Source organism: Melitaea cinxia, chromosome 1, assembly GCF_905220565.1.
Source record: "Melitaea cinxia chromosome 1, ilMelCinx1.1, whole genome shotgun sequence".
NCBI classification, from domain to species: domain Eukaryota; kingdom Metazoa; phylum Arthropoda; class Insecta; order Lepidoptera; family Nymphalidae; genus Melitaea; species Melitaea cinxia.
The window spans coordinates 9,917,262-9,982,191 of NC_059394.1; the positions used below are offsets into that span (position 1 = coordinate 9,917,262).

Sequence of the window (64,930 nt, forward strand, 5' to 3'; positions counted from 1 at the left end):
TCGCTTCAAAGCACCGGAGTCGCTTATAGCAAATGTCATTGCGGACGTACACACTGACCTCAGCGTGTTCCTTGAACTTATGTTCTAATGAGTAGCATGGGTAGTTGAGGTACGTCGCATCTGCTGGACATTTGATTTGCGTCTCCGTTAAGAAAAACAGTTGCGGCTTCGCGGTCTTGAGGTGGTGGTAGACCGGGTCAATATTGGAATGCAAACCTCGGATGTTAGTGAGGTGCACCTTCAGTGGGAGGAAGTGCAGCCGTTTTTTAACCTTTTTCCTTCTTTGAGCTTTTTTCAAGTTCAGGAGTGATGATCGGGGACTTTAGGTTATTTTTTTATCCCTTGGGTTACATTATTGGAGTTTCAGTAAGGATCCCTAATATTTTTGAAAATATAGTATAACCTATGTCGCTCAGGGATAGTGTAGCTTCTCAATGGTGAAATAATTTTTTTTATCGGTCCAGTAGTTTCGGAGCCTATTCAATGCTAACAAACAAACACTCAAATCTTTACTCTTTATAATCGTTTATTTTACATGAGATGTTTGATTTGTAGTATATAATAAATTAAGTCTATTTTTATAATAACATCTTACCTTTGTATCACTTTAAAAAACCTTATTTCCCTAACCGAGTACTTTAATTTATCGATAATGCATATCGACAGTTGTTACAACCACGACTGTAAGCAACTTGTCAGTGTAGTTGCGGCGTGTCATTATACTGTAATGACACAGAATGTATCTATGTGTGTGTGACAATTGTAAGTGTGTTTTTAATTTAGTATGTGTGAGTTTCGTAGTGATAGACGATAATTTTTGTGTGGAGATTAGATAAAGTAAGCATGTGTGTAATTTCCCCCCGCAAAAAATGCCAGACAGTTTTGTATCGGTAAAAAACGCTAGGGCTACTCCCCTCCGTGTTGCTCTATGGTTGAGGGTTTTGTGAACAAATTTATACTATTTAGTGTATTTTAAAAATTTAATTAAATTTTAAAACTGTTATTCTCAAATTCATCTAACAATCTCCGTGTGTTCTCCATCCCACGTGACATTGGCGAAAAAAAAAATTAGTCCTGCCCGTCATTAGCAATGCACTATCGTGCAGTCCATAAAAAAAAAAGATATTGGCGAAATGACATGTGTCAAATTGACACAACTCTAAAAGCAATTAAGCGAAGAACTGAACTGAATTCTTGTTGTTAATATTGATATTTTATTTTTATTCAAATATCAACAAATATTAAGCTTTTTATGTAGTATTTGGTAATACTCAAAATACCAAACTTGCTTAGACGCTTAGTACAGGTTCTTATATGGTATATACGAGAAACTATAAAGTGAAACAAAAAATATAAGTGTAACAACAACAATATATACAACAAAATGCCTAGTCCATATGAAGAAGAACGTGTCTGGGAGGGAACAAACCAACAATATGAAGTAAGTTTACAGTGTGCGATACGCTTCTTTACTCCTATTTACTTTTATTTGCATGTACATGTTTCCAATTGAGACCAAGTATGTTAATAAAATTCTATTGATAGGATGAAGGAACTGAAGATGTTATTGATAATCCTGAAGAAGTACTACAAGAATGCCTTGAAAAATTTAAAACCCCTGACTATATTATGGAACCCGGAATATTCGGACAATTAAAGAGATACTTTCAAGCCGGTGGGAACCCAGAACAGGTTATTGAACAGCTCTCAATAAATTACAATGCTGTCGCTCAAATGGCTAATTTACTCGCCGAGTGGCTTATTTTAGGAGGTATGCAAAGATTTACAATTTTACATTATTTAGATATATTTACAATATCAAGGTATAAACTTCTGTTTACTTCTGTAAGTAATAAATTACACCTTGCATTCCCACCTTTGTTCTTGTTATAAACAGCCAATATATTCTTACAATATGTGATTATAATATAAGCTTACCTTTACTTGTTACTGACCTTTTAAGATAAAGGCAATAGTAGTCCTGTGACTATCAGAATATGTGATATTTCAGTCCTCTTTTTTGTTTATAGAGGGATCTTAAATCGTGTAGCATAAAACATAGTTGATAAGTAAACAATTCTAGAGTATAATTTCTTAATCAAACAAATCTTGAGTATAGTCAATAGTCTTTTGTGGATAGTCTTACATACTGAGCTAAATATATTTGTTGGAATGAGGTAAATCTCTCTCGCTCACCGTCTCAGAGTACTCGGTCTACTGTGGGCATCAGTGGTCAATGTTGGCACAAGTAAACACAATTAATGATATCGCCAATTTATTATGACACAGGAATCACTTAACAGAAAGGTAAGGCAGCACGGAACGTGGGATAGTTATTAGTTAACAGGGGGAAGACAAACTTCTTAGCATTCGATGATTTCACCATGCGGGTGCCGAGTCCTTCGTGTGGCAGAGGGAGTAACTCAGAGCAGTGCCTAAGACTTGCGACTTAGGTGTAGGTTTAAGGAAGCCCCTTTTTGAGATGTACATCAATTCTCACCTTCACTGCTCGAGTTGTCCGCCCTGCCTAGCCAAATTATAGATCGTAATATGATATGTAACAATTAGTTCATTTGCAAAAATTAATTATTGAAAGAGTCTAAGTTAAGCTACTAGCAGGATACAACAAGTGCATCATGACGCATTCGTGACAGTTCCTTATGTGAATGTGGCTTGGAAGAAGGATCTATCGATCATTTGTTTTTTAATTGTCTGACATTAACTGTATCACTATTGTCATTTGTCAAAAACGGACCGTCTCTGGACTTATACATTTTCAGTACTTGTCATTGGCAAAATCATCGGCGAAAAGCTGATGGAGCCATAGTCTTTAAAGAAGAAGAAGAAGAAGTGCATCATGTCAAGCCAGAGCCAAGACTGCCTTAGCCGCAGTTGCACCGTTCATTTTATACATTCAGAATAACTCGAGTAATATAATGAGTGAAGGTAGGTGACTATCTTCTTCTTCTTTTATTTTTGGCATACGATCGCCATTAGCGACATTCTGCCAGTGTCAAGTATAAGTTATTATAAAAGATAAAATAATATTGATAAAATCGAGAGTTCCATCATCTAATCCACATTCACAGAGAGAGGAATCTTTTATTCTAGGTTTATGAAGAAAAACAGGGGAACTGCAGTGACCTATACGAACTCTACATAACATTGATACAGTAATTTTAGATAATTTTTTGAATTTAGAGGACCATGGCTTCCTGGGTATTCCTGGTTAAATTGAAGCATAAAACCTACCTTTTGTTCTGCTAGATAATTCCCACTTTTTTTGTCAGACCCGATAGATATCTTTCGTGGGATAATTTAGTAGGTCATATATTTGATTTTTAAAGTATTTTTTGTCATAGCAATGATTAGCTGCCTGTTTAGCTAGTGAATCTGCACATTCATGGCCTTTAATACCCGAGTGCCCGGGAATCCATGCAAGTGTTATATTTAAATTTTTATTGACGCTTCTAAGAAGGGAGGATTTGATATCTAAAATGATGGAGCTATAGAATTCGTTATAAAGAGAAGTGTTTGAAAGAGATTCTAAGGCACTCCTTGAGTCCGAGAAAATGACCGAATCTTTAATATTGTGACTCTCAATAAAGAGACATGCCTCTAAAATGCCAATATATTCCCCTGTGAAGACGGAGGACTGTTGTGGACACTGATATATAGCAACCCTATCTTAAAGTTTTGATAATATACACCAACGCCAGTGGGCCCACAGTCAGTCCGTTTAGATGCGTCTTTAAAAAAATAATGATTTTTACTCCATCTTTTAGCAACTCCAGCTACAAAGATAAAATTAGCATTGGGAGATTCTTTTACAATTTCAATACTAAGCAAGACTTTCAATACTAAGTAAGGATATTCATAAATTGGAAGCTTATGAAATTGATTAATAGGAGCTTCTTGTTTAATGTTTATTAATTTCCTGTAGCTAATGATAAAATACGGGATGGGTTTCGTGCGCCAATAACTAGAAGTGTTAATCAGGTGGTCTAATATTCTAAGTTTATTGATAAGCGGATGATTAGTGAAGGAGTTGACTCTCATTAGAAATCTGTCTGCGAGGAATTGAAGTCTAATTTATAAGGGTGGTTCACCATATTCCACCCGAAGAGCGTTAATGGGAGAAGACCTCATGCATCCCATAATGTGGCGCAAAGCTTTTGCCTGTAGTGAATCAAGATATTGGTATTTGATTTGTTACTCGGTTCAATGAGAAAGATACCGTAGTCAAAAAGGCTTCTGATATTGGCATTGTATAATTTTTTTTGTGTAAAAGGATGCACGCCTGAGAGAGCTTTAACTGTCTTTAAGTTTTGTTCACTTTTTTTTAATTATATAATCTATGTGCTAACTACCAGATAATTTATCATGCAAAATGACACCTAAAAACCTCACACTGTTATTTTTTGGTATAGCGACGCCATCAATTACAACATTAATTTGGGGTGAGATTTTTTTTCTGGAAAATACCACCACACTGCTTTTTGGAGCAGATAAGTGGAGACCTCTTTGTTTCAGCCAATCAGATAAGGAGTCTAAAGAAATTAGGACTAGAAGGACTAGGTCATCGACATATTGTAATATTTGGCAATTCTTGGTGTGCGAAGTTCTACCTCCCTACACATTAAAAGGTTGCCTATGACCTGAACTATCTTGTCGGGAATGTTCAGCTGTTGTAACGTGTACCTGAGCACCGCAAGAAGGTCATTGTCATATGCTGAGGTGATATCCAGGAATGATAGGACTATACGGAGATCTGAGATAAAAAGGCTCAGACTAGCTGCAGTACTGAAGCCCTTACGAAATCCAAACTGGCAATGAGGTAGAAGAAAGAGTATTGCTCTCTACAAACTAAGCGATTTTTTATAAGGTGTTGGAAAACTTTACAGAAGGTAGATGAGAGGGCAATGGGGCAATAAATGTTGGCGTTGTCGGGGGACTTTCCAGGCTTTAGCACTGGAATAATAATCTAAGTTTTCCATTCATTGGGAACATAACCTATATCAAATAAATTATTAATCAGATTCAAGAAATATTGTAAAAAGGCAGGACCCGCCTTTACCAGGAAGGAGTATGGAAAACGATCGACTCCCGGAGCAGAATCTTTTACGTGGGTATGGACGGCTTTGAGTTCTGACATTGACAAGGAATTTGTAATATGGGAAGTGGAAGGGGATGAAGAAGTAAGGTGTGGGATTTCTAATTCAGAGGGAACGAAAGGGGGAGCGATTTTATCGAAGAAGTCTGAAGCCACATTGTGGCATATAGAGTGGCAGACTCGGGAGGGGTTAGTATCGGAACGAAACCGATTAATCTGTCTCCACACTACACTAGCATTGGTGTTGGGGGATAAGGATGAACAAAATTGTCGCCAACTATGAAATTTCTTTTTACGGAATAATCGTTTGGACTTGGCTACCGCTTTTCGGTACTTACGGTTACAGTTAGTACTTCGGTACAAGTTTTCAATTGTCATGGAGGTGACAAAAGCTTTTTCAGCTAATTTCCTAGCCTTTATCATTGTTTTACATTCGCTATCCCACCAGGGAGGAGAAGATAGTTTATGCTTAGCAGAATTTTTCAGTAATATACTACAATTAGCGGCGTCAGATATGGATTTTGTGAGTTGTTTATAATATAAATATTTCTTTTACAAGAAGATCTCAATAGTTTCGTTGATTATTGCCATAATAATAATCTCTTCCTTAACATAAACAAGTGCTTTGCAATAACATACACTCGTAAAAAAATCCCATCCATAAAAATTATAAGTTATGCGATAATGTTTTGTCAAAAGTTAATGAAATCCAGAATCTTGGCGTTATTTTAAATTCTAAATTAAGTTACATATCTCATATTGAAAATATTTTAAATAAGACATATACATTTTCAGGTTTCATTTTGCGTGTAGGTAAACCATTTAAAAGTGCTTTCACCTATAAAATTCTATATAATAGCTATGTTCGTAGTCGTTTAGAATTTGCCAGCTGCGTCTGGAATCCTTATCAAAAAGTACATATAGAGAAAATAGAGAGATTGGAAAAAAAATTTCTTAAGTCGTTAGAGTTTCGAGTTGGCAATAGTTATATAGATTATAGTAATTCATTAAAAGTACACAAGCTGTCAGGCCTTGCTGAAAGGCGAGACTGTAACGATGCAATTTATCTATTTAAGATTCTGAATAATATGGTTGATGCCCCTTTCTTGCTTTCTAATATCTACTTCCGCATTTCTCGCAGGCAAGCAAGAAGTGTCCGCAAAAAGAATTTGTTTACAATACCTAAAAGTAGGGCACGCTACACCGCCAATAGTTTCATACGAAGTACATATATTTGGTATGAGTAAAAAAATCTTTAAAAGAGATCTAATTAGAGCATTGAATGAATAAAATATTTTCTTCTTTTAAAAATGTAACAATCTAGCGGTACAAGTTTCATATTTTAATTTTTTTATTTTGTATGGTAATTCAGGGAACTATAGGTTTAAAATTATTATCATTTATGTATTTTTTTTACATTGTGTACAACTGTTTGTTCCTAAATAAAAGAAAGAAAAAAAAATAACAAGTGGCTAGATTAGCCACGTTAATTTCGGGTAAAGATTTGACACTTTCTTCTAAAATATTTTTATACAAGTCCCATTTGGCACTTGAGACTCGGTATTTTAGCAAAGGAGGTAAATCATAATGTGTGTATCTAGATGGATGTACAATTTCAATGGGGAAATGATCACTTCCATATGTGCTGGTTAATATGTTGTTCAGGCTTAAGCCAAGTTTCTGCGATTGATAAGGGAAGGGAGTAATTTATTAGAGAGATATATTAGTTCATGTTTCCCAGCGTTCTATTGTAGAAACTTGAGTGGTTCCATTTTTGTTGTTTAAAATTGATATTATAGTAAATGCAACGTGGTCAGGTAGAGAATAATTGTTTATTAGGAGTTCCGTAATTGTAGCAGAATCGTCATATGAGTTAGTCGAGTCTGTCGGTAAAGCGTATCCATTTTCGGATTGAGGAATACTAAATTCTTTTAGAAAGGCCAGATGAGCTTGTTTGTCATATCCTGGAGTTATAATGGGTCTTGACTTAGGGTTAGAGAATACGGTTTTTTTGTAGGATGTAGTAGATGGATGAGTGATCGACTTTGAGGGAATTAAATATGGTAAAGAAGGGGAAGGGAAAGCTTTGGATACATCTGCGTACGATTTGTAAGATGCGGGGAAACTCTTGGCGACTTCTACATAAGATATGTTCTTCTCCGCCATGACGCATTTAATCTCGGTTTGTCTTATAAATTCAGGACATTTTTTTATTGGTTGAGAAATGGCATCTGGAGCAAAAAATACAAAATGAATCACCTTTCGATACGGAGCAACTATCGCCTGAGTGGTTTTGACCACATTTAAAGCAGCGCTGTTGGGATCGACACTGCATTTTAGTGTGACCAAAACGACAGCAATTAAAATATTGCACGGTTGGATATTTATATAATTCTACATTTAATGCTGTTTAGCAACAGTAAATTCGAGTAGGAAAAACTTGACCGTCAAATGTTAGGATTATCGATTGAGTCGGTTGCCATTCAAGGCGTCGGTTGTCATCCACCCGTTGACCATATTTTTTTTGTTTATTCTGCGAGCCTTAATACCTTTACCTATTCCAGACGGGACTTTTAGGTTTTCAATGATTTCCTCGGGAAACCATTCCGTTGGAATGTCTCGCACGACACCCATACGAGTAATGTTTTATGTGGGTATAGAAGCAGCATATCCATGTCCAGTAACTGAGGGACTAGTAACAAAATTATTTGCATTTTCTGCGCTGCTAAATTCTATACACTATTGCGACCTACTCGTTTAACTCCATACCGAAGAATGCCTGAGAATGGCGTGCGTTCTAAAAATTGGCCGAATTTAATGGGGTGTAATGTGGTACCAGATGAGGGATATCTTTCCAAACGGGAAACATGAACTAAAAAAGGACGAATATTAGATTCAGTATATTTTCAGTATATTAGTGATTCAATAATCGTTTTGCCTTTTTTGTTTGTTCGGGATTTCTTTAGTAGACCCTTCATTTGAAGTTGGTCGCTTCCGTGACAAATTTTCAACTGCATTAAAGTCACTTAAAGAAGCTGTTAATATCGGCGTATAAGAAAAACCCGATGTAAGCGTTGACAGTAATTTAATGTTTGGGGGTAGTTGAATATCCGGCGAATCGGATGGTTTATTTCCATCTATGCTTTAAATAACTATAATATTAAATACAAACTTACCAATACATTAACAGAACACAACACAAAATAGATAAATCCTAATACTATAACAAACAACAAAATAAAAATACTTTAAAATTAGAAAAGAAGAAAGAAAAAAAAACAACTATCCCGCTTGAAACTTTGAAGTAGAATCCAAAACAAAACAAAATAAATAAAAAATCTAGGTGACTATCGATCGTTAGGTGGCGTGCTCGGTGCATCTGTTGTTTATAAATTCCTTGCTAATTACGTACGAAAGCGCAAGTGCTTACATATTCATATTGTTATTTATTTAAGGATCTTTGTTTATATTTAAAAGTTTTATGTATTCTGATTATTTAAATAAAATGGCTTATAATCAAATAATCTATATAGTGTACCAGTTGATTGGAGTGATTTCTCAGTTGTTTCGTAAACTGTAGTAATGAAAGATTTTGATTGTAATCAATATTAATGACATACTATGGTAAATTGGCAGTATCTTGTTTAGTATTTATGATTTTAATTACATATTCTACATCAAGCATTTGTACCACATGTAAGGGTTATTAGTCTAAGAATAATAATGTACAATATATTCTTGTTTTTATTCTCTTCCCTTTTATTTTGTATAGGTCCATATATTCCCAATTTCTATCTGATTTTATGATGGGGTTTTGAACAATGCAAATTTCATTATAAAATGATCAAATTATTTTATATTAAGTTCACATTTTTTGTTATATTTTGTTTATCAGGAGTCAAAGTAACAGAAGTACAGGCTATGGTGGAAAATCATTTAAAAGATATGATTCTGAAAACATTTGATCCTAAAAAAGCTGATACTATTTTCACAGAAGAGGGTGAAGTGAGTATCATAAAAATCATGCTTTGTATTAAACTAATCATTTACAATCATTTCTAATAAAGGTTTATTTTTGTAGACTCCAGCTTGGCTCACCGAGATGATAGAGCATCCGACTTGGAGATCTTTGATCTACAGATTAGCTGAAGAATACCCTGATTGTCTTATGTTAAACTTTACTATTAAAGTAAGTAAATTATTTTACCTAAAATTATTGTTTGCAAAATATTACACATTAAGTTGTACTATTCTTTTGCTTAATTCTAAATATATAAATATTAAATAAACCCTTCACACTCAACGGCCCCCTCTAGGATTTACTCCTGTGTTGGGCGTTCAGAAAAGCACAGAATACACAAGTACAAATGGCCCGAGAATGGCAAAGAGTGGGTTGTGACTTTTGCGCTAATATATTGTTGTATGTCAAAAAAGTTATATATAGCAAGATGTCAAGTGAGTTGTACATACAATACAAACAGTAATCATTTTTTCCAGTTAATCTCTGATGCTGGTTTTCAAGGAGAAATTACAAGTATATCAACAGCAGCTCAGCAGATTGAAGTATTTTCTCGTGTTCTAAAATCAGCCATAGTTGGATTTCTACAAAGCTCAGACGATTGGCAGAACAGTGTTACAGAATGTGCTGTATGTTCCCATTATTTATCTTATTATTTTTACTAATGTAGTTCGTTAAAGATTATTTTGAGTACTTTCTGATTCTTAATAAGTCTTGCTAGTACTTTGAATTATTGAACTATGTATGTGATCATCATTGCTGCATCAATATATCAGAGCAGTTTTATTCACACAAAAAATTAGTGAATTAACAAATGACTTGCTAAATATATTTTAATAATTATTCATTTCTTATAAAAATATTCAACAAAGGAAGATTGTCATTTGAATATTCAATTATTACTTTAAGCTTTTAATTGTATATTCTAAACAATGTTTATAATGTACAATCGAATCAATTAAAGACTATGTTTCACAGAAAATGGTTTGTCACGGAGCACATACGTATGTATACAGCCAGGTTATTGTTCATATACTCTCTCAAGAACCAAGAGGAGGAGCGATTATGAAAAGACTTAGTCAAGAAATAACCAGATGTGCACAGCAAAGGTAGTAGAGATAGTGTTTTGGGTTTGATTCATCATAAAAAATAAATATAATGTATTAAAAAAAATTCAAAATCCAAAACTACACACCTCCACCCACTCCTTTAAAACTATTGTTTGCAGCTTTAGCTAGCAGGTCCGTCTAGTACCGTGTTCAGGAACTAATAATCGATCATACAACGATAATAAGTTGGATTAGTTGATTTCGTTCTTGCAGATAATCACAGTTGCTGTGTGTTTACGGCAGAAAAAAATATAGCCACCCCCGCTCTTCCCGTGGGTGTCGTAAGAGGCGAGTAAGGGATAACACAGTTCCACTACCTTGGAACTTATAAAGCAGACTGATGGCGGGATAACCATCCAACGCTCACTTACTCACTTCAGCCTATCGCAGTCCACTGCTGGACATAGGCCTCCACAAATTCCATCCAACTGCTGGCTTTGAAATACACAGGCTGAAGACAGGCAGCAGCGTCTTCGGTGCGATAAAGCCAGCCCTGCAGTCGCCAACCCGCCTGCCTGCCTAGCGTGGTGACTGTGGGTACCACATAAATTCACGCCATTTTTGGCGCGAACTTGTGGAGACCCATGTTCAGCAGTAGACTGCGTGAAGTGATGATGATTATGAAGTGATGATAATCACAGACGGCTGATTCTTTATTATTATGATAAAAACGTAAAAAATTTATTGTAAAAAGTTCAAGAATTTTTCAGCCTTATTCAATAGCTTCTTAGTTAATAGTTTCCTGACATAATAATAAAAAACAGTTTATTTCGTCAAGTGGTTCTCGCGCTATTTTGCTACATCCAAAACTTTGACGTCCAACATAATATTTTTTTTAATTATTTCTTTTTAACCGACTTCCAAAAAAGGAGGAGGTTCTCAATTCGACTGTATATTTTTTTTTCTGTATGTTACATCAGAACTTTTGACCGGGTGGACCGATTTCGACAATTTTTTTTTTTTTTTAATCGAAAGGTGGTTTGTGTCAATTGGTCCCATTTAAATTTATTTGAGATCTAACAACTACTTTTCGAGTTATATCTAATAATGCGTTTTTACTTGACGCTTTTTTCGTCGACCTACGTTGTATTATACCGCATAACTTTCTACTGGATGTACCGATTTTGATAATTCTTTTTTTGTTGGAAAGGGGATATCCCTAGTTTGGTATCATGATAAGGAAACCAGGATCTGATGATGGGATCCCAAAGAAATCGAGGGAAACTCTCGAAAATCCGCAATAATTTTTTACTGGGTGTACCGATTTTGATAATTTTTAATTTTCTTGTGATCACATATAAATTTTATCGAGATCTGATAACTACTTTTTGAGTAATCTTTGATAACGCGTAGTTGCTTGACTATTTTTTCGTCGATCTACGTTGTATTACTCTTCGATGTCATTGAAGTCGGTTTTTTTTCGTTTGCGAGCAAACACAATTATTACTATATTGATACTATTCGAAAAAGACTTTATACGATATTGAATTTGTAGCTTGATGTGTATTCTGTATAAATGTGTTTATTTTACAGCTTCCGTTTCCCGTATTTTTCATTTTGTGCGAGTAATTGATATAACTTATTTTAACTTTATTTATTTTGTATTACTTTACAGTGGTCACGATGTAACTCCGATCACACTAGCTCTAACGCCCGGCGAATCTTGGCGTAGTGCTCGCACTGCACTAGCAGCAATGTTATCGAGAGGTGCTTTAAACCCAGCTGATATTACGGTGCTCTTTCGAGCATACACACAGTCTGAGCCACCTCCAGTTCACTTACTAAGGATACCACATTTTTTAGGTATAAGTATCTAAGCTTACTGTCTGCATTGTGTTACCTGCCTTTAAGCTACTTTTGCACAGAGCGTTTTTTATAAAAACCCTTTTTATATTGTAATCATAAACTACTTATATGTATTAATACATAAATATCTTTAAGATATACATAGTCTTGCCCTAAATATTATTACAAATAATAAAACATTTTTCTATTACATGTAACATTTATTACTATTAGTGTTTTAATCTAATACATTGATATAAAACCATTAAAAATATATAAAGCTTATTCTAAATGGTCTCTATTGACTACAATACAGTCCTTTAAACGTTGAGGTCAGTTATCAATAGAAGCAGGCACTCTTTCTATGGGAAAATTCTTCACTGCCAATCGTATGGACTATTTTAGGGACTGCAAATTATCATGGCATTTAGAGCAAGCCATACTCTCTTTTTTTTGATATCGCAGGGTAGCCCATTTACGCCTGATATCCAGGATGCCCGGGTTGGCATTCCTAGACCGTACTCCCGACTTCTTGTCGGCTTCAGCACATGGGGGTGCACTACCGACCAAAACCCCTGCGGGAGCCTTCAGCCGCTTTAATTGGAGGGTGCTGGATCTGCAGGCAACAGGATCCCTCCAGCGACAGGCTGGCCTCGGCGAAAAGACCAGACTTCTCCTCCATGGGGACTGTCCGGCTCACCTCTGAACAATCCCGACGACGCCATGTCTAGCAGGACCGGGTTCCCATCCCGGCCCGACACGAACACAGGGGCGTTACTGGAGGCGCATTAAGTAGCACCTCCTACGCACCTCCGTTCGTCGCCTGCGGACGGAGGCCTCGTCGGCGGCCCCCTCTCTCACCCGCTCGTCGTTCTCCTTCTGGGACATTACTGTCTCGCAGAAGGAGACCATCGCCTTCCAAGACTCGTCGTCGCCAAGCATCACAGTGACAAGTCCCCTCCGAGGACTGTCGTCAGATCGCGACGTAGCGCCGCCCATCTCGGGCACACCTCGAGGGTGTGCTTGGCAGAGGCCACCGCCGCGCCACAATCGTGACATCCAGTCGTCGGCTCCCTTTGGGCCGTCCGACACAAGTATTCACCAAAGCAGCCGTGCCCGGTGAGAACTTGCTTCAGACGGAAGGTGAGGGGTTTGCGCTTACGGCGCATCCACCGCTCAAGGACCGGGCGCAAGGCAGCCGTTACGCGTGTGCCATACGGCTGCTCCGCCAGGTCCTCCCCCCACCTCCGCATTAATGCTTATTGCCCCATCCGACGCACCCGTAGGATCCCGCCCAACGTGGGATTCTCGCCGAGAGCCCTCCAACCCGAGACGTATGAGTAGGTCTTGGCAAGGACCTCCGCCACGAGTTCCCACGGGGGGTCGCTGGCTAGAGCAGTAGCTGCAGCCCACGATACTGTTCGGTACCCCCGGATCACCCTCACCGCGATGATCCTCTGCGCAGACCGCAGCGCGGCCTTATGCCTCGCAGTGAGTACACCGTACGTCGCCATACTTCGGCAGACTCCGGAATATATCTGCCTGCAGGCGGCGCTGCGGTCCGAGGTTCGGGAAAGTCATACTCTCTAAAACTAACCATAAATCATAATCCAGCGGATTAACATCGGGACTAGATGACGGCCAGTCTTTAGCTCTGATGAAGTCCGAAACTTTGGGTTTTTAACCAAGCGTATGGAGTTTTAAAAATTGTACTTGGCTCCATACCTACTTTGTGTAATGCAATCGCAGCAATTCGGTGCTCGTTATCACCCCACTCCTTTGTCATATCACAAAATATTTTACGATGTATTGGCGCGAAAATGAAAAAACAATGAAAAATCATATAAAAATGACAGATACCAAATTCAAATTTAATATTTTGTTTGTTTTTATCGCTTCAGACTGTAATATCACACTACTGGGCATAGGCCTCTTTCCCCATGTAGGAGAATGATCAGAGCTTAATCCACCACGCTGCTCCAATGCGGGTTGGCGGATATATTCCCTACTATGAGTAACGATCGCTATCAGGTGTACATGATAACAACCGGGACCGACGGCTTAACGTGCTCTCCGAGGCACGGTGGGGAGACCAACAAGAACTGCACAAACACCCAGATCACGACAAACACCTATATGTAACCTATATATACATATTACACACAGAATCGGGTGGAAATCGAACTCACAAATCCGGAATAGAAAGCAGAGTCAGTACAAACTACGCCAACAGGCTAGTCAATTTAAATGGATAATTTTTAATTTTTAGAACTACTTGTTGACTCCTTGTTTAAATTGGGCAGTAAACTTAATCCAGAACATAAATCGAAGTATATGTATCTTTTGGCGTATGCTGCGAGTGTATGCGAAGGCGTTACTCCCGGTAAACCAGTTAAGGATGAACTAAAAGCTACTGTGCAAGCTATTGAAAAAATCCATGCTGTCTGCAGCAGCTCAGCTAGCTCTAGCGAATTGATTTCAGAATTGCCATCCCTCTATCATTGTATAAGGTATGCTTATATTATAAATTTATACATGAATTATTATTAGTGACTGAGAATATTATATAATTATGTTTTATATTTGATTGTCTTTTAATATTAATATTTATGGTCTCAACAAAAATACAATAGAGATTTTGCATGCTTTAAAAAAAATTCTCATATTATGTATTTTATCACAGGTTTCCTGTAGTTGGAATGGGTGTTCTGGTGTGGGTAGAATGTGTAGTAACAGAAAAATCATATTTTAAGCTGTGTACTGAACATTGTCCCGTTCATTTGGCATTGCTGGATGAAGTTGCCTCTTGTCATCCACTGCTACACCACAGACTGCTAAAGTTACTTGTTCAGTTGTTTGAATCTCCCCAAGATGAACTAGAAATTTTGGTACAGGTATGTAATTTTGAAATCTAAAATTGATGTTATTTTATTATTTCTAAAAATATAAAGTCTAATTTTGTTTTGAAATTTTCAGTTAGAATTGAGAAAAATGCTTTTAGACCGCATGGTTAATTTACTAAGTCGCGGTTGTGTGGTACCCGTACTGCAATATATAAAACATTGTTGGCAACGTGGTGACACTGACATTTCGCTTATTAGATATTTTATAACAGAGGTATGGAACATTATTATTATTATTGTATAAATTAATTTTTATTATATCATATAAGACGTTGTGACAGATGACTCACTTGTCTCAAATTAGTGTGTTCTTTGAACAAAATATCAAACGTTTAACAATAACCCCGAACCGAAGCTAATATCAAGTTCTAAAATAAATCTCAAAGATTTCCATAGCAGGACTCAAACGGACATTATTTAACTAATTACACTAGGACAGACACATGATTTATTTACAACTTAATTTTATTTATTTCAAAATATTTACACATAATTGTGTTTGCTCGCAAACGAAAAAAAACCGACTTCAATTACATCGACAAGTAATACAACGTAGATCGACAAAAAAATAGTCAAGCAACTACGCGTTATCAAAGATTACTCAAAAAGTAGTTATCAGATCTCGATAAAATTTATATGTGACCACATGATAAACATCAGCTTTCGATTAAATTAAAAATTATCAAAATCGGTACACCCAGTAAAAAGTTATTGCGGATTTTCGAGAGTTTCCCTCGATTTCTCTAGGATCCTATGATCAGATCCTGGTTTCCTTATCATGGTACTAAACTAGGGATATCCCCTTTCCAACAAAGAAAGAATTATTAAAATCGGTACATCCAGTAGAAAGTTATGCGGTATAATACAACGTAGGTCGACGAAAAAAGCGTCAAGTAAAAACGCATTATTAGATATAACTCGAAATGTAGTTGTTAGATCTCAAATAAATTTAAATAGGACCAATTGACACACCACCTTTCGATTAAAACAAAATTTGTCGAAATCGGTCTACCCGGTCAAAAGTTCTGATGTACCATACATAAAATAATAAATTTACTTAGTACAAAGTAATTCGTATTTTGATTTAGTTAATCAGAAATGATTAAATAAATATTTTATAATTTTGAAGTCGGTGCCAAGTAAAACAATAACTAATAACTCATAAGTTGTATTCAGTTTTCTTTCATAATTTGTTTCATTGACTATTAGGTTGAATACTCTTATTATTCTGTTATTGTTTTGACATATCTAATAATATTTTTTGTACTTGTTTGTTGTGTGTGTGTTGTTTGTATTTGTTATTGTAGCCAGGTTGTTGTAGTATTTACTTGGCACCAACTTCAAAATTATAAAATATTTATTTAATCATTTCTGATTAACTAAATCAAAATACGAATTACTTTGTACTAATTAAATTTATTTTTCACTTTTTAGTTTCCTTTTTGAAGTCGGTTTTTTTTTTTGTTAAAAATTATTTTATTTTACAATTTTTAGTGATGGGTAGACCTAATAAGGATGCTTTTTCTCTTATGTCGGGGGTTCGGAAACATACACAATACACAAGCACAAATACCCAGATCATGACAAACATCTATATGGCCAATACAAAAGTCTGTCGTGCGCGGGGATTGAACCCACTAACGCTAGCACAACAGCCGGTGCTGTGACCGCTGCGCTAACGCGTCGACATACTATGAGTAAAGTTCGCTATCAGGTGTACGTAATAACAACCGGGACTGACAGCCTAGCGTGTTCTCCGAGGCTAGGTTGGGACAACCACAAGGATTAACAACTAAACCGAAAATAACTATTTGAATAAACATAAATATCCACTCCGAGCTGGAATAGAACTCGCGACCGTCGGTGTTTAGGCGCCGCCGACACGGCACATGCACCATTATATCAAAGCGGTCGTCAAACAGCAAAAGGTAACTGCTGTAAATTGTTGAGAAATTCCCTCGAGTGTTTATAGGCTCCATCATCAAACCTGGTCCTGCGACACAGACGATTACACAGCAGGTAATTGCTATAAATCGTTGAAAAGTTCCCTCGACTATCTTTCGTCTCCATCATCAGACTTTAATGGCACTTGTAACTCATATAGGTGCAAAGTTCTCATCAATAGAAACAAATTAAGTTCAAACAGCAGGTAATTGCTATAAGTCGTTGAAGAGTACCCTCGACTATCTTTTGTCTCCATCATCAGACTGAAATGGCACTTATAACTCATATATATGCAAAGTTCTCATCGATAGAAACGAATTAAGTTCAAACAGCAGGTAATTGCTATAAATCGTTAAAGAGTTCCCTCGACTAACTTTTGTCTCCATCATCAGAATGTAATGGCACTTGTAACTCATATAGGTGCAAAGTTCTCATCAATAGAAACGAATTAAGTTCAAACAGCAGGTAATTGCTATAAGTCGTTGAAGAGTACCCTCGACTATCTTTCGTCTCCATCATCAGACTGAAATGACACTTATAACTCATATATATGCAAAGTTCTCATCAATAGAAACGAATTAAGTTCAAACAGCAGGTAATTGCTATAAATCGTTAAAGAGTTCCCTCGACTAACTTTTGTCTCCATCATCAGACTGTAATGGCACTTATAACTCATATAGGTGCAAAGTTCTCATCAATAGAAACGAATTAAGTTCAAACAGCAGGTAATTGCTATAAGTCGTTGAAGAGTACCCTCGACTATCTTTCGTCTCCATCATCAGACTGAAATGACACTTATAACTCATATATATGCAAAGTTCTCATCAATAGAAACGAATTAAGTTCAAACAGCAGGTAATTGCTATAAATCGTTAAAGAGTTCCCTCGACTAACTTTTGTCTCCATCATCAGACTGTAATGGCACTTATAACTCATATATATGCAAAGTTCTCATCAATAGAAACGAATTAAGTTCAAACAGCAGGTAATTGCTATAAATCGTTAAAGAGTTCCCTCGACTAACTTTTGTCTCCATCATCAGACTGTAATGGCACTTATAACTCATACAGGTGCAAAGTTCTCATCAATAAAAACGAATTAAGTTCAAACAGCGGGTAATTGCTATAAATTGTTGAAGAGTTCCCTCGACTATCTTTCTTCTCCATCATCATATTAACTCCAGACCTTTATTAAATAGTAGTGCTTTATAGTACTTAATGAAAACATGATGAAATTTACTAGTCACCCTTACGATTTTTGAAAGTTTCCCTCGATTTCTCTGGGATCCCATCATCAGATCCTGGTTTCCTTATCATGGTACCAAACTATGAATATCTCCTTTCCAACAAAAAAAGAATTATCAAAATCGGTTCATAAACGAAGAAGTTATCTCCGAACATACATAAAAACATATATATATATATATATATATATATATATATATATATATATATATATATATATATATACGGTCGAATTGAGTAACCTCCTCCTTTTTCGGAAGTCGGTTAAAAAATGTACAGTAGGGACTAAACACCAACATTGACAAACATTGAACATTTTTGGGACGGGGAATATCACAGGGAAGAATGTCATATATAGGACGGAGGAGTTTGGGACAGGAAAAAAGGATGTGAGAAACCGTGACAACAGATGAACAGGTGTACACGCATGACCAAGACGTAAGCGACATATGCTGGATGTGACCCAGCGACTAGCATGTCTATGAAGAGAAAACCAAGGGCGTCTTGGGATGTCCAAGTCCTGGAATTTGTCCAAGATAAATTCCAGGACTTGTCCATATGGATTTTGGCTAGGGAACGGAGGTCTTGGCGGGAGTTTTTGTCGTGATCACGAATACCAGTTTGGATTGCAGCTTTAGCACATGAATCCGCTGTCTCATTGTCTACAATGCCAGAATGCCTGGAATCCAGACGAGCAGAATATGCAGACCCTTTTGACTGCAAGAGATCAAAGCCTCTCTAATCTTAAAAACAATAGAAACTTTCAATTTTTTACGAAAGGGATTTTCCTTAATAGCTAAGAGACAACTTATTGAGTCAGTAAAGATAACCGTCGGTCCTAAGTTATGGTCTCCCATAACTTAGGACCGACCGAGTGCAAAGAGGGTGGCTTCCAGTTTAGCAACAGCTTCACCAGAAAACACAGATGTTTCAGGGGGACTTTTAAATTGGAGGATGATTTTAAATTTAGGAATCCAGCAGGCAGCACCGACACAGCTGGACGGGGAAAGTTTTGATGCATCAGTATATATGATGATGATTTAACCAATTTTGATTAAGAATTTCTTGAAATTTTAACTTTATACCAGAATCTCCTTTCTTCAGACCCAAATCTGTGACGACAGGAACATTGTAGGTAAGGGCTTTGAAGGAAGTAGAGAATAAGGGATTGATACGAAAGGTTGAGAGAGGAGTTGGGAGGTTTGAAAATTTGGTGTAGCTGATTAAAATGTTGGAACGTGACCAGTTTGGGTTGCAGAGCAGAGGATGGGACAACTATAATGATTTTGTGACAAAACGATCGCTTAAAAATTGTCTTCTGATTTGCAAAGGAGGGTCAACTCAATCTGTAGGGCATTAGTAGACGACGATTTCATGGCACCTAGAATAATCCGTAGGCTTTTATATTGGATTTTATCTAACTTTTGTGATAGCGACTTACTAATAGGGTCTAAAACAAACAGACAATAATCCATATGGCTACGTACAAGGGCATGATAAATTAATTTTAAGCAGTAGGGATGTGCACCCCACCATACACCTGATACTGCTCTTAATACATTAAATGATTTTTCACACTTTTTGGGAATATATTCTATGTGGGAAAATCCGTTCAAATTGTTGTCGAGTGTTATACCAAGAAATTTTGCCTTGTCCACTAGGTTGATGCGCTCACCCTCATAAAACAAATCAAAGACAGGGGCTACTCTTTTTCTGGTAAAGGTTAAATCCTGGCATTTTTTATCGATAATGATAAACCGTTGTCACACAGCCACTGACCTAGACAATGTAAAGCAGAGTTGAGTCAAAAAGATAAATTTTCTTCTGAATCTGAACTATAATACAAAACTTTGTCGTCTGCATACTGCAGAACGTTACAAAAGTTATCAACAGACATATCGAGATCATGTGTATAAATACTATAGAGCAAGGGACTGAGGACAGAGACCCTTCCAGATAAATCTGGGAGGAAGCACAAATAGTGGATATCTCACAGATATTGTTCTGCAAGATAGTATACTACATATAAAATGAACCATTCTTGGCGGAATACTCAGCTGTAGTATTGGAAGAAGGACACTATCGTATGCAGACGCTATGTCCAGAAAAATGCCTACAAGATAATCTCCCTTAGCAAAAGCTAATCGAATGTCTGTTGAGAGTAAACTTAAACTATCAGTTGTGCTGAAACCCTTGCCAAATTGGGAGGGAGACAGAATGTTTCTACTTTCCACTATCCATTCTGGGCGATTTTTCAAAAGGTGCTCAGTAACTATTGCCAGAGTAGACGATAAAGCAATAGGACGATAAGAATTAGGGGATTTATTGTCTAGGGGATTTTTACCTTGTTTCAATATAGGAATAATAATTTGAGACTTCTATGATTGCGGGACGACTCCTGTCATAAACAAGGTTTTAATTATGTTTAGGTAACAATGATTTGCTTTACCATTTAAATTTTGGATGAAAAAGATTGATGGAATGCCATCTTACCCAGATGTTGAATCTTTCAATCCATTCAGAGCACACTGAAGCTCAGAAAAAGAAAAGGGGGCATCCATTTCATCCGAGATAGATGCTGGCATTGAAGTAAAGATGCTGTCCTCACAAGGGACAAATGGAAGGGCGAGTTTGTCTGCAAAATCATTAAGCCATACAGAAGGGTCATTAGAGGATAGGCTGTGGCCGAGGTTAGGGAGCGGCGAAATTTTTTAAGTTGATTCCAAACTAGACGGGGAGGAGAGCGAGGAGTAAGGGATTCACAGAAACGCATCCAACCAAATTTTTTCTTTTTTGAAACCAAGCGTTTAAACTTGGCATCCAATTTTTGATACCTAATAAAGTTTTCAGGGCACATGCTCAGAGAGTATGCCTTTTCTGCTTCCGATCTTAGTTCAGCCAGACGCTTGCAATCCTCATCCCACCAGGGGGTGGAGCAAACGTGTTTTTGAGAGGTGCTTTTTAGGTAAATAGATATTAGCAGAATTTAAAAGAAAAAGATCATAACAAATCAAAATATTTCCATCATCTTGAGAAACAGGGATGGTGTCAATCATGTTATCAACAGATTCGGCATAAGGGGAGAAATCAGCAATATTCAATTTAAATTTAAGAATAGGGATAGGATAAGAAGACAGGGAAGGTCGTAGCGCATAGCAAGGATAATGGGAAAGTGATCACTGCCAAAAGTGGATGGGAGGACTTTCCAGGACAACATAGAAGCTAGGGGAGGGGAGGCTAAGGAAAGGTCTACAGCAGATTTGGGGTTCTGATTAGCATAAACTCTCGGAGTTGGTGAACCATCATTGAGAATGCAAAAGTTGTATTCGTCAAAGATGTCCAACAAGAGAGCGAAACCATCAGTAAGATGGGATCCCCAGGAGGTGTGATGAGAGTTAAAATCTCTCATAACAAGGGCTAGGAAGAGAAGAAAAGATAGAACGGAGTTCAGGGATAAGGGAAGGACTAAGGTGAGGAATATACAGAAATAAAAATGAAATGTCACAGGATCTAACAGCAACAGCATTGATGTGCTGGCTGGAAGAGGAGATGGGGATTTGGGAAAAGGGGGACATTACTTTGTAGCTGAGACTCAGTGATACTTTTTCGACTACCCTCATATTTCATCAAATTTAATCTGACAGAAACTTCAACAACACTGTTTACTGCTTACTGTTTACACTTAAATTTTTTCTTTAGCCAATGTTGCTAATCTAATAAAAATAAACTAGTATAGCAGGCTTTCCACAGAAGCCTTATTTAGCCTAAATCAAATAGAGAAAAATATTCCGATGTTCTCTACAACTCATATGTTGACCAATCAAATGAGTCTGGTAACTTGCTAGAAGCAATTGTACTGGAAGACACCCCTTAACACCCTTCTCCCCCATCAAAGGCAATGAATGCCAATATCTAATAGCAGCAAAAAAACTGTAGTTCTCCCCCCAAAGCTCGAAAACCATCACGAAAAACAGTTTCACCACTTTAACCTTGGACCTAATGGACGAATAATGGGCTACTAATCATCCCAAACCAAGTAAACCTCAGCCTATCATTTTCAATGCTATTGAGGATATCACTGAGCTGTCGAAGCTAATTCAAACTGTTACCAGTAAAGAAGATTTCAGTTGCTTCGGTCAGATTCGGTCAGAAGAATTAGTAAAAACCTACTCCACATTCTCGACAACATAATAAAAAGTAGCCTATGTCCTTTCTTAGACTCTAAACTATCTGTGTATCAAATTTCATTTAAATCGGTTCAGTAGTGGTGGCGGTGACAGAGTTACTTTCGCATTTATAATATTTGTAAGGATTGATACTTATAGTTGATCGTAGGCTCCGAGTACAATATTATTATTATATATAATATTTGATTTTTGTGTATTTTCCAGTGTACTTTATAATAAAAACCATACTCTGACAGGTACTTGATGCAATAGCACCGCCATACACTCCAGAGTTTGTTCAACTAGTATTACCCATGGTTGAAAATGAAGAAATAACAGGAACTATGAGGGCTGAAGGCGAAAACGATCCCGTTTCAGAATTTATAGGTAACATATATTTAATTTATGATAAAATGGAACAAAAACAATTATATTTTAATCAATTTATTCTAAACATGGTCTTTAAAATGTATCATTTATCTGTCTGTATATTCCGGCTCGTATCTGATATGGGTGGACCAATTTTAACAAGAAGTTCAAGTTCCGGATAATTTGATTGGCAGTTTGCGGGTTTGATTCCCGCTCGGGATGGATATTTGAATCTAGAAAAAATCCTTTCCGGTTTGCACTTCTGTGGTTGTCACCACCGTACCTCGGAGAGCACATTAAGCTGTCGGTCCTGATTGTTATCATAAATACCTGATAACAATCATTACTCATAATAGGGAATGTATCCGCTAACCCGCAATGGAGCAGCGAGGTAAACTCAAATCCTTCTCCTACGTGGAGAAAGAGGATAGGACTATTGGGCATAGGCCCGATAGTGAGATCAGACTAAATTGAAACTTATGTTTTTTCTTTTTTTTTCAGTTCACTGCAAGGCGCATTATGTAGTAGTGTGAAACATGATTAAACATTTTTTAGTAGAAATTTACTATGCAGATAATAATATGTTAAATAAATGTTTTGATAAAAAAATCTCCATTTTAATTTTTTGCGAATTTTAAATATTTTTGTTATTCATCATCACTACATAGTATAAAACAAAGTCGCTTTCTCTGTCCCTGCACATGTATGTACGCTTAAATCTTTAAAACTACGCAACGGATTTTGATACGGTTCTTTTTAATAGATAGATTGATTCAAGAGGAAGGTTTATATGTATAATAACATCCATTAAATAGTGGAGAAATACTGTTATTTTTGAGTTTTCTAATGTTATGTCGTAAATAATTATTATTTTTTCGCTTAAATTGCAAACGCAGGCTGAACCCTACGAGATTTATCAAAATATTGTACTAAGTATTGTACACATTAAAAAGGTCTACAGAAAACTCCGCTATGGTGTATGTCTATCTCTTATGGATATCCCACAATAACATTTTTTTGTCATTTACTTTTACACAAATAATGGCTAATTTTCAAAACGATTTTAACCAATACAGCATTAATCCTTATCTAATTAAATACCTTAAATACATTTTTGATTTAATATAGATCTATATGGCCCTTTACAGCATAGAGCAACACGGAGGGGAGTGGCCATTGCGTTTGTTACCGATACAAAACTTTCTGTCATTTTTTGCGGGGGGAAATTACACACATGCACACTTTATCTAATTCCCACACAAAAATAATCGTCTGTCACTACGAAACTCACACATACTAAATTAAAATCACACTTACATTTTTCACACACACATAGATACATTCTATGTCCTTACAGTATAATGACACGCCGCAACTACACTGAAAAGTTGCTCACAGCCATGGTTGTAATAACTGTCGATATGCATTATCGATAAATTCAACTACTCGGTTAGGGAAATAATGTTTTTAAAGTGATACAAAGGTAAGATATTATTATAAAAATAGACTTAAGTTATTATATACTACAAATCAAACATCTTCATGTAAAATAAACGATTATAAAGAGTAAAGATTTGATTGTTTGTTTGTTAGCATTGAATAGGCTCCGAAACTATTGGACCGATTCAAAAAATTATTTCATCGTTGAAAAGCTACACTATCCTTGTCGATGTTGTCCAAAAGTGTCGCGACAGCATATGTCTAACTATTATAATTATGTCACAATACGTTTGGTGCAACGTTGTTGTACCAAACAATGCCAGTCTACAATAAACGATTTAAAATTAACCCACATTTTGAGGAGTTGATGATGTACACTGTGATGTCAACGAATCAGGAATAGGGAGCGTAGCACTAATGGCATCATAAGATGATAGCCTGTCATCTGCTAGATTGAATGATTTGTTGATGACTCTGAAAGGATGGATTTAACATTGATTTTAATTTTCAAAGTTGACAAATCTAAGTTTCGTTTCACTACTATGACTAAGGTGAACCATATCTTGATTACCTTGTACATGAGACAAAAAAAAAACTTATGGGACAAAAACAGTGTGGCGTTAGTGTTGTTTTGGTGACCTCGACTAATCCTTCTATTGTTCGCCAACACTTGAAAATTAGTGGTATTGATATGATCTGAACAAATTACACTATTTTTTGTGAGCGTCCAGGTTAATCTGTTATTACAATTTTTTTCCATGTATCCCTTAAATTTGGATTTTCAGAAAACCTGCCAAATTTTTATATAAAACATTATGGTCGAAGTTCACATTAAGTAATTCTAGTAAAATGTATTAATACTCGTAATACGCGTATAATATTTAATTTAATGCAATTTTATTATATAACTATGTTTATTAAAAAAAGCTAGCCATATTATATTTTAAATAAATCGAAATCTCAAAAATGTCTGTCACCTCTTTTGCCTTTGCCGTTTTTATCGATAACTACCTACAAACAAACCGGTAACAACACTATCGCTCGACGACAGTGACTTCTCGGAAATAGACTCCGATCAGTTGCTCGACCGATCCGCATATTGTATGAGGGCGAGCGGCCTGTGTTGGTAAACAAATCGAGTCAACACGACCGATAATATTTGTAATTTTTAAGTTTAAAAAAGGTTTAAAAGTAGTATACAAGTAATAATGTGATTAAAAAATACTTACGTATGAAAGGTAACGCCATGTTTTAGTAAATTTGACGTTGCAGATCTTTTTTTGAAGCAAAAAACAGAACAATTTGGCATTTTTTGAAGGACGTTGATTCAATCGCGCAACTAGATTTAGTCTAGTGATCAGTGCGGCTACAACTAGTTTTATTGTATGCATATGGCCATTTGGCCTTATACCTTGACAGAGGGGAACGCCTGTACATGGCTACTCCCCTCCGTGTTGCTCTTTGCTTTACAGCATATGATTTAAATGAATATTTTCGAAGATATTACAGATTTAAAAATTGCGGTACGTAGCGTTTGCGGCGGTTCCGGCCGGCTTTTACTCTAAAGTTAACGCGAGCGGGCCACGGGCAGTAATGAATAAATCAAAATTACTGGATCGTTTTTAATCATTTTTTCAGTGAATGATATAGGCTATCATTATATTTTATACCCGTGCGAAGCCGGAGCGGGTCGCTAGTATATTTATATATTTTTATAATTAGATAGGCTTGCGTTTGACTACCATTTCACCTGATGTTAAGTGAGAATGTGGTCTAAGATAGAGCACGCTTACCTAGAAGTAGCCTATTCATTCGCGACATAAAGATCCCCAGATTGTAGCTATCTGGAAACACAGAAGCCGGTAGAGTTCCATTCTTTGGCCGTAGGCATCAAGAACGTACTAGCGAATCGCTTAGTGCGTATAGTGTAAATGTCAACCATATAAGGGTGGCGTAACGCAGTGCGTCTTGTTGTACGAAGATGGAAGGGGCAGGGAGGAATCAGGTCGTATATAATATATCGTCTCTAATATTATTTTAGCTTTAAACTGAAAAGCAATCAAAATCCCTACTAATATTATAAATGAGAATGTAAGTTTGTTTGTTACGCTTTCATGCGAAAACTACATAAACGATCATCATGAAACTTTGTACAAATATTCTTGGAGGTATTAGAAGTAACACAGAATACTTTTTATTTTAAAAAATCAATGCGAGCGAAACCGCAGGTAAAATCTAGTGTAATTATGTAAAAAAGTATGTGATCAAAATGTAAAGTATGAAAATTTATAAACTAATACAGCAAGTGTCTAATAAGCTAACAAAACTATTTAAACTTAAATTTTTTAAGTTAATCTACAACAGGTATGTAGTTCAAATATCATTTTTTAATATTAAGAATTAGATATATTATATTTTAAAATGTGTGTCACAAAATTTTGGACCCTTCACAAACTTCAGGCAGTTGCATATCTAATGTGTTTTGCCCGGACAGAACGGACGTTGTGTTGTTGAAAGAGCATACATCACGGATACACGGACTGGATGAGAACATGAAACGTACGGGGAGGGGAAAATCTCGTTTGCGACGATGTTTACCATGTCCCGCCCCGCGCGCACCCCGTCCCGTCCGTGATGCGTATGCACAGTAGCTCCGTTTGCTTTTTTCTTCTTCACAACATTATCACTTTAGCTCCGAGTTATCAGAATCACGGTGCGTATGCACAAAAAAACCCACGTCAGTGCTTATTAACCACGTTCCGTTACTCTCCCGTTCTCGTTCTAACGCCACCCCTTACACGTTACGTATGCAGCGAACCCCCCCCCCCCCCTTAAAATGTTACGTATATTAACCCCATTAATTAGCAGCTCCTTACTTGCTGTAAAAGAAAATTAAATATACACATATCGGCGGGGATAGTGCAAATCCGCGTATCTGCTACAGGTAGGGAGCGCATATCTGCAATAGCTGCAATTTTACAGGGGAAGGTAAAAACTTAATAAGTTTTTTATTTAAACGAATTTTGAGCTCATTTTTACACAGAGTAGTATTATTTATGTGTTCTATCTCTTGTTAGGAAAAGTATTCCCTTAAAGTAAATAATTTAGGCCCTACGACAATTACGCGGATGTGATTTGATCATAAACTTATCACATTGGAACCTAAAAGTAAGTTATGTGGTTTTGAAATGAAACAAAACTAATACCAACCACCACTAACTAAAAAACCAAATTCCTCTACGTTTTCCGATCTTTGCCCAATTGCCATTCTCCCTTTCCTGACCAAAATTTTAGAGCGTCTTGTCCATCAACAGCTAACTTCATTTCTTTCCTCTAATGATCTCCTAAAGCCTTATCAGTCCGGTGTCCGTAAAGGTCAGAGTACGGCTACGGCCCTTGTGAAAATCACTGATGACATTAGGCAAGCAATGGACGGTCAGAATCTCACCGTGTTGACTTTGCTGAGTTTTAGTAATGCGTTTTGCGCGGTGAATTTTGATTTACTGCTGACTGTCTTGTACTGTATCCGCCAACCCACATTGGAACAGCGTGGTGGATTAAGTTCTGACCCTACTCCTACATGGGGAGAGAGATTACAGGATGAAGCGAAGCGAAGCGTCTTGTGCACACTTAACATCCTCCATCAGCAATTTATTGGTTTCATAGTTACTTATTTGGTCGTCGCCAACGCGTGCGACTTTAGGATTTCTATTCAACGTCGTAGGTCTAACGTAAATGCTGGCGTTCCGCAAGATGGCGCGTTGTCCCCTCTCTTATTTTCGATCTTTATAAATTCAATAACTCTCGACATAATTATTTTCTCTCTACCCCTTGTATGCCGATGATCTTCAAATTTATTCTCACGCTAAACTGACAGATTTACCTACATCATCAACAATTTAAAAAATGACTTGAAGAACTTATATAGATGGAGTAACTCCTAATGATTTTTTTTTTTTATAACGATATATATCCACGGGCTTATAATGCCCGTGCTCTTGTTATTCCAATTATTTGTTTGTTACTCTCGATACCTTGGCACCTACATATGCAACTTAGAGACTAATTAAACTAAGCTTAGTATCACTAATCCTACGTGAGTCCACCGACCAAAATTTAAAGTTATGCTATCTTAATTTACTTATATATATAATTACTACTATTTATTATTACTTTTTCCTTTTCTTCACTTTTATCTTACAATTGTCCAGGGGTAGAAGCTGTGTACATTTCTTGAAATTTTTGTATTTATACTGTTATTTTTATTATCTAAGTTTATATTTACACTTATATGCTAGTTATCATATATGTACACTTATTTCCTAGTTACCTTATATATACACTTATGGCCTACTGGCCTACTTACAATATACACTTAGCCTAGGTTACTGTTAGTAAGTTTTTTTTTTTTCATTTTTTGTTTCTTTTTTATATATATTCTTATATATTTATCACCATATATGTATTTTTTTTTAAATTAATATTATATAATTAATCTTAATTAATTTGTTACACATGTTAAGTATAAATAATTTGTACACGTTATGTTATATGTAATTAATCCTATTTAATTTAGTAATTATTATTTATATTTAAATAATTAATCGTATTTAATTTAGCACTTAGTACTTATGTTTATATACACACTATTTATTTATTCAACAAGTGTCTTCACACGTCAATAGTTTTCAACATGTCGAGCACACTCTCAGTGACGGCGGCATCTCTGTGATGAATCGCCATCTTGAGACTGTGCTCGAGTATTTTCTTATCCGCGGTCTCCGCTGCCCTCGCCACAAAGCGACCAATTGCGTCGTCACGGTCGTCGGTGTAATAGACACAGGTGTTGGTGTGTCTAGTCACCGCGACTACAGCGTGCGAAACGCTGTCGTGGATCCTGAGCCTCCTCGCCTTCGTCTGGAGGACAATGACGTCCTCGTAGGTCTGGCCCTGCGCCTCGTGGATAGTTAAGACGCGCAATCCCTCCCCGGATCCGTATCCCTGGTCAGTCAGCAACCTCTTCTCCTCTTGCGTAAAGACCAGGTATAAGGTTCGGTCTCTTCTTGCAGGAATACGCGCGCCCGTGAGGCTCTCCACTCGCAAAGATCGGATCTTTGGGCTTGAGCTGTATACGTCTTTATAAACTTCGCTGATGGCAAGGGCTACGTCTTTGGGATTTCGATGCGTGCATGACAACTCGCACGAGATGGTTGTTATCCGGGTTGGTCTGCAGTACCGCATTTCGAACAGGTTGTCCCTGTCGATGTACGGCAGCTGGTTTATGTCTCCGATAAGGACTACCTTCTGAGCTCCCGATAGTCGGGCGGCCATTACTATGGCTCCGAAGTGGTTCATGAGGGCCTCGTCCACCGTTAGGCGGTTGATTTTTGAGCCCTCGTTGAACCCATTAACTAGAACGGAGGCCATAGTGCGCACCTTTTGCTTGGCTTTGTTGCCGTAGCGGTGCGCCAGTTTTTCTTTTAAGTCTTTGGCCGCCTCGACTGTGGTCGTAATCACGACCTCCGTGTCCTCATCGAAGTCCCCGACTATGCGAGTTGTCTTGCCGCATCCCGGTACCCCGTTTATCCACTCCAGTGATGGTAGTCCCCAGGGCACGGTCGGTAAGCCGTCCCGGTCGCCCGAGATGGTTTTCGCCATCCATAGCATCCGGTCCCCCAGCATTACTTTCGTGCATCTGGCCACTACCACCACTGGGTCCCCTTCAGGTGTTTCGAAGGCTTGTGGCTCCTCGTCATTCCCCTCCGACTCGACTGCGCTCACGAAGCCTGCTGTGCTGTTATATGCTGCCATATACCTACCCGATATCTTGCCCTTGAGTATTTGTCGGGTTTCACTGTTGTATATGGCCGCTTCGGCTTCCTCGAGTTCCACCTCCAGTAATCTTTGGTGATCGTACTGGTAGGCCTGCATGATCTTTTTGCAGGTGGCCAGGCTTACCTCGCGGTTTGCCTTTATTATCGCCAGGAACTCGATTAGGGCGTTCTCCGCATGTTGTAGCGGTGTGGAGGCAGGTCGAAGTCTCGGCGGTGTTACATGTCCCATGTCGGCCTTAGTACGAGCGGCCGGTGACGCCTCCGGGTGCCTCGGACTATTGTCTCTGGTGAACCTGCTCAGCGCCGCCGATTGCCACTCACCCTGTCCAGCCTTTTTGGGAGAGAGGTGATGCGGGAGCTTGCCTGGTTTTGGGGAGATGGTTGCGTGGATAAAGGTCGCCAATGGCATCGAGCTCGGCTTAGGTTCAGGTGTGGCCTTTGCCTTAATTCGCTCTGCCTTCTGGGTCTCGATCCGTTGTTGTAGGCGCTCCGAGCCGCAGAGCGTGGACTCGTCGTCGGCCGGAGATGCAGGAGGTGTTGGTGTTATGGATTTCGGTCTTAGATATCCGAGATCCTCCCCCCTGTCTTCGTAGACTATGACCTCACTGTACTTGGAGGCCATTAGGCAACCGTACCTATCAGATACGTCACCTCTATCATATCCGACCCTCATCGAATCCACGCTAATTCTTTTGGGGATTCCACCGGGGGTCTCGCTCAACCGGCGTAGCCACACACTAGACTGCGTAAAGGGGGACGTCTCTCCCCACTCGAACAGCACGATGGATTTGTTATTCAAACGCACCAGACGGTAGGTCGAGTCGCCCTTCTGTTCTTGCGATAGCGCTGTGATTTTAGTGCGCCTTATACTTGTCTTTTGCGTGCTACCCTTTAACAGTAAAGCGAGCCCCGGCGAAATCGCCAGCCGATCGCGTCCTTCGGAACGACAGAAACTTATTCCCATCCTCTCTACTTCGCTGTCCATGAACAGAGCCACGCATCTGGTTTTAATTCCCACTACTTCGCTTCCGTTCCCTTCGCTAAGCGAGGATTGTGTCATCCCGCTGTGGGTCGATTGCGGAGGTGCGTTTTGGTCGGCTCTATTCCTGAACAGTTTCTGCAGCGAGGAGGGCATGATCTTTGTTATTTGACCCAGAAGGGTGCGGCCAGGAGAAATCCGCGGAGCCGTTGAGCTGTTTCTCTGAGTGGCTTGTTGGACACAGTTTTGTTGTGTTTGTAGTTGTGCGTTGTGTGTTTGGGTGTGTGTTGCGTGGACGACGGTGTTAGCGCTCTGCGTGGGTATTACAGCAGGTGGTGGAGCGGTCGTGCTGTTCCTTTTTGCGGCTATATTGACGGCCTTTCTCGCGAATGTGAGGAAGGCAGTTCTGTTTTTTTCACTCTCCAGGATGGTATGGAGCGATGTCTGCTCAAGTTTGATCTGGAGTTTGAGTTCTAGATCTAACCTATCCTTACTGAATCTCGGGCAGTCCAGTATAACATGCAGAACTGTCTCCTCACAATTCGGATCGCAGATACATGAAGGACTGTCAGTGAGGTAGAATCTGTGGAGATACGCCGCAAATCCTCCGTGGCCGGTCAGAATTTTTGTGTCGACAGCTGTTGGTGCCGATTTCCTTACCAGCCTGCAAGCGGTCTTTACATCCGGTAGGAATATTTTCGTGACCGAGCCCGTCTCCGAAGAATTATATCTTTCCTGCCACATCCTGACAGTCTCTTCCCTGATCTGCCTTCTGACATACGAGATGGGTACTCTGTCGTAGTCAGGTGCCGTCTTTTTTGTTAAGGCCGCCTTTTTGGCCAACCCGTCCGCTCTCTCATTGCCCGGTGTTCCAACATGGGCCCTCAACCAAAAGAACCGCACTGTCTTATTCTCCTCCCGGAGCTGTCTGATTCGACTCTTCATTTCCAGGGCCAGAGGGTGAGTCACTGAGGGGCTCCTCAGCAGATCTAAAGATGACCTCGAGTCGCTCAAGATGTTAATGGAGCATGACTTTGAGGTTTTTGCCATGTCCACGGCTCTGAAGAGTGCGTACATCTCCGATTGAAAGACAGTGTTGTGCGGCTCTAACCGGAAAGTAGAGTATCTTACTTCCCTGCCTTGGTCCCAGCATGTGAGGGCGGCTCCTACTTTACCCTCTATTTTGCTTCCGTCGGTAAAGATGAAAGGCCCGACGATGTTGTGTTCTTCAAGGACTTCGGGGTTCAGATTCTCTAAGCGCTCGTACTCTGTTGTCATGAGTAGGGAAGGGTGGGGATTTTGCATTGGTCCCACCCTGCGCTCTAGCTCTCTTCCCGGTGGAAGAAGATCCGTGCTGTGACCTTTTTTGGTTTTGAATAGTATGGCCGCCTCTCGGACGCGAAGGTCTAACGGGAGCAAGCCAGTGAGGACTAGTGCCGATGTCAGAGACACCGTTCTGTACGCCCTGCACATTTTTTGTGCAAATCCTCTCTGCAGTGAGTCTAGCTGCTTTCTTATCGACAGTTTCTCTGCTGCAGGGGACCATACGCTCGCTGCGTACAGAATGGGCTCTATCACCGCCACATATATGATCCGTACGATCTCCCCATTCAGACCCCAACTCACTCTCGCCGCGCGCGCGAGCTGTTTATAGATGTCCGCCGCTTTTTTACACACGGCGGATACGTGCGCGTTGAAAGTGAGCTTCGAGTCCAAAATGAGCCCCAGCAGTTTTATTTCATCTACAAGCCTCAGTCGAGTGCCGGACATATGGATTATGGGGGTGTCGTATTTGAGTTTTTTAGTGAGCACCATCGCGTTGGTTTTGTGCGCGGCGAAGCTCAGCTTGTTACGTATACCCCACTCTTGTACGGCCGCTAAGGTGGTTTCGGCTGAGGTCTGTAGGTTGCTGGTTTTTTGGCTGGAGTCTACTTTACTGCTCGAAACTAACACACATGAAAAAAAATTCTAACTTTTTTAATTTGAATTTGTCTTAATATACAAGTTACTCTGTCAAGGTACTTCTGCATAAACGTACAATGAGTGCGTAAGCATTACAATAAATAACATTCTACGAGGATAAGAATTCTTCCAATACTCATTTCTTTAGTCTCTTGTATTCGTCAGTTAGTAATAATTTTCCTTTTAATTGCGTGTTTGCGTGCTCAGGAAAGGTATCATACAGAACGAGTCTATCGAAGTAGCCCGCCTATTTAAACAAAGTCAAATTTTACCTAAACCCTATATTTGAAGGAATGTAAATAATAATCGAACACTATAATATATACCCCATAGAGCAAAAACAATATAACCCCCAAACGTAATAGGGAGAAGAAAAGAATATAACATTTAGCTTAATTAGTATTGAAACCGAAAGCAAACTGCTAAGTAAATAATTGTGTGTAAGCAAAAAATAATTTAAAAAATATGTAGGTAAGCAATAAATATAAGCAAAAAACTTTAAATGTGCGAAAAAATGTTTATTATTTACATAATTAATTTTAACCACCTCTAGAAGCTTTCCTCTCATAATACCTCTTTAAAGCCTGTTCAAAAACATCCCCAACAGTTCTTTTTTTCCATATGTCTACTTTTGGTTTTGACTTTTCTAATTTTTCTGAATCTAATAACTTTTCTTCTTTTAGTAAAATTTGTTCTTTAGGGCTTTCCTGATTATTTTTTTTGACCTCTGGATTTTTGTTGGACACTTCAGTCCCATCTTTTTTGTTAGATTCTTCATCACTTGACTCATCAATAGAAAAATCTGAATCAGCATCAATATTTTCATTGGCTCTTGCTTTCTTGTAAATTTTTACATCGTTTAAATTAGAAAACTTTATTTCATCATCAGTATCTTCAATTTCTCCTTCAGATAATTTTATGTCATTAGAAGTTTTTCTTTTTCTATAATTTCTTTGTTTGCTTTGTTGACTCTTCTTAGATGACTCGGGTTGTTCTATGTTCTGTTGTTGTTGTTCCAATTTCGTTATTTCTTCTTTTTTATTTTCTGTTATAGGTTGCACATCTTTGTTGCTTACATTCTTCTTACCTTCCACTACTTTATCGGGTCCTAGTTTTTGCTCATATAAATGTCTATAGAATCCACCTAAAAAGCAAACATCCATTTTAAAACTGAAAATTATTCACTTAAAATAATTTCACTAAAATTAGCTAGGTTGGCAGGGAACGTGTAGGTCAAGGTACATTTGTCTATTTCCCTAAAAGAAAGAGAAGCAGATCAGCAGTGAAATTTAATAGATTACAGATTAACTTTATTTCATCCACTTATATTAACAAAGAACCAACCTAAATCTTTCTGTTGAGTAACATCTCCAATGCTTTCCAAATAAGCTTCATATTTTTCTTTTTCTTCTTCTTCTCGTAACTCTTCAAGTTTTTTCTTGTATGCTGAAGTAACAAAAACTTCTTTATCAGCGAATTCATCACCTTCCTTTTCTCTTTCTTTCTGAATCTAAAGAAATAAAAAACAAAATATTTATGTACCTTTATTAAATCAAAATAAACTTGAAGCAAGTGAGGAATCTACACATAGGGAACCTTCCTGAGTCACTTACTTTTCGCCGATGACATAGTAATATTAACTGAGACAAACTCGCAACTGCAGCTCATGACCAATGACTTACAAACAGCTGACGCCTGACAAAAGTTAAAGTTAATATGGGCCGGCCACATAGCGTGGCTTAGAGACAAATGATTGACCTACAATACCACTGTATGGAGAGGACCTCAAAGAAAAAGAAAGCGAGGAAGACCCTCTTCCAGATTAGATAAAATGAAAAAAGTTGCCGGCCCAAAGTGGTGTCTAATAGCTCAGAACAGAGAGAGGTGGGCATCATTGAAGGAGGCCTTTACCCAACCTTGGGACCTTGCTTAATACCAACCAACCAAGTATCTAATATAAGTAATTTGTGTTCATAAACTTAACATTGCTACAAAATATCCTTTACTAACAGAATAATATTTTAATGAAGGTTTCAAGTCCTCAGAACTCAAAATAACAAATATTCAAAATCATTTATAATATGGCAAACAGTCATTTGAATATACCTTGAATAAACGTTTCCGAATATCAAAACATAAATTATACGTTTCAGCCTGTAATATCCCACTACTGAGCATAGGCCTCTTTCCCCATGTAGGAGCAGGATCAGAGCTTAATCCACCACGCTGCTCCAATGCGGGTTGGCGAATATATTCCCTACTATGAGTAACGATCGCTATCAGGTGTACATGATAACAACCGGGACCGACGGCTTAACGTGCTCTCCGAGGCACGGTGGGGAGACCCACAAGGACTGCACAAACACCCAGACCACGGCAAACACCTGTATGGCCAATACAAATGTTTGTCATGTGCGGGGATCGAACCCGCAACCGCAGCGCAACGGGTACAATCCATGGCTGTAACCGTTGCGCCAACGCGGCGTAAAATAAATTATACAACAAGCTTAAATACTAGTTTTTAGAGACTGGAACATTGGACACAATGAGATGACTCATTTGTGTCTTTAAAATTATATTACCTTCTGATATAAATTTCAGCTTTTTCATATAACCAGCTCATTTAGTTTAGTGCACAGCCTAATTTTGTTTATGAGGTACTGTATGCATATAATATATGTTATTAAGTCCTTATATATGAAACTAGCGTTTTGTCGTACTGGCCACTTTGATCTCAAATATCTCCTCGTTGTTTAAGAATTCCAAAGACAAATTTATACATGAAATATCGTGTTATTTACGAGTACAAGTTCCACCGCGGCACCAGTGCTGCACAAACGGCTTGAAGGGTTAAGATGTGTATGGCTCATCATCATCTTCCTGCCCTTATCCCACTTATCTAGGGTCGGCACAACATGTTTTCCTCTTCCATTCCTCTCTATTATTCGTCACTTCAGTGCTTACTCCTTTCTTTCTCATATCCTCACTCACACAATCCATCCATCGCTTTTTCGGTCTGCCGATCGCTCTTCGTCCTTCGACATTCATCCCAAACATTCTTTTACCGACATAGCGGTCATCCCTCCTCATTACATGCCCATAACACGCTAATCTATTGCTCCTCATTTTCTCTGTCACGGGTGCTACTTTCAAACTTCCCCTTATATACTCATTTCTAATCCGATCTTTCCTCGTTACTCCACACATCCATCTTAGCATTCTCATCTCGGCTGCGTGCACTCTTCTTTCATCCGTCACTTTTGTTGCCCAACATTCCGATCCATACATTACGACAGGTCTTATGATCGTTTTATAGATTTTCCCCTTAAGTTTAAGGGGCATTCGTGGATCACAAGCTGTTCCAGAGACCTGTCGCCATTTCATCCATCCCGCATTTATTCTATTTTTCACGTCACGGTCTATGTTGCCGTCATTTTGTATTAATGACCCAAGGTAGCGGAAGTCGGAGCAGACTGGTAGGGATACACCATCCAAGGCAATATGGGAAAAACCGGATGAACCGCTGAAATCGCAGAACAAGTGCTCGGTTTTAGACCTACTTATCCTCAATCCCGCGCCCTCCAGGCTTTCCTGCCATTTTCCCAGTCTGCTCTGTACCTCAAGAACATTATCTCCGACAAGAACAACGTCTTCAGCAAACAGCATACACCAGGGTACTTCCTCCTGTATGTCTGATGTTAGAACATCCATTACCAGGAGGAATAGATACGGGCTTAAAGCCGACCCCTGGTGCAAACCTACAGCCACACTGAACTTGCCAGTTACCCCGGCTTCGGACCGGACGTGGGTGCTAGCTCTATCATACATCGCCTGAACAAGTCGTACATACTTCTCTGGCACTCCTTTCCCTTTCATAGCCCACCACAGAACCTTACGGGGAACCCTATCGTATGCCTTTTCCAGATCTACGAACACCATATGTAGGTCTTTTTGTGCGAGTCGATATTTTTCGCAGAGTTGGCGGAGTGCAAATATGGCGTCCGTAGTTCCCCGGCCCGGCATTAATCCAAATTGGTTCTGTGTGACCTCACATTCTTCTCTCATTCGTCGCGCTATCACTTTCTCCCATATCTTCATGCTATGTGACATGAGCTTTATTCCCCGATAGCTGCTGCAGTCCTGTATGTCACCTTTATTTTTAAAAATGGGCACCAGTGAACTGTAGCACCATTCCTCGGGTATGACCTCTTCTTGCAGCAACTTATTGAAAAATAAAGTCAGCCACTTCCATCCATCCGCCTTCAAAAACTTCCATACTTCCGCTGGTATACCATCTGGCCCAACTGCTTTTCCATTCTTCATACTCTGCACTGCCATCTTCACTTCCTCTATACTTACCTCTTTCACCATTCCTTCATTACTTCGTACATTTTCTAACACTCCGCTCCATTCATTTTCTTCGTTCATCAAGTTATTAAAGTATCTCTTCCAGCGTTCTTTTATTTCCTCATCGTCCGTCAAAATCTTCCCCTCTTCGTCTTTTATACATTTCATATGGTTTACATCTCTTGCATTCATCTCTCTCTCTCTCTTTATATTCTAAAAAAATTTTGCTTGGCTATGGAATGGCAAAAGAAAACAGTGCGTTTTTGGTTCAAACGTTTTCTGGAAATTTCGATCTGCAGAACAAGCCCCATGTATGACCTGAGGCCAGAGTTGATAATGAAGAATTGAAGGCTATTGTGGAACCGGATCCATCACAAACCACGTCCGAGTTACCTGGCTGCGGTGTTAGTAATAAAACTGTTTTAATCCACTTGAAGCAAATTGGGAAGGTAAAAAAACTTGAAAGGTGGGGACCTCATGAATTGAGTGAAGCAAACCGACAAACGTGCTTAGACAGCTGCGTTACATTATTCAACCAGCACTATAATAAAGCAATTTTAAATCGAATCATTACATGTGATGAAAACTGGATCATGTATGATAATCGAAAACGCTCATCGCAATGGCTGAACCCTAGCGAGCCAGCCAAATCTTGTCTCAAGCGAAAATTGACTCAAAAAAGTTACTTGGGAGCGTTTGGTGGTCTAGTGCGTAGGACGATTACGGAAAGATGTCTATTGTAAGCAACTGCAAACCATGATAGAAAAACTAGCTGCTAAACAACCAAGGCTAGTCAATCGCTCTAGGCCACTGCTGCTTCAGGACAAAACTAGACCATACATTATACACAACAGACAGCTACCAAATTAGAAGAGCATGAGTTGGAATATCTAAGACATGTATCGTACTCCCGGACCTTGCTGCAACAGATTACCATTTTCTTTTTTTAAATTTGGATAACTTCTTGCAAGGGAAAAAATTCAAGTCCGATAGGGTAGTCCAAACCACCTTCACACATTTTATTGATTCCCTTCCGAATGTTTTTTTTTTTTTTTTTTAGTAAATGTATCAATGAACTACCTATAAAATGGGAAAAGTGCATAGATAGCAATGGTAAACATACTTTGATTAATTTATATAAAAAAAATCGACTATGTTCCGACCATACGAAATGCCAATTTCATATGTAAGTACCTAATAAAAATAAAAGCCTAATTTTTGAAAAATGACTACGACTATGTATGTATTACTCAGTTATAATACACACATACATTCCATTAATCCACTTTTTACAAAAATTGTGTGGACGGAGAAGTATGTTTCGTACACTTATAGTTTATATATAGGAGTACAGAATGCTAATATTTTTTAAGTTAAGCATAAAAGTATATTAAATAAATAAATTAAAAAAAAAATTAAAAACCATGTATTTAATGTGTGTCAAAGTCTGTAATGAAATTGAAAAATTTGAACAGAGGTTCTTTTTTTTCATAATTTTTTGGTTTTCTTTAATTTATATTTTTAATTATGGTCGACTACTAGTAAATAATAAATACCTGGCGTTCAATTCGACGTTCATTTTCTAATTTTCTTTTGTTAGCAGTTTTAATTAAATTTTCTATATATCTTGGTTTTTTTTCTTCTTGGGTTTTACTTTGCTTATTCGTTTTTTCTCTTGACATAGAATCATATATTTCGTCATATTGATAAACTGTAGGATCTTCTGTGATAGCTTTCTCTTGAGTAACTTTGGCCTAAAAAAAAAATTAAAAAATGTAACTTAACCATTAGCACTACTGTCAAAGATGGATAAGGTTTCAAATATTTAATAGCTGGCGTTACCTGTCTATTAATGTTAGCACTAGGCTGCAACAGAACCGGCTTCGTTCCTTTATCATCATCCGAATCTGCATCACTTCCGAAAACATTGCGAGAAGCTTCAAATGCCAGAGATTTAGGCTTTGAATTCTCTCTGACGATAAGACCGTATCTGCAAAAGAAAAACTTTCACTTTAATTTTATAAATTACATTGGTTATATACATATTAATTCAATTAAACTACGTAATTTTTAACTATAACTTAGTGAAACATACTTTTTTTGATTAGACATCGACATAAGAACAGTTGATTGATTGATTTAATGCACAGTTTTTTTTTTTTTTTTTTTTTTTTTAATTTTGGCATCGCGCGGTTTGCGCATATGCCACTAACAAAAGCAGGGAAACGTTTATCAAGATTTGAAAGGATATTACTCACAGAATTGGAAAAGGATCAGATAGGATTACTATGATAGGATAAGTATACGGATTTATAATTTCAAATTATTATCTAACAGGAAAATAGATAAAGCTGTATATATATCAGGATTAGAACATGAAAGAAGAGATTTGATAGAAGTAGGAAATGGTACACGGATGGAGACCAGATGATTATAAAAGGAAAAAACGTCATTCAAAGGGCAGGTAAAGAAAATATGATTAAGATCACCCACATCCCCACAAGCACACAAATCTGAATCAATTATATTAAACCTCGCCAAATGTACAGGTGTGCATGCATGACCCAATCTCATTCGAATAATTGATGAAGTAACTTGTTTACCAAACCTCAGAGATGAAAACCATGGCTTACTAGGAATATTAGGTTGTAAAGACTTAAAAAATTTCCCCTTGATCCTCCCACTAGTTTCCCAAGCTTCATCCCAAGTTTTCTTGAGATAGAGCCTAGGCAGCGTAGTCAAATCATGGCAGTAATTAATGTAAGGATGAATGTCACCGCACACCACGGCCTCATTAGCTAGACGATCAGCTACAACATTACCAACAATATCTACGTGTCCTGGAATCCAGGCAAACATCACGACATATCCTCTTAAAACACAATTATGTAAAGCAGTTCTAATATTAAATATTACAGGATACATGGGTTTAGATTGAAATGGATATCTTTGAATCGCCATTAAAGTGCTTTTAGAATCAGATAATATAAGGGTTTTTTCTAATTTCATTAACAAAATGTATTCTAATGCTTTGAGGATACCAAAACATTCCCCTGTAAAAACAGATGTTTCGGGAGGAAACTTAATTTTTTGGACTATATTCAATTGTTTGTGATAAACACCAATAATGCACAGAGTTGTGTAAGCAAGTTATTTTACTCTTTGGCACAGAGTACTATCACAGATTAGTATATAATTATGTAGCTAGCTAAGTACTATGGAATAATTAATGATACGAAGTACGAACATATTATTTTATACATACTCGTCTCAATTCAAAGAGCAACAAGGAGGGGTAGCCATGTACAGGCGTTCCCCTCTGTCAAGGTATAAGGCCAAATGGCCACCTGCAAACAATAAAACTAGTTGCCGCCGCACTGATCACTAGACTAAATCTAGTTGCGCGATTGAATCAACGTCCTTCAAAAAATGCCAAATTGTTCTGTTTTTTACTGCAAAAAAAGATCTGCCACGTCAAATTTACTAAAACATGGCGTTACCTTTCATACGTAAGTATTTTTTAATCACATTATTACTTGTATACTTCTTTTAAACCTTTTTTAAACTTAAAAATTACAAATATTATCGTTCGTGTTGACTCGATTTGTTTACAAACACAGGCCGCTCGCCCGCATACAATATGCGGATCGGTCGAGCGACTGATCGGAGTCTATTTCCGAGAAGTCACTGTCGTCGAGCGATAGTGTTGTTACCGGTTTGTTTGTAGATGGTTATTGATAAAAACATAGTTATATAATAAAATTGCATTAAATTAAATATAATACACGTATTATGAGTATTAATACATTTTACTAGAATTACTTAATGTGAACTTCCACCATAATGTTTTATATAAAAATTTGGCAGGTTTTCTAAAAATCCAAATTTAAGGGATACATGGAAAAAATTGTAAAGACAGACTAACCTAGACGCCCACAAAAAATAGTGTAATTTGATTCAGATCATATCAATCCACCAACTTTCAAGTGTTGGCGAACAATAGAAGGAAATTAGTCGAGGGCACCAAACCAACACTAACGCCACACTGTTTTTGTCCCGTAATTTTTTTTTTTCTATTTTGGTTAATTAATTTATTTTTATCCATGCGTTCCCACGGAATAGCAAGGGAAAGGTTTGTCCACCCCAGCAGAGCCCCGCATGCCAGGGTAAGGCTGGCTTAATTTTGGGTCACCCGGTCCCAGGGCAGAGTGGCACGCTAATGACTAGGCTTGCCTCTAGCCACACATCCATCCACGCGGCAGACGTTGGATTGGCGGAGAGGGTAGGAATAGGGAAAGGGAAGGATAGGTGGTGTGAAAAGGAAGATTGGTAAGTTAGTGTGGGGAATAGGAAATGTAGGATATTACCGCCCAGAGGGTAAGGGATAGGACAGTAATAGCTAGGGAAGCCGGGGCTGCATACCCGTATACTATACCACAACTACCGGACAGGTAATTGGGATGAGTATCCCATGACTGAAATGAATTGTTTTTTAATATATATTATAGATACCTCCTTTAATATATATTATAGATATAATAAAAAGGGTCGCTGTCTGTACATTGAAATATATGAAAAAAAAACATTATTGGGACCTTTTGTCTGTTACCTGGGAATTTTTGTCTGTTTGTCTGTGCGTTTACGCTTATCTCAGAAACGGCTTATCCTATTTAGATGTAGATTTTACTAATATATTGTGGCATGCTCAGCTTAATATGTATAATCTATTTCACATAGGATGGGTACGGTGACATTTGATATGTTCCAATACACGTTCACTATTTTCAACAAATCGGATAAATATACATTTTTAAAAGTCACCAATTAGTTTACAAAGCAAATAATAATGCTTGATTAGATTGAAATTGTATTTATATATGTGTTTTTACATTTTAAACAAAATAAAAAAGGTACAGAAAAAATGATAACTTAAAATTACAGGCATGAAACGAAACGTTTAATGATAGGGATCGACACGTAGTAATCGGCTAAAATAAATAATCGTAACGGCCATCTTGTGAATCGCGTCATCTCACTGACTCGAGATATCTCAATCAGTACTTTCTGTCTCTTGTATGCTTCCCGTGTTTTGGTTTTGCCAGTTGCTATAGTTGTATTTGTTGCTGTTTTATTGTTGTTAAGTTCTGTTATTATTATTTTTTAGTTATTCATTTTGTGTGTGTGTTCTGTTCTGTAAAATGCCGAAAAGAACAAAAGAAGACCGTTTCAAACAGTTAATTGGTTGTCCGCTTTCGGGAATACTTTGAACGGGAGTGAGAAAATAGCGGTCCATTATTATCTGTCAACCACATAGTGGATCGAGTTGCACAGGCACTTGAAATTAGGCGTAATAGTGTCAAAAATTACTTCAGCCTATCGCAGTCCACTGTTGGACATAGGCCTCCACAAGCTCATGCCAAAAAATGGCGTGAACTCATGTGTGTTGCCTATAGTCACCACGCTGGGCGGGTTGGTAACCGCAGGGCCGGCTTTGTCGCATTGAAGACGCTGTTGCCCGTCTTCGGCCTGTGTATTTCAAAGCCAGCAGTTGAATGGTTATCCCGCTATCGGTCGGCTTTATAAGTTTCAAGGTGGTAGTGGAACTGTGTTATCCCTTATTCGCCTCCTACGACAACCACGGGAAGAGACGCTGATGGCTATATTATTTATTGCCGTAGCCACACAGCTTAGTGTCAAAACTACGTAAAGAAAAGTACGGTGACACCAATATGGAAGATAATAAGTTATCGACTCCCAAAAAGAGGCAAAGGAAATAAATGTTTGGTCGTTGAGGTTGAATATGATTGTTAGCGGAGAAATGAGTTGCCCACAGTTTTACAATAATTAATGTCTTTGAAAGGTGCTAAATTATTTAATGGAAGTGTGACATCGTTATGGCGACTTTTAAATAAAATTGGATTTCCATAAAATAAAAAAAAGTTAAACGGAAAAGTGCGTGAAAACTTTGTGACATTCTTAGAAAAGGCGAAAAACATTACGGATTGGAACAACGTAGTATTCCTTGACTAGACATGGTTGAACGCCAATCATACTGTTGGCAAAGTATGGACAGACGACACTGCTCATTCTTCGACTAAAGTACCGGAGGGTAAAGGCGAACGACTAATAATTTGCCACGTGAGCTGTGTTAATGGGTTTGTCGATAGCTCATTTCTCGCATTTAACACCACCCTTAAAATATTATTTATTCACTATAGCGATGATTAATTTTTAATAAGTAGTTAAAAAAATTTTTTATATAATCGATTAAAGGTTAACCGCATTTGTACTCGATAATCGAATTACATCAATTAATTATGCCATGGTCACTTCACTATAGAGTTAATTTGACATGTGTCACCGTACCCATCCTACGTGAAATAGACTATAGTGTTTGTTTCAAGTAAATCGGTTCATAAATAAAAAAGCTATGGCAATTTAAAAAATCACATTGAACATGTAAAGTTACTATTCCACGAGGACGAAGTCGCGTGCACAGCTAGTACAAATACAATATAAATATGTGTATTCAGTCTCTGGTAATCTAATAATCTGTCTACATTTCTTAGTCTATGAAAAATATAAACAAAATAGTACAAAAAAATATATATGTACCTGACAGGGCTGCCAGATGTACGATTTAAATCGTACTCATACGATTTTTTTGCATTTTTTACTCATGTACGATCGTAGACCAAGATCGTACACAAAATGTACGATTTTTATATTCCTATTACCTGGAAGCATTTCATAATTAAAAAAATGTCATCCACCGGCAAGCATGAATTTAGGAATACTACCCCAACTACCTACGCGTGCTTAGATCTTTATAAGAGCTGTATTTATTTGCTTTTTAACAAAACTAATATATATAATATAGATATTTTCTCTTTCGGTATTAATTGCGACTTGAAAAAAAACACAATTTGAAATAAAAAACAATTTGAAAATTATAAAACACTGGCTCAATTTGCTTTAAATTTGTTATGTGTTCCCCATTACTGTACAGATTGTGAACGAGCATTCAGCAAATTATTTAATCAAAACAAAACTTAGAAACAGTTTATCCAATGATACACGTAAGTGCAAATTGTTAGCTAAGCAATCAATCAAGAAGAAACGAAAATTTTACGAAGTTTAACCCAACGAATTCTTTTATTAAAAAATATGACCACAGAAAATTTTGCATGAGTGTAACAAATAGTTTTATTACATTTATTTTCTAAAACTAAACGAATTTTGATAATTTATAATAAAAAATTAGTACTTAGTCTTAAGGGGCTGTACGATCTTTTTATTTCAACATTTCCTTGGCATACGATTTTTTTTGTAGTTGACGTACGATCACACTTTTTGTGCACCTGGCAGCCCTGGTACCTGACAGCTTACTACTAGCCAAAGAGTAAAACAAATATTTATTCTACTCTATGGACAGTAGGGCGACACTTTTTTTGCTATACTTTGTATACCAAACTTGAATTTTTACACAAATTGGCAAAATTGTACGTCAAAATGAAAAAATTTAAACGTCGGAAACGTCGTAATTGTCAAATTTTGACTCGAACAATTATTTCCTAACCGCCATATTATATTGCAACCACTGACTAACGCCCGGAATTTTGGATTTTTAGTTTTTTCTGCATATATATTTTCTGAGCCCTAATACTTTATTATGAGAATATTATTCGTCGCTTCTAGGGATTTACTATGGGTTTGTATTTGAACCTGAATCATTGGTCTTTTTGGTCGAACGAAGTAATTTTGCTTTTGAAAATAAGTTCTTAATATCTATATCAACAGAAAATAATAGTATTTTATAGTTATACCTATATTTTTATTACTTATACTATATTTTTCTGTTTTCATTCCTTTAGAAAATACAGTGAAACGTAATGTGAGATATCAAAAATGTTCTATTTGGTCTAAAGAGGACCCCTGGATTGGAGCCAATGTATTTTTGAAGAAGTTTCCACTTGATCCAGATCGGTTAGTGTAAATATTACTATGCTCTGTGGTGTTAACAATAGAACAATACAATATTTAAATAAATTCTACTTAAAATCTTTAGAACAGTAAATAGCTAACTGTAGTAATAAAGTAACATTAAAGTATTTTACATACTTAAGTATACTAGAAAACTAGTTGTAGACTATGTAAAATTTAAACTTTTAATTTAAATTGACGACTAAAATTCTACTCTCAGGTGTCATTCTTGGGTCAAAGCAGTTGAGAATGAAGACTGCTTACATACCCGTTAAAAAATTGCATGAAATTAAATATTTGTGTGGATATCACTTTGAAAAAAAGTATTTTAATACAAAGGGCAATAGATTAATTAAAAATGCTATTCCAACATTAAATTTGCCACAACCATTGGATGACAGTCTTTTGGTAGATTTTCCTTTATATGGTGAAGAAAAAGAAAAATCTCAAGTCTTGAAAGGTGCAAATTTTTTTAATATGTTTATGATAATTATAAATTACATTACAATTATTTTTTCTCGATGTTCTTGTTTAGCTATTTGTCTAGCCTTATTTCTGGTTCATAATATGCTAATTGATGTTTATGATAAATTCTTTTTTATTTTCTAGTTTTCAAGATATAACAAATTCAGAGAATGTGCAATGGAATGAAAATATTTTATCTAAAAGTGAGTAAACTACTTTATTATATTATATTTATTTATGTTATGTTGTTAGAAGTAATAAGTGTTTTTAAGAGGTACAGCATCTTGTTAGTTCATGTTTGGTTATGTAATATATTTTTAATGATGGATAAAATTAAGATTTTTATTGTTAATTAAATGAACTTACTTATAATTTTAATAACTTGCTGTTGCAAGTCTTATACATTTTTAATAAGTGACAAAAAGTTTTCTTGAAATAAAAAAAATGTCTTGTTGTTTCAAAAACTCTGTCTTACTAAGTATGTACTGGAAATTTAAAAAAAAAATAAAGATGAGATTATATAAAAGTCATACAAATGTTCACAATTGTACTGTATAGAAAAAGATAATTTTTTAAATATATATTTTGTACTGATAATGGCAGTACAATCTCAGTTGTAATAAATATCATATAATAGATTATTGTTAGTCAATGTTCTAAAAAATCATCTGACATATATTTAATTTATTATTTATACATTTACCTAGATAATATTGGCCCTTAGATATCAGATATCTAAGGCTGATTGATATACATATCGCTGATAAAATGAGAGATATATGTAAAACACTTTCTGAGAATCTTTAATATCTTTTAACACATATATGCAACGATTCACAACATATGATACAAATGATCCAATGTAGTATAAGATTTTTAGTTTTATTTTTCTATAAAATAATTATGAATAACACCTTCGGAAAATAATCATTTTCATTTTCTATATAACAAAATAAGTAATCATTAACTTTAATTTTAAAATAAAAATAATTTCATATCAAATCTATACTATTAGTATAAAGCTGAAGAGTTTGTTTTCTTGAACGCGCTAATCTCTGGACTTACTGGACCAATTTGAATTTTTTTTCAGTATTTGATAGCCCATTTATCAAGGAAGGCTAGGGCTATAGGCTATATATTATCACGCAAAGACCAATAAGAGTGGACCACCAATGAAGAATGTTTCAAAATCGGATTTTTTCCTTCTGAGACCTTCCCCAGCTAGCCCAAAGTAACTATTCCACGTGGACAAAGTTGCGGGTAGAAGCTAGTAGAAAATAAAATTCAGATAATTTAAGTGTGAGTAAATAATGGAAAATGTAAAAAAAAAAATTAACAAGTAATAGATGCTAGATATATTTAGATATTGTACTACTATTTTTCAGATGCTGAATACAGCTTTCTCCCTTTGCCCTCTACTTCGCAGGCACCACAAGGACTTACTTTTGAAAAAACACTAGGTAAGAATAACAAATGAAAATTTCACATTTTTGATTACATAAAACATTAACAAGTAACATGTCTACTATAAGCATATAGTTAATTAGCATTTAATTTTATGACACAAGTTCACTTTATTATATAAAATATTTCTCTAACTGTATATGTTACTACATAGATAATTATAAGCAACTAAAACATTTTTATGTATTAATTTTTTTTTTAAATGTTTATTTGTCTCAAAATTGAATTTTATACATTTAGATGAGTAGCCTGTTATTCCAGTTGTGCTGGTTCTATTTTCTGCTCCGGGGGTTGTAGGTTCGATTCCTGCCTGATTCTGGGTGTATTACTATACATAATTATGTTATAATTTATATATATAATATATATATATATATATTTTTTTTATCTATATTTTATACATTTATATATATATATATATATTTCGATATTATACTATTAAAGTATAGTATAGTTTAAAAAATAGAATGACAAAATAATTTATTTAGATATAGCTCTTTCCTTAGTAATCAAATACGTATATTTTATTGTTATAATATTTCAAGTAAATTGAAGAAAAAGGGAAAAAAATAATAATTACATTCAATGATTCCAATTGTATCATGCAATGGGCATTCCTTTGTCGTATACTTGTGTTATTATTTAAAGCAAAATTAAATACATATTAAACTGTGACGATCACTAATAAAATATATCAATATTAGCATTGTTTAATATTGAAATAAAAATAATAAATGTATCTTAATATAATAAAAGCAATAAATTATTTTATAATATTATATTTAAGTAAAAATTTATGAAATTAAAGGAATAAATCACGTTATACATAATATTGTATACTTTCAACGTATTTATGTACGTAATACGTACATACACATAAAAAAATGTATATATAATAACAGGATTTTTTTTAAATTTCAGATTCCACATTAACTGAACGTGAGAAGATCCTGCTGAGTCATTTGACTCAAACTAAATTAAGCTTAAAGCGTTTGGCAGTCGAAATGCGAACTGTGAGGAAGACACTAATAAATTGTTTGTAGCTTATAACGATATTCGCGGGGTCCGCACTGACATGCCTAATAGAAATAATAATGATGACATTCAAGTTGTTGATGAGATAGTTTATCCTGTTTTGTGTCTGCCCAATGAAATCGATTTCTTTTTATATGAAAATGATTTATGTAACTTTTTGGAGCAGCCAGTAGTATATGTTAGTGGTTATTTAGCTGCAAAATTATTAGATAGAACGAAATGTCAGTAATGTAAAGATTCATTAAAAGTTGATAAACCAGTATACGACTTACACAATTATATTAGTTTTAAAGAATGGTGGAAAGATTCGAGCTCATTGTGCTTTCCTTCTAAACCTTTATGTCATTTTGTAAACAAGAGCCAAATTCATTTCAAAGCTATTATATCTCAGGACTTACAAATTAAAAATATAAAGCAGTAGACTAGTTTGCAATTAAGTAATGAGCATTTTATAGGAAAAAAACAAATCAATTAATTCATAATCTTTGTTTATTATTCATTAGAAAATCATGTAAAGACAAAAATATACAATTAGAATAATGTGATCAAGACAAAGCTTAGATAACAACTTTTAAGATTCTTGTTGAATATTTATATTGATATTGTCAGTACTATAAAACAATGTTTGTAGAAAACATCCATATTGGCAGTTCTTCTTGACATCTAATGTCTTTGCAACGTTTTTTGTTTTCCAAGTTTTTAAATGTGTATATTTTAGCTTAGAAACAAAAAAAAAAAAACATTCCGCTGTGGCTTCGCCCACGTAGATTACGCGATTTTCGCTATTTCGTTTTCTCCCATAATCCGCTGTTCGTTTATCCACATACTATTAAATGGCGTACATGGAATTGTAGCATCCCGTGAAAGAATTTTTAAAATCGGTAGTACTTTATGGAATTACCTACTACAAACATTTAATAATACAAAAAATAAGAATTTAGAAGATTACTCTAAATATGTTCTTATTATGTTTGTAAATCATTATGTTTTTTATCTGTATGCCTAGGATCATTATATAACGCTTTTCAGAATTGTTTTTACTTAGATAATATCTGTAAATATGTTTATGTTATGTTTGTTTGTTATTTACTGTATGTCGGATAATTACATATGTAACGTTTAAAAATTTTAGATTTTTAGATTCATTGGATTTTTGATTGACAATTACTGTTTTGCGAAATCATTTCATTTGTATCACTTTTTAAGAGTTGATTTTTTTGTGACTATGCTACGTTAAGTGTTAAATCATGTTGTTTGTTAATTTTTGATAATTTCTATTTGTTACTATTTAAGTTGTTTTGTTAATATTTTTTTTTATGCTTTAAAATCATCTTTTTTGTTATTGGCTGACAATTACTATTAGAAACTATTTAATTTGTTTTGTAAATGTTTGTTATGCTTTTAAATCATCTTCTTTGTTATTGTTACTTACTGTTCCACAGGTTGCAGGTTCGATTCCCGCCTGAGATTGAATGTACTACGTGTATTTATATATATATATATATATATATATATATATATATATATATATATATATATATATATATATATATTTCTGTTTATTTATTTCAAAAAATGTACAGTCAGTTGTTACCTGCAAGCATTAAGTTGCTTAACATAGGAATATATGACTGTGTGTATGTTATAAGATATTTATTTATTTATATTTATTTATTTTAATTTGTTTTATAAATAAGTTTAAGTTATGTTTGTAAATCATCTATGTTATAAGATTTATATTATATTTATTAATATTTATTGATTTTAATTTGTATTATAAATAAGTTTATGTTATGCTTGTAAATCATCTATATTATAAGATATTATATTACATTTATTTATTTTAATTTGTTTTGTAAATAAGTTTATGCTTGTAAATCATCTATGTTATAAGATATTATATTTATTTATTTTAATTTGATTTATAAAGAAGTTTATGTTATGTTTGTAAATCATCTATGTTATAATTAAATATTAATTAATATTTTAATAATTAAGAATTTGTTTTGTTAACATGTTTTTATGTTTTAAATCATTTTGTTTGTTATTGTTTGATAATTAATAGTTGTTATTATTTAATTTGTTTTGTAAAAGTGTTTGTTATTGTTTGATAATTACTATTTAATTTGTTTTGTAATGGTGGATTAAGCTCCGATCCTTCTTCTACTTGAAGAAAGAGGCCTAGAGTGTGCTGAGAGCTGTGGGATGTATCGCAGTATGTTTACGAAAATATAAAATTTGTTTGTTAGCTGTTGTGATCGACATGCCTTCAATAATGTAACTTTTTTGTATAACAACTTTAAATTTGAAAAGACTACCGAGAGTTTTGTCCGGCTTTTTTTCCTCTCGGCCTACACTAGGGACATTAGGTTAAATAATTTGTTGTAATATTTATTTTATAAAGCCGATGACATAATAGATAGGTGATGTCTACCGAGACACTAGTGATTAGGGCAAAATAATATGTTTGTAATGTTTAATTGTAACAATTACCTTCATTTTTGTTTAAAATGTAGATTTTTATTCGCTGGTTAAGTGTAGTAGTACCAAGTTTAGCAGTAGTGTAGTTGAAGTTTACCAAGAAGTTTTAAATATACATTATATATTTACAAAAAGCTTTTTATTTTAAATAAAATTTATAAAATTAAGAACCCTGTGCCCAAAAAGTATCGATAATTTTATCGACTAATTTATCGACCTTTTTCCACACTATTATCGATTTCCGGTAGGATAACAGTAACAACACTATGCTTCATTATTACCAATTTAACGAAAAAAATAGAGCTCAACCACAAAGTTGGTATTTAAAGTATAGCAAAACCTTGAACCCGGAGCTCGACCGTGTCTATGGAGTGACACCTCTTTACTTATATACTCTTTGTCTATGGAGTAAAATAACTTGCTTGTACAACTACTAGCTTAAATCTGCGGCTTAAATCATTAAATATTTTGTAAAAATGGACAATAAAATTAAAAAACAAATGCCTAAAAGTGCTTTGGCATTGTATGTAAAGTTGTTTTGTAAGAAAAAAGGAAATAAAACAAAAGTAAAATAGTTATAGACTATTTTTTGTTATCTTTTATACCATACTTTTATAAGCCATATACTATAATATTTTATTGTTTTGAAGACAATACAGGATAACAGGGTATTGATTGAAGCAACGAAGTCCTGGCTTGCTTTAAATGAAAATGATAAACAGCAATTTTTGAAAAAATATCACGAATATCAAAGCAATATCAAAAAGGCATTTGCTAATTATCTTAAAACAGCGGAACCTTACTTAAAAGCAAAAGAACCGAATAAAGTAAAACCTAATATAAATATGTAAGTGAACATCTAATATTAATTTAATACAATTTACAGAATTCTATATTGTTAAATAACTTACCGGACTAAAGAATTTATTGTTTTCAAAGCTCAAAATAAAAGAAAAAAAATAATTTCAAACAAATAATTTTAATTTTTTACAACCAGTTAAAACTTTAACTTCATTGACTAGGAGAAATTTTTGCAAATAACAGCATTGTAATAAAAAATAAAGCTTTGGAATGTAAAAAGTGGGTTTTCCAGAGACCGCTGAAAATTACCAATTTTCAACTCGCATTTGAGACTGAACGTTTTGTCTAAAAAAATAAATAAAGAGTGATATTTGTAGAAAATTTTAAGTACTTTAATTTCTAATAAACAGAGCATTTACTAAAATTTAATAGTTTTCGAGTTTTAGGCAAAAAACTGAAGAAAAGCAGATTTTTTCCTTTTTTTGCGATTTCTTCATTGTGGCGTCACAAAATTTTGTCCACAAACCTCAGACTTGGATTCAGCACCTCAGAATACATATAGAATGAAAGAAATCAGAACTACCCCAAAACTTTCCCACTAGCGGCACTTTAAGAGTACAAATTGACTGAGTTAAAGTTGTATTACTTGTCAATATAAATCGAAGTTATTTTTTTCATTTGCGAGCAAACATAATTATTATCTTTATCCTTTTTAAACAGATAGCATATTTTGTTTTCAGTATGAAAGAAAATACAATAGAAAAAAACTGTGATAAAGAAGTAGAACCACATAGTGTACAAGACCAAAATAACCTGTTAAATGTTGATAACACTAACACATTCTTAAGTCCTCGTGATAGTTCATATTGTGATACTAGCATGCAGTAAGTATTTTTAGAACATTATATTTGAGAAGAATATTTGTCTATGTGCACATTGGTTGTTTTTTTACAATTATTAAAAAAAAGTTTAAAAAAAGAAAGCTTTTAAACCTTTGTTTACTCTATCACGCAAAACTTTTAAATTGATTGTAATGAAAATTAGTATGTAGATAGCTGGAGATCCAGAATAACACATAAGCCACTTTTTATCCCAACATTCCTAAGGGATGAGAAATTACGGGCATGAAATCGCAAGGTGCAGCAGTCACCTATAAATTCGCCACTTTTGTAAAAAGGTGCTGGATTATGAAGGAAATGAATTGAACTATTGAAGTGTAAACTGAAACAATGTTCTTTAGCAGATAGGATCAATTTGATATTTCTGAGGTTTTTTGTAAAATCGAATTTATAACATTTATTATTTCCAGACTATTAGAAAATGCAAATAATTCCATTTATATGACAGAAAATAATAAATTTTCGAATGTAGAACCTACTCCACCAAAGTTTATGTAAGTATATAATATGTATTCTATTTGAGTTTACAAATAAAAAAGGTTTGCAATAAAATGTTTGATCCTATGTGTATTTTATGTAATATTGGTAGTCTTTTAAAGTAATATTATCAATTTGTACGATTTTATTTTTGTGTTACCTACACATTAGGAAATTCTAAACATTTTTTAAAATCATATCAAAAATCGACCGTTCCAGCGGGGATCGAACCTGCATCTCCTACTGACCGTATCGGTGCTCTAGCCAATTAAGTTATGGAACAATATAATTGGCTGGATATTAAAAAATGTTTAATATTATCAAATTACATTTTTTACATTACTTATACATATATTACTAGCTTCTGCCCGCGACTTCGTCCGCGTGGAATAGCAATAATTCTGTCATACATGATTTTTGCGAAACTGCAGCACACGCAGCGGTAGCTCTCAAAAGTAAAAAATCCTGATTTTGAAACATCCTTCATTGGTGGTCCGCTTCTATTGGTCTTAGCGTGACGATATTTAGCCTATAGCCTTCCTTGATAAATGGGCTATCTAACACTGAAAGAATTTTTTAAATTGGACCAGTAGTACCTCAGATTAGCGCATTCAAACAAACAAACAAACCCTTCAGATTTATAATATTAGTATAAATTATTAATTTTTAAAATGTTTATGATTAATTACTTGTTAAATTTATAATGTATTTTTTACTTTAGCCTACATAAACAAGACAGTGCTTTTAAGGTTCCATACCTCAAAAGGAAAAAAGGAACCCTTCCCCTGGATCACTTTGTTGTCCGTCTGTCTGTCCCTTTTTCTCTGGAATCCATAGAGGTATCAAAATCTGAAATTCATACCAAATACTCAGATATACTGTGCCTTGAAGCTGTCAACAAAACCAACCTTCTAAGCCAACACAATCAAAAGAGTAAGCCGTTTATGCTCCAAATATTCGACACTCGCAAAAGATTAAAATCCAAGTGTCATCAAGTACCCTGGTACTTCCTGTGAGCTCATAATCTAGAAATTTTGTACGAAGCAACGTCATATAGCACAGATAAAGGAAAAAATTGCGAAAAGCATAATTTTTTGTTACATCATAATTATAATAACAATATTTTTAATAATTTCGTTTGTATGGAACCCTCAGTTGGTGAGTCCGACTCGCACTTGGCTGGGTTTTTTTCCAAATGTGTTCAAATTTGTCTTGTTAATTAATATTTGTAATTTTTTTTAATTTATGATTTAAACAAACCTAATGATTGTTACAGAACTGGTAAACAACTTTTTATAATGTTAAATAATGAAAGTTATGTTTCATGGACTAAATTAAATACTTCACAAAAAGGAAAATACCAGAAAGCAGTACTCACAATTAAAAGGAAGTATCTCACAAATTATCAAAAATACTTGGAACAATTACCATCAGAAAAATTATTTGAACATTTTAAAAATTGTACATGATTTAAATATATTTTAATTTATAATAACAAAATATTTTTTAATTCATTCCTTTCCTCCCATTATCAAAGGCTGACCATGGGCTAAAACTATCGTTACTTTGGGAAACAAGAAAGAATAATTTGTCGTTTATTAATTATTAGTAAATTATTAACTTATAGATAAAATTGAATACTTTAAGCTTTAACGTATCTTATAAAAATAAAATCATACTTGAAGTTATTCTAACACAATAGGAAAAGTAAAAAAAAAAGGCAACTAATTTAGTTTAATTTTTTTATTTGGTTATTTTTATAACATTTCTAGTATTATATATGTATGTATATATATATATATATATATATATATATATATACACACACATATATAATACCTCTATTAATATCAGTTCACAGTTGGAAATGTTTTCTTTAAACATATGGATAAGCGGATTTAATTTACAGAATTTTATAAAATAAAATATTAAAGATATCCATAATCCTAAACGTACTTTCTCTTATTTACAATTAAATTCATTTTACCGTAAAATGTCTTCAGAGAGTTACGATGGGTTCTATAAGGTTTTCACGGATGGGTCCAAAGATAGTTACGTGGTATTGTAGAAAATGAAATTGTTGATGAGTTTGCAAAACAAGCATGTACAGGTGTTGTAGTCAATACTAAACCTTTTTATAGCGAGTGTTTATTTACCTCTAAAAAACGTTGTTTGGAATTGTGGAAGGAATATTTTGATGAACGGTCTACCAAAAAGGGTATTTGGTACAAAACCATACAGCCTGAACCGATGAGTTCTCCTTGGATCAGCAATAGTTTAAGCAGATTAGATATAGTAATAGCCTTAAGAATGCACTCCAGACACATCCCATTGAACAAGTTTGCTTATTTGATGAATAAGACTAATACTCCGAATTGTGAGGAGTGTGATAAAATTGAAGACGTTTATCATATTGTTATAGAATGTATCCAGAATGAACCATTATGAAATGAAATATTTATGTCTCATAATATTATAAGAGAAGTCGGTGGAATAAACTGCATCTTGGCATTCCCTTTATCCAAGGAGGCCAAGGCTTTGTATAAACTGGTTAGACTGGGTTTGAGAGTGAGATGAGCAATCATCTTCTCTCAAGACCAGTTTCTAGTTTAGGAAGACATATACGAGTGTCATAGTCGCTTTTTGTGACCAAGATCTTTAAAATAAAGATTATAAAAAAACATTAAAAATTGTACATGATTTAAATATATTTTTATTTATAATAAAATATTTTTTAATTCATTCCTTTCCTCCCATTGTCAAAGGCTGACCATGGGCTAAAACTAAATAAAGAATAATTTGTCGTTTATTAATTATTAGTAAATTATTAACTTATAGATAAAATTGAATACTTTAACATATCTTATAAAAATAAAATCATACTTGAAGTTATTCTAACACAATAGGAAAAGTAAAAAAAAAAGGCAACTAATTTAGTTTAATTTTTTTATTTGGATATATTTATAACATTTCTGGTATTTTATATATATATATATATATATATATATATATATATATATATAATTTTAAGGATTAATAAATTACTTGTGAAAATAATTTACATTTTATGGTTGAGAATACTTACTTTTATAACTTGTTCTACTAATCAAAAAGAATATGAGATTTTTTTCTTTAGCTATTATACTATTCTACTCCAACTACTAGGTAATTATTTGCCACAAATAAGTCCAAGGGCGATTCCAGCAACAAAAGATGCCATAAATACATGTGTCTCAGTTGCACGGTAATGACCATCTCCGATAAAATCATTGTACCAACGTTTAGCTTTGTGTTCTTTTTTCTTTAATAGTTCTTCAGCTTTATCCATTTTACGGTCTACAAACCTTTCAACCTATAACAAGATTGATGCATTAATAATAAATAATGACATGACAATGTACTCAATAGTTTGCTAAGGCTAAAAAGTTAACAAAATTTAGAATTAAATATTCTTTATAATTTCATCAATTAATGTCAATCATGACTTTAACTTAAGACACTAACTCAATTGTAAATATTTTCTAATAATAGAACCTCTATGCATTGAATACATCATACAATTAAAAAAATCTAGATACATAATATATGCAAATTTAAAAGAATATAGCAATTACTTCTGTATTTGACCCACTTTAAAATTAAAAAAAAAAATTGTCATACAACTCACACATCAGAAGGCAAAAAATACTAAAATTATGATGAAGCAATGCCAAAAAAGAAGCCGCCTGTAAATCCAGCTGAATAATATGAATTATCTTTGACAAATAATAAAACCTGGAACAAAAAGTGGGATGAATTTTGATTAATTACAGGAGACTATAGGAAAAAAATAAGGTATTAAGTATAGTTAAGTTATAAATGAAATCATATAATTTATAAGGAGTTTTCCAAATTTGTTTGGCTGGGTCAAATACAGAGAGAGATGATCAAAAAGTGTTTGCAGCTTACAAATTATAACTTACTTTTTCAAACCAATCAGGAGATTTCCCAGTGGTTTCTTTTTCAATTTTATCAGTTATTTTGTCAACCCTCTTGTTAATTTTATCCCAATTTATGTCAATGTAACCTTTTTGGCTCGCAATATGCATTAAAATAACACCTCCACCGATACCAACTGCAGCGAGTTTTCCAATTTTCATAGTAATAAATCCTGTAACCCTGAAATTTTAGATTAAAACTTAATCATTGTATCCATACTAAATATCAAAACAAACAAAGACGATGCGTAATAATTTTACCATCCTGACGCAGTTCCTAAAATTAGCTGCTTTGTTGCTGAAGTTTTTCCTATATCTGATATAGCTTTTTCAATAAAATTCTTCGCATCGTCAACTATTTTCTTCGCTTCTTCGGATGTATCGTCCTTTTTAGGTTTAGCCATGTTCACTTATTTTGTTCTCGATGAAAAAGACGGTCACAAATATGCTATCAAACTTCTGAACAAACGAAACGTAAGTGCTTTGCAGATGCAAACCGTGCAAAATTACTAACTTTAGTTTGAGACGTACTAATAAATATTTAACATTGCTCTATGGATTATGGATTAAGAGAAAAATCGAAATCACAGAGGACACCAACACAGATAGGGTAGGACACAATACGGAATAGGGACAAAAATATCGATACTTTGTGGTATCACGTACATTTCCATTTGATACCGATACTTTTGCAAACAATACTTTTACTCAACGAGTACTTTTTGGCAGGTATTGTATCGAATAAGACGTTTTAAATGGATAATATTATACTTTTATTAGTACGATATTTTTTTTTTTTTGGATACTACTCGGGAGTACACTATCGATACTTTGTATTTAATACTATGTCCCTAAGACACAGACAATGAGCAACACGGAGGGGAGTCGCCATAACGTTTTTGCCGATACAAAACTGTCTGTCATTTTTTTGCGGGGGCAAATCACTGACACGCACCTTTGTGCATATTATTATTTTGTGTTTTTATTTATTTTTAAAGATACCTATGTACTTTAAGCCTTCGTTCTCAGGGAGACAAAAGACTTAAACATCCTATATCGCACAGTCAATGTTACAGCGAATATTTTTGTGTTAAGGCTGTAAAACTGTAGAATGCCCTCCCGCGAGACATTCGCCAAGCAGAGTCGGTTGATATTTTTAAACGACGTGTTAAAAAACATTTTCTCTCTACATATCGTTAATAACATTTATTTGTATTATATTTATATATTATTGTTAGTAAATAATTATTGTTAATGTATATTTTATGTATCTAATTATTTTTTATGCATATTATTATGTAAATATATGTATGTCTCAATGTAATTATGTATGTGTATTTTATATGTATGTATGTATGTATGTGTGTATATATGTGTTTTATATATTATATGCTAAAATATTTACTTATTTATATATATATTTTTTCTTTTTTAATAATTATGTGAGTCTATCATATCGTAGTTTTTGTCTATTTATAATTGATTTTTACTCCTTAATTTATGCACACCTTAACCGCTGCTATTGTATAGTGTCCAATACCCAAAGGTTATCTGGAAGAAATCGCTATTTAGCGATAACATCGCCTTTGTACATCTTGTATGTGTCTTTATATGTGTCTGTATTTCGGTGTACATTAAGAATATATAAATAAATAAATACTTTAACTTTTATGCACAATAAAGAATATTTGAAATAAAGAAAGAAAAATATTTTATTATTCACAATAAAAAGATCAAAACAATACAAATACGGTTTCACAGATATTACGAACAATACAGGTAGCCACTCAGCATTTGCCACACCATTGCAAACAATGGTGAGACGCTGATTTTCAGTGACTCCTCATTGTCACTCGCTTGGAGCGACCTCACTGACAGCACTCAACCAAAAAGACACTCACACAATTGTAGGATCACTTAAACCACCCACTTAACCGACACCAAGATACACCACAAGCACCCTGCACATATCAGAAAAACATAAATATCCGCTACGGCCACACACCACCTACACCCACAAAAAGAGAGCAGCACATCCACACTGACAATATATATACATAGCATAAACATACATATACACACACATATACACATACATATGCATATACATACACTTAACGAATATTTTGATAGAATCTATCATATTATTACAGTATTTATCATATTATTATATTCCGCGGTGAGGATCATCATTACAGCCTATACAGTCCACTGCTGGACATAGGCCTCCACAAGTTTACGCCAAAAATAACGTGAACTCATGTGTTTTGCCCATAGTCACCACGCTGGGCAGGCGGGTTGGTGACCGCAGTACTGGCTTTGTCGCACCGAAGACGCTGCTGCCCGTCTTCGGCCTGTGTATTTCAAAGCCAGCAGTTGGATGGTTATCCCGCCATCGGTCGGCTTCTTAAGTTCCAAGGTGGTTGTGGAACCTTGTTATCCCTTAGTCGCCTCTTACGACACCCACGGGAAGAGAGGGGGTGGCTAAATTCTTTAGTGCCGTAGCCACACAGCGCGGTGAGGATGGAGAAGAATAAACAAGGCAAATTAAAATTTAACTAAAACCGCAGATCTAAGACTGGCTGCAAAACTCTGCTACTAACAGTAACTTATATTTCCTTCTTAAAACTAGTGACCGTTAACGCTTCTAGTAATAGTGGAGGTAAGTTATTCCAGCACTTACTTGCGCTGTACTTGAATCTCTCCCTAAAAGCAGCGGTGTGAAATCTAGGCAGACAGCTTCGGTGTGACCTGGTTCTATGTTGTGTGTTTCCTTCTCCCATCCACGATAGTTTGTTGAAGAGATATAACGGATACTTATACTTGATCACATCGAATAGTAAGCAAGCAAGGTGCAGACGCCTACTATTTTCCATATTTAGTATCCGCTCCTTAACAAGATATGGTGTGATATGACTACGAGGTGGTACGTCCCAGCAATATTTAACACAGGCATTTTGTACTCATTGAACAGCCAATTTGGAACGCTTTAACAACCTAGGGCCATAAACTACATCCACGTAATTTAATTTAGACAGCACCAATGATTCGCATAACCTAACACGCAGCTGTGTAATGAGGTATGGACGGATACGATACAGCAGCTTTAAACGGTAAAAACAATTAGCGATAGTAGTGTTAACATGTTTTTCGAAACGAAGGCTTTCACCGAAAATGACCCCTAGATTACGTGTCTATGTAACGCGTTCGATGGGTTTGTCCTTTATACGTACCAAAGGAATATTACCTATGTTCTATTCTTTTGACCTGACTAGTGGACCCAAGAATCATATACTTTGATTTGGAAGGATTCAAGACCAGTGTGTTCTTATCAGACCAAGAAGAAATGCATTCCAAGTCACTGTTGCGCTTCGCAATTGCTTGCTGTGTCTCAGAAGGGCGAAAAGATATATAAACTTGAATATCATCAGCATATAGGTGATAATTGTTGTAATTAATGCAGTTGACGACATCGGCGCTATACAGGATAAAAAGTAAAGGTCCCAAAATAGAACCTTGAGGAACACCTCGGCTAACAGCAGAGCACTGAGAGAAACCCTGAGAACCAGCCTCTTTTGTAACTACTTCTATTTGAGATCTATTTTTTAAGTAGCTGTTGAACCATGAAATTGTTGAGAGCGAGCTGCATAGAGCAACACGGAGGGAAGTAGCCTTGCACAGGCGTTCCCCTATGTCAAGGTATAAGCCCAAATGGTACTACGGACAGACCTGCCATGTCAAATTTAATAAAAGATGTCGTTATCTTTCATATGTAAGTATTTTTTAATTACTTTATTATTGTCTACTTCTATTAAACCTTTTTTAAACTTAAACGCAACAATTACAAATGTTATTGGTCGTGTTGTTTCGGATTTGTTTACCAACACAGGCCGCTCGCCCTCATACAATATGCGGATCCGTCGAACGACTGATCCGAGTCAATTTCCGAGAAGTTGTTGTCGCCGAGCGATAGTGTTGTTATTAGAGCCTTCTGAATATTATACTGAGCTGCCCGAGGTTCAGTAAGGAAAGGCTGGATCTGAAACTCAAACTCCAGATTAAATTAGACCAGCGATCGCTCCATACCATCCTGGAGAGCGAGACTAGCAGAACACCCTTCCTCGCATTCGCGAGAAAGGCCGTCAATACAGCCGCAAAGAGGAACAGCACGCTTTCTTCACCACTGGCTTTAACACCTACGCAGAGTGCCAACACCGTCGTTCTTACAACACACACTCAGACACACAAAACACAAACACAAATAGAACAAAACCGTGTCCAACAAGTCACTCAGCGGGATAACATCACAGCTCCACGAATGTCTTCTGGCCGCACCCTTCTGGGCCAAATAACTAGGACCATGTCTTCCTCACTGCAGAACCTGTTCAGGAATAGAGCCAACCAAAATGCACCTCCGCAACCGACTCAGAGCAGGATGACACAATCCTCGCCCAGTGAAGTGAATGGAAGTGGAGAAGTTGGTATTAGGACCAGATGCGTGGCTCTATTTATGCACAGCGAAACGGAGAGGATGGGGATAAGCTTCTGTCGCTCCGAAGAACGCAATTAGCTGGCGATTTCGCCGGAGCTCACCTTACTGATAAACAGTAGCACCCAAAAGACAAGCACAAAGCGCACAAAAATCACAGCGCTAGCGCAATAGCAGGAGGGCGACCCGACCTATCGTTTATTGCTGTTGAAAAACAAAGAGATCGCACTTTTCGAATGGGGAGAGACGTCCGCCTTCGCGCAGTCCAGCTTGTGGCTACAGCGGTTGGGTGAGATCCCCGAGGGAATCCCCGGAAGAATCAGTGTCGATTCGATGAGAGTCGGTTATGATAGAGGCAACATATCGGATAGGTACGGTTGCCTAATGGCTTCTAAGAACAGTGAGGTCATTGTTTACAAAGACAGGGGGGAGGATCTTGGTTACTTAAGACCGAAATCCAAAACACCTTCATCCCCTGCATTGCCGACTGTCAGCGAACCCGCACCTAGCGGCTCGGAGCGCCTACAACAAAAGATCGAGAGCCAGAAGGTTGAACAACGCAAGGCAAGGGCCGCACCTGAGTCTAAGCCGAGCGCGATGTCATTGGCGACCTTTATCCAGGCAACCATCTCTCCGAAACAAGGTAAACTCCCGCATCACCCCTCTCCCAAAAAGGCTGGACAGGGAGACCGACCATCGGGGGCGCTGAGTGGCTTCACCAAAGACGAGAGTCCGAGGCACCTGGAGGCATCACCGGCCGCTCGAACTAGGGCCGACATGGGACAAGTAGAACCACCATGACTTCGACCTGCGTCCACACCGTTTCAACATGCGGAGAACGCCCTAATCGAGTTCCTGGCCATAATAAAGACAAACCGCGAGGTAAGCCTGGCCACCTGCAAAAAGATCATACAGGCCTACCAGTACGATCACCAAAGGCTACTGGAGGTGGAACTCGAGGAAGCCGAAGCAGCCATATACAACAGCAAAACCCGACAAATACTCAAGGGAAAGATGTTGGGTATAGCCAGCCATATATGGCTGCATATAACATAACAGCAGGTTTCGTGAGCGCGGTCGAGTCTGAGGGGAGTGATGAGGAGCCACAAACCTTCGACACGCCTGAAGGGGACCCGGTGGTGGTAGTGGCCAGATGCACGAAAGTAATGCTGGGGGACCAGATGCTGCGGATGGCGAAAACCATCTCGGGCGACCGGGAAGCCGGCTTACCGTCCGTGACCTGGGGGCTACCATCGCTGGAGTGGATAAACGATGTACCGGGATGCGGCAAGACATCTCGCATAGTCAGGGACTTCGATGAGGACACGGAGGTCGTGATTACGACCACAGTCCAGGTGGCCAAAGACCTAAAGGAAAAACTGTCACACCGCTATGGCACCAAGGCCAAGCAAAAGGTGCGCACTATGGCATCCGAGCTGGTAACTGGTTTTCGTGAGGGCTCAAAAATCAAACGCCTAACGGTGGACGAAGCCCTCACGAACCATTTCAGAGCCATAGTAATGGAGCAGAGAAGGTAGTCCTCATTGGAGATATAAATCAGCTGCCATACATCGACACGGACAACCTGTTCGAAATGCGATACCGCCCTGTTAACAACCATCTCATGTGAGTTGTCATGCACGCATCGTAACCCCAAACACGTCGCCTTTGCCATCAGTGAGGTTTACAAGACCGTGTACAGCTCAAGCACAAAGATCCGATCTTTTATATATATATATATATATATATATATATATATATATATACCGGATGATTTTGAAAGCGTTTTGGAAACGAAAAATTTGAATTATTTATCAATAACAGAAGCTATATATAACGTTAATTTAATAATATATGTAATTTTTTTTTCATCAAAGTCGATATTCATATCGTTTACAGACAAAAAGTGAGAACCAGTAGTAACGCTACTCGGTAGGTACATTCTAAAAATAGAAATACTATACGTTTTAATATCGCGTCACAAAATCGTATTAGCCAATAAAAACAAAGCTACCGAGTTGCGCCGGAGTCGACCAATGACAGCATTGCTCACCTGTAATCGTCGGCGTCCCGCGTCCCTGGATTTCAGTCGGTCAGTAATACCATAACGGTTCATGTGTACACAAGGTCAAGGACGTTTAAATTATTATTCGCCGGACTTTGAAGATGTTCTTGAGTATTTCGAGCGCGATCTCCGGCGGAGGACAAGTATGGCAGCAAGAGAATTCGACGTTAGCCAAAACTTCGTATGGAAGATATTACGTACACAAGGATTACACCCGTATCATTTTCGTAAGGCTCACGTAATAAACAACGCATCGGCAAGAATCGCCATTTGCCAGTGGTTGTTAAATAACACAAACGACAACATACTCTGGACGGACAAGTCACTGTTTACTCGAGTGGGACTATACAATGTGCACAATGAGCATTACTGGGCTCTAATTAACCCCCACTTGATACGAGAAAACCATCACCAGGTTCGTTTCAGTGTGAACGTGTAGGCCGGTATTATCAACGACCAATTAATAGTGCCTATTTTTATTGAAGGTCATCTAACCGGCAATTCGTACTTAGAGATGTTAAGGAGAGTAATATCTGAGTTAGTAGAGATGTATGTACTACCAAGACGACGGCTGTCCCGCGAGTCATAACGCGAGTGTAGTGCGTGCGTACCTGGACAATGAGTTTAGTGATAGGTGGATAGGTCGAGGAGGGCCTGTGTCTTGGCCACCTGGAAGTCCGGACTTAACGCCCCTAGATTTTTTCTTGTGGTCGGAAATAAAAAGTTATACACGTCAATATGAAAGCTGTGATGATTTACGCATTGCGATAGTGGACGCTTTTGATAAAGTGAAAAGTGATAAAGACACATTAAGAAAATTAAAAGACAATTGTATTAAACGTGTACGTTTGTGTATTGAACGCAGCGGACTCCATTTTGAGCAGTTGCTTTGATACAGAGAAGTGTAAATAGGGTAAATAAACTGTTAATAGTTATGTAAGTTAATTATTCTGTAGATAGTTCCGATTTTTTAAATACGCCTGAAATTTATACCTACAGTCCGTTTATAAATTGATTTGTTGTGAAAAGAACAATCGTGGTTAATAATCGAAAAGAAGTTTGAATAAAATAGGTATTTCTGACGGTCCTAAGCCCGTGTTAAGTATGAAGGACAAACGAGTATATCTACGTAAGTACTCGCTAGCTCGCGCCTATAGGTATACTTTTATCAACCGAAACGCGCACGGACGTATTTCATTCATATAAAATAATGAAATAATGATCAGTGCCTTACTACTTTCCAAGTCGATCGAGTAAAAATGAATATTAAAATTGAAACTTTATTTTAGTCAACATTACAATTGATTTATCTATTTTTATAGGTACTATAGATGATTTCAAAGTAAAATATTTCGTTTCCAAAACGGTTATAAAATCACCGTGTATATATATATATATATATATAACAGGAGAAGGTATATATATATATATATATATACCTTCTCCTGTTTTTGAAGTCGGCAGGTGGATGTGACCTACACGGACTTTGAGAAAGCGTTTCACCGGGTAGATCACCCCATACTCTTAAACAAACTAGAGAAGCTTGGCATACACGGGGACGTTCTAAGATGAACAGAATTT

General features: G+C 36.1%; 4 protein-coding genes and 1 long non-coding RNA gene across 6 annotated transcripts; 3 read left to right on the top strand and 2 right to left on the bottom strand.

Annotated features, from left to right (window-relative positions):
• The first annotated feature begins 1,369 nt into the window (after window positions 1-1,369).
• On the top strand, window positions 1,370-23,261 carry LOC123656470 (negative elongation factor D). The gene is made up of 12 exons (XM_045592152.1): window positions 1,370-1,441; window positions 1,546-1,771; window positions 9,009-9,118; window positions 9,195-9,302; window positions 9,611-9,760; window positions 10,110-10,240; window positions 11,856-12,043; window positions 14,295-14,535; window positions 14,709-14,919; window positions 15,002-15,142; window positions 22,540-22,669; window positions 23,153-23,261. The coding sequence occupies exons 1-12, from the start codon at window positions 1,385-1,387 to the stop codon at window positions 23,182-23,184; spliced, it is 1,725 nt and encodes a 574-aa protein (XP_045448108.1). The 5' UTR covers window positions 1,370-1,384; the 3' UTR covers window positions 23,185-23,261.
• A 10,108-nt stretch (window positions 23,262-33,369) lies between these two features.
• On the bottom strand, window positions 33,370-40,467 carry LOC123656479 (nuclear speckle splicing regulatory protein 1). The gene is made up of 6 exons (XM_045592160.1): window positions 40,349-40,467; window positions 39,309-39,363; window positions 39,056-39,203; window positions 38,770-38,967; window positions 34,211-34,376; window positions 33,370-34,010 (listed from the first exon to the last, which is right to left on the bottom strand). The coding sequence occupies exons 2-6, from the start codon at window positions 39,329-39,331 to the stop codon at window positions 33,406-33,408; spliced, it is 1,140 nt and encodes a 379-aa protein (XP_045448116.1). The 5' UTR covers window positions 39,332-39,363; window positions 40,349-40,467; the 3' UTR covers window positions 33,370-33,405.
• A 5,204-nt stretch (window positions 40,468-45,671) lies between these two features.
• On the top strand, window positions 45,672-55,501 carry LOC123656503. The gene is made up of 3 exons (XR_006743560.1): window positions 45,672-45,864; window positions 47,047-47,121; window positions 55,488-55,501. It is a non-coding gene; the product is annotated as an uncharacterized LOC123656503 (long non-coding RNA).
• LOC123656492 lies at window positions 51,035-54,318 on the top strand. The gene is made up of 5 exons (XM_045592170.1): window positions 51,035-51,207; window positions 51,292-51,488; window positions 52,183-52,326; window positions 52,752-52,835; window positions 54,095-54,318. Exons 1-5 carry the CDS (start codon window positions 51,118-51,120, stop codon window positions 54,285-54,287), a joined length of 708 nt encoding a protein of 235 aa, XP_045448126.1. The 5' UTR covers window positions 51,035-51,117; the 3' UTR covers window positions 54,288-54,318.
• Window positions 55,502-55,929: 428 nt separating the features above from the next.
• Window positions 55,930-57,421, bottom strand: LOC123656511 (FUN14 domain-containing protein 1A). Of its 2 annotated transcripts, XM_045592188.1 has the most exons (4): window positions 57,057-57,421; window positions 56,781-56,976; window positions 56,486-56,592; window positions 56,093-56,170 (listed from the first exon to the last, which is right to left on the bottom strand). In XM_045592188.1, exons 1-3 carry the CDS (start codon window positions 57,197-57,199, stop codon window positions 56,512-56,514), a joined length of 420 nt encoding a protein of 139 aa, XP_045448144.1. In that variant the 5' UTR covers window positions 57,200-57,421; the 3' UTR covers window positions 56,093-56,170; window positions 56,486-56,511. The 2 variants fall into 2 exon arrangements, with proteins under 2 accessions (XP_045448139.1, XP_045448144.1); XM_045592183.1 differs by lacking the exon at window positions 56,486-56,592 and having other exon boundaries at window positions 55,930-56,170; window positions 57,057-57,411.
• Between the last annotated feature and the right edge of the window lie 7,509 nt (window positions 57,422-64,930).

What these genes read in the sequence shown, in the direction of transcription:
- LOC123656470 (XM_045592152.1), top strand. Translation starts at nt 1,385, where the DNA reads ATGCCTAGTCCATATGAAGAAGAACGTGTCTGGGAGGGAACAAACCAA. An exon ending in TGTTAAACTTTACTATTAAA is followed by an intron (nt 9,303 to 9,610) that starts GTAAGTAAATTA and finishes CATTTTTTCCAG; the next exon opens with TTAATCTCTGATGCTGGTTT. An exon ending in ACAGTGTTACAGAATGTGCT is followed by an intron (nt 9,761 to 10,109) that starts GTATGTTCCCAT and finishes TATGTTTCACAG; the next exon opens with AAAATGGTTTGTCACGGAGC.
- LOC123656479 (XM_045592160.1), bottom strand. Translation starts at nt 39,331, where the DNA reads ATGTCGATGTCTAATCAAAAAAA. An exon ending in AACGTCGAATTGAACGCCAG is followed by an intron (nt 34,377 to 38,769) that starts GTATTTATTATT and finishes TTATTTCTTTAG; the next exon opens with ATTCAGAAAGAAAGAGAAAA. An exon ending in TACTCAACAGAAAGATTTAG is followed by an intron (nt 34,011 to 34,210) that starts GTTGGTTCTTTG and finishes TTTGCTTTTTAG; the next exon opens with GTGGATTCTATAGACATTTA.
- LOC123656492 (XM_045592170.1), top strand. Translation starts at nt 51,118, where the DNA reads ATGGACAATAAAATTAAAAAACAAATGCCTAAAAGTGCTTTGGCATTG. An exon ending in TATTGTGATACTAGCATGCA is followed by an intron (nt 52,327 to 52,751) that starts GTAAGTATTTTT and finishes TATTATTTCCAG; the next exon opens with ACTATTAGAAAATGCAAATA. An exon ending in CCTACTCCACCAAAGTTTAT is followed by an intron (nt 52,836 to 54,094) that starts GTAAGTATATAA and finishes TGATTGTTACAG; the next exon opens with AACTGGTAAACAACTTTTTA.
- LOC123656511 (XM_045592183.1), bottom strand. Translation starts at nt 57,199, where the DNA reads ATGGCTAAACCTAAAAAGGACGATACATCCGAAGAAGCGAAGAAAATA. An exon ending in TTAGGAACTGCGTCAGGATG is followed by an intron (nt 56,977 to 57,056) that starts GTAAAATTATTA and finishes CTAAAATTTCAG; the next exon opens with GGTTACAGGATTTATTACTA. An exon ending in CTCCTGATTGGTTTGAAAAA is followed by an intron (nt 56,171 to 56,780) that starts GTAAGTTATAAT and finishes ATCTTGTTATAG; the next exon opens with GTTGAAAGGTTTGTAGACCG.